General features: G+C 41.4%; 1 protein-coding gene across 1 annotated transcript; it reads left to right on the top strand.

The window, feature by feature from the left end:
* The first annotated feature begins 11807 nt into the window (after positions 1-11807).
* Positions 11808-46343, top strand: LOC118652087 (antigen WC1.1-like). Its single transcript, XM_036301958.1, has 14 exons — positions 11808-11923; positions 16973-17293; positions 29079-29387; positions 29482-29799; positions 35646-35735; positions 35814-36128; positions 37411-37725; positions 39583-39624; positions 39717-40031; positions 40288-40320; positions 40908-41045; positions 41880-41975; positions 43496-43639; positions 44960-46343. The coding sequence occupies exons 1-14, from the start codon at positions 11854-11856 to the stop codon at positions 45121-45123; spliced, it is 2670 nt and encodes an 889-aa protein (XP_036157851.1). The 5' UTR covers positions 11808-11853; the 3' UTR covers positions 45124-46343.
* The last annotated feature ends 19187 nt before the right edge of the window (positions 46344-65530 follow it).

The raw sequence follows: 65530 nt of genomic DNA, 5'->3' as shown, positions 1-65530 counted from the left end.
TTGCCGAAATCCTTTGACAATAAAATATCAGTTACCTACATAATGTTCTCAAAATAGTTCTTACTTAAGATAATTTCTCTTAAATGCCTAGCCCAGTGCCATTGTTTTGTTCAATAAATATTAGTTGAGCATCTATTAAGTTGTAGACATTGGAAGTACAGAGCCATTTTCTTCATAATCTAGTTTAGGAGATTAAGTGGTATATAAATAAATGAGTTAAAAAATTTCAGGCATCGAAGTTTTGAATTAATCATTCAAAAATGAAATGAAATGTTCATCCACAAGCATGTTACTGCATTAGCTCAGGTAATGTAGCAGATGTAGCCTTTACAATGAGAAGGGAAGAAAAAAATCAGAAGAAAGTATAGAAGACCAATAGGTAAAATGGGATATAAAGGAGGTGCATAGGAGTAGACTTTACACTAATCTGAGGTCCTTATAGGGCCTCAGAAGATGCCTGTAGCCTGCAGTGGCCTTAGTTAGCATGCCCAAACGGGGAAAGATTCAACGATAAGGAAAAAAATAATCTGTTCACAGACTTTTTAGATGTTAAAGGGAAAAACAATTTTTTTTTGCTCTATTTTCAAGCAGGTCTGCAGGCAGGACTAAGCTTCACCAAAGCTCCATGTGCAACAGTGCCAATGTGGGAACAACTAGCTTTGAATTTTGAGAACCGGCCATAGAAGGGCAATGTTGGATCAGCTGACCAAATTCTGCTCTTCTTTTCTTTTCTTTTATTTTTTTAAATTGAATCTTTATTGTTCAGATTATTACAGTTGTTCCTTTTTTTCCCCATAGCTCTCCTCCACCCAGTTCCCACCCAACCCTCTGCCCTTACCCCTGCCACTGTCCTCATCCATAGGTGTAAGATTTTTGTCCAGTCTCTTCCTGCACCCCCACACCCCTTTCCCCCCAAGAATTGTCAGTCCACTCCCTTTCTATGCCCCTGGTTCTATTATATTCACCAGTTTACTCTGTTCATCAGATTTTTTATTCACTTGGTTTTTAGATTCACTTGTTGATAGATATGTATTTGCTGTTCATAATTTTTATCTTTACCTTTTTCTTCTTCCTCTTCTTAAAGAATAACTGTCAGCATTTCATATAATACTGGTTTGGTGGTGATGAACTCCTTTAGCTTTTCCTTATCTGTGAAGCTCTTTATCTGACCTTCAATTCTGAATGATAGCTTTGCTGGATAAAGTAATCTTGGTTGTAGGTTCTTGGCATTCATCACTTTGAATATTTCTTGCCACTCCCTTCTGGCCTGCAAAGTTTCTGTTGAGAAATCAGCTGACAGTCGTATGGGTACTCCCTTATAGGTAACTGACTGTTTTTCTCTTTGTGCTTTTAAGATTCTCTCTTTGTCTTTTGCCCTTGGCATTTTAATTATGATGTGTCTTGGTGTGGTCCTCTTTGGATTCCTTTTGTTTGGGGTTCTCTGCACTTCCTGGACTTGTAAGTCTATTTCTTTCACCAGGTAGGGGAAGTTTTCTGTCATTATTTCTTCAAATAGGTTTTCAATATCTTGCTCTCTCTCTTCTTCTGGCACCCCTATAATTCGGAAGCTGTCCCAGAGGCTCCTTACACTATCTTCATATTTTTGGATTATTTTTTCATTTTGCTTTTCCTAGTTGGGTGTTTTTTGCTTCTTCATATTTCAAATCTTTGACTTGATTCTTGTGATCCTCTAGTTTGCTGTTGGAACTCTGCATAATATCCTTTATTTCAGTCAGTGTATGCTTAATTTCTAGTTGGTCCTTTTTCATAACCTTGAGGGTCTCACTAGATTTCTTGAGGGTCTCATTACATTTATCGGCGGTCTCACCAGACTTTTTGAGTGTCTTACTAAGTTTATTGGCGGTTTCTAGAAAGTTCTTGAAAAACCTTAAAAGTGTGGTTTTGAACTCTATATCCAGTAGTTTGCTTTCCTCCATTTCTGTCATTTGTGTCCTGTTTCTTTGTCTCCGCATTTTTTATGCTTTCTTCTTTTATTTTGACTTGAACTGTCTTCTGGGATAGAGAGCAAACTGTGTTGACACCAACCTTGGATTTAAGTGGGTTAAGAATCTCCTCCTACAAGAACTCAGATTCCTCTGGAGTTGCTAATTATAACCTCTGATCAGAAGTGGATTAATCATGAAGCTCATGAAGCTTAAGCATGTTGGCCTCTCATGCACCAGCCTCTTCCAAGGGGCCCTAGCCTCTTGAGAGGGGCCCTAGCACGGTGCTCACAGGGCATATAGTTTCAATGTGCCATTTTCTTGGATTGAGAAAAAGAAGGAATTCAATGAAATTGTTTCTTATCCAAAGGCCTTTTTCATTAGTATAGAAATGATGGAAAGATAAAAATAAAATCAAAGATGATGGGTTGACTAACCCAGAGGAAAGAGGGGATGCTTAAGAATTAAGGTTAAGATGCTAAGAGCAAAAGCAGGGTAATGGGAGCATGACTGCCAGCACAGACTGGTATAAAATGAAAAAAGTTAACTCAGACTCTTCCATTAAAAAAATTTATTTTGTTTTTATTTTGTTAATCCTCACCTGAGGATATTTTTCCATTGATTTTTAGAGAGAGTGGAAGAGAGAGGGAAAGACAGAAACATCAATTGATTGGTTGCCTCCTGCACAAGCCCTGACCAGGGTCTGGGCCGTGGAGGAGCCTGCAACCAAGGTACGTGCCCTTGACCAGAATCAAACTGCAGGCTGATGATTTACCCACTGAGCCAAACCGACTAGAGCAGACTCTTCCATTTAAATGTCGTCTTCAACTTAGCTCAGGTGTAGATACTTCGCCAGTAATCGGTTCCAACTCCCTGCTGGTTTTTCTCTTTTTCAGGAGCCATTTCCTCTGTTTCTCCTCCCAAAGATGGTTCTTCGATGAAGGGCTTTTTACTACCCTAATGGCAGTGGGGAAAAGGTCCTTGGTCTGCATGCTCCCCACTTAGTATCTGCTTGTCTCTGATTTAGAAGGTTTGATCTGGTCTGGTCTCTGGGCATTATGCACGGGACTTGTGGAGAAAAGAATGAGGCCTATTCAGTGCCAAGCTCTTTGCTAGCTGTTGCTAGTCAAAGTCTGCAAAAGGCTGAACAAGGATGATGGGCTGGACCTGAACCAGCTCATGACCTTGTTCTTTCATGCCCTTGTGATGAAGTGGGCTTTGGTAGAAAAACCTTTGCTAACCCTGTACCATCCACATGGAACACAGATTAGTGAGGTGGATCTTCCATGCTTTTGTGAAATAGCTCAATTAATAATTTCTTTTTAATAGCTTATAGATCTTTAAAAAAATATTTTTATTGATTTCATAGAGGAAGGGATAGGGAGAGAGAGACAGAAACATCAATAATAAGAGAGAACCACCCATCAGCTGCCTCTTGCACAACCCCCACTGGGGATCGAGCCTGCAACCTGGGCATATGCCCTGACTAGGAATTGAGCCGTGACCTCCTGGTTCATAGGTCGACGCTCAACCACTGATCCAAACCGGCTGGGCTATATAGATCTTTTTTAATTCCTAAGGAATATTTTGTGTTTTAGTCACTCTGTTTCTGGTAGGTCTTAAGAAACTGTTCCTCAAGCAAGGATGTTTAATTATTAACTTCTCTGGGGAAGAGGTTACTTGACCTCTTAAACCCCCACTTTCTTATGGGTAAATTGGGAAGGATAATGCTATGTTACAATATTGTTGTAATATATTGTATTGTGTTACAATCCAGAAGGCCAATTTACTAATTATGCTAAGTAAAGGAACAGAATTCTTCCTGCTCTTTACTTCTGCATTTCTTATTCAGAACCAAAATATTTTTATAACAGAATTTTCTTCCTGTTACAGTCATGTGTGGTTTTAACTGAAAATGTGCCAAATGATAAATACATAAACATCCTGCCCACTTAGCCCTATCTGATAGATAGTGCAAGAGGCTTCATGGTTTCACCTGGCAGTATGTTGTGGTTTGTTTTCTGTATCTTTGGATACACAAAGAAACCTGTAGCATTTGCATGTTTTTAAAATTGGCTGTCTTATCACTGCCCTGGGAATGGGTCTGCATTTATTTTTGTAAATTGGAATTTACTGTATTATATTAAATACATTAATATAATAGCCTTTAATGCTATAATAATTATATTAAATGATATATCTTCTATTGCAATATTAAGTCCTCATAAAATAAAGTTAAATAATGTTCTCAAAACAGTTCTTTTTAATTGAAATAACCTCTGTAAAACACTTAGCAGCGTGCCATTCATTCACTCATTCATCCAATCAATAGACATTTGGAATTTTTAAATAGCCAGCTATGGCTGGTCCTCAGCCCTTCCCTAAGGGGCCGCATGTCTCAGTGTCCCGGTAATTTAATTGCTGCAAGCACCTCTGAGGGAAAGCCGCCCTCAAATTCAGAGTTCTGCCTGCTGCCAGACAGTCCAGTTTCTCCCCATATGAGTCCTGGGTCCCCAGAGACTTCCCGGAACCGGAGTTCAGAGCAGTCGGGAGCTTGTGACTCCCTCCTGATTCAAAAAGACAGCCAAGTCCTCAGGTGCCAGCCCCTTTCCTCGCGCGAACCTCCGTACCTCTGCACTTTACTTCCGCAGCTCCTCTGGCTCTCAGTGTGTTTTTCTCTTTCCTTCTAGTTGTAGAATTTCCACTCAGCCAGCCTTCCTGTAGTTCTGGATGATGTCCGTTTTGTCTTTTTGTTGTATTTTTGAAGTTGTTGTGGGAGGCAGCAATTTCGGTTTTTACCTATGCCGCCATCTTAGTTTCTCCGTTATATATGTGTTTTCTGATGGTCTTAGGCAACCCCTGTGAAAGGGTCGTTCGACCCCCAAAGGGGTCATGACCCACAGGTTGAGAACCGCTGGATCTGAAGCCCATAACAGTGCTTTACCTATGAGATCCCAATGCTGAGGTAAGCGAGACCAAATGTGACTGGTTACACTAAATGCATGCCTATGTCATCCTTTGGAAATGGGTGGCTGGACTCCAGCAAGCATATCCTATGTTCTAGGGTCTGGGTGAATGGTTTCTAGTGATGGTGTAGAGCCCAGAACTGGGTAAGAATGATAAATCTGTGCCACAGAGGGAAGATGGCATCTTGACTAAGTGATCCAGCAGATCCTGATCCTAGCTCCAGCACCTGAGTTTGAATTCTGGTTCTGATATTTAGAATCAGTTATTATCATTAATATGTTAAGATTACAGATATAGAAGAAGACAGGGTTCATGTAGTGCTATGGGGCTTAGGCATGAGTAAGCGGTTCTTAGAAAATTAATAGGTAAGTATTAGATACATGTGTTCAACTATTTCTTTTTTCTTCCCTGTAATTGACCCAAGTCCCAAGAAGAAAGAATGGGCATGGCAGAAACTGAGAACTTGTATCTGCTGACATGGGTCCTTTTAGTGGGGATGTGGCAAGGCTTTGGAATGACTCACAGCTGCCCTCAGTGTTTGTCCCACTGAAAACTTCAGGTGTGGGACGGGGCTCTGAACTCTGGTGGGAACTTTGGGGATGGGGGTGTTACAGAATGTTTCCTTCCCGTATCTGCGTGCTTAAACATTGAGGACCAAGGTGAGGGGACCACAGTGTTGGCTTGTGTGCACTGCAGAGATGTATTATGGAAGCACTGAGCTTGTGGAGGCATGAAGAATGGGGTGGTAGCATGAGTTAATAACCTCAAATTTTGAGGTGGGACCCTGCCTTGCATACCCTTACTTCCCTTCTCACTCTCTATACCTATCCCAGGGCTACTTTCTGGAGAGCATCTGGGAGCTGCTCTGACCAATGGAAACCAGAATAAGGCACAGGGGCTAAATTGGGCATATGCCCCTCTGCACTGGGCTTTCGCCTCAACCCACCTGGGCTTTCATTCTTGCCACCACCTTCCCTCTTGGCCTCAGATCTAAGAAGGCAATGGTTTTAGGTAGCGTCTGTCCCCTTCTCTTTTCTATTTCACATGCCTCTCCTTTGCCACCCGATAGCAAAAGACTTTATCTTTTCCCTTTCTGTTTGGGCAGTTCCATAAAATTATATTTTGCATCTTCCCTACCTATGGGTTATAATAAAATTGTGTTCTGAATCCTACCAAACCAAATTCTCAGTATATAAAGAGGAACAATTTGAAATTTAGAAAACCTTAGTCTTTCAAAATTATTTTATTCTTGGGACCCAAAAATCCTATTGTTGAAAGGCCAGAGTTGAATGTCAGCTCCTTTTTCTTTATTTCCTGTAATAACAATCTCTTTATCCCCTAAAGCATCATTTGGTGACTGGATGAAATGCAATAAAGAAAAAGGAATCTAGGATATTTTAAAAGACCATTATATAGCTGTTGTATCTATTTGTTTATCTACCCATATCTATCTACCTACCTATCTCCATCACCACCATCATCAACTGATGATCCCATCTACCTAATCTATTTCTTTAGTGTTTATATTTCTGCCTTCATTAATTTCTTTCATAGTTAAAATTCATAGTTAATATATTATTCAATGAACCATTTTAGGATGTTTAAATATGAAATAGATATTAATTGTAATTAAAAAACACACAAGTAATAAAATTTTACTTGGCTACTTTAGCTTCCAGGAATTTGGCATTCCCAGTTCTGCCATCTTGTGGCAATCCTATAAACTGCACACAGGCAACCTGGAATTTCTGATCTCAGACAAGCAGCTCCCAGGTACAAGCTGATCCTGTCACACATTGGACAAGTCCACTGGTGCAATAAGTGGATTACAATTTGACCCTGAAATTTCTTTGTAAAAATTAATAATTTAAATATTTGGAATTCAGATATATAGAATCCATTAAGGACTATGTAAAGATCCCATGCCTACGTTAGCTAAGGGCTGGTAGTCAGTTCTAGTAGTGGGCAAGGGAGAGGTTTGGGGAAGTCATCAATACCTGAGCCTTCTTTGCCTTAAACACTTCCCACTCCAGCCACTCCTGGAAGAGTTAGTCACCCAGAATGAGATGAAGGAGATAGGTTTATGATATTTCTTTTCTCCTTCTTCAAGAAGGTTGAGTGATTCAGAGGAAAATAGATAGATTTCCAGGTACTACATGGCAATATAGCAAAAAACTTACTATTTTTTTCCACTTGATTACTAATAAATTCCTTTTCTGCATATGTAATAACAATCCCCTCTCTGGATATCTATCACAACTTAATAATCTGAACTGCAGACAAAATGTATGTGAAAAGATTTTTATGTTAACATTAATTATATGAAAATGAAGATATGGAATTTTCCTTTCCACCATCCTCCTTATCCTCATTCTTTTATTCTTTTTCCTTTCTGATAATTATTGGTAAATTATTACCATTAAAGAAGCTACCTGTTAATATGTTCTTGCTTTAGAGATGTTTACTAATGGCAACTTTTCAGAAAACAATTTGAAATTTAAATCAGAATGCCATTTTTATTAATTCACACTGGGAAATGCAACTGTCAGATGGGCTGGATATCATTTGAATATGACCAAAGCATCTCCTAATCATAACCCACAGGGTGGGTTATGGAGGAGGGGTTGGAAGGAAATGACTGAAATCCTACTGAATAAACAAGGGAAGTTGGATATTTAGTTGGAAGGTTTAATGCCTCAAGCTCTGCAGGCTGACAAGCCCATCTTTGGATGATGTACCTTCCATTCCAACAAGACATTATCATATGCCTCTCAGGATTCCAGATCATCATATTGGCCAGAAAGGGCATTCTCTGGCTTAAACAATGCTTGCATAGACAGTTCCACTGTTGTCTTTGATAGGTCTTTCATGCTTCTGGAGTAGAATGTTAAAACTGAAGTTTCCATCAAGATGTCAAAGTGTAACAGACATGAAATTCTGAAGTAGGCTACTAAATACAGAATTTGCAAAGGAAATATATTAGACTTGGTTCCATGGCACTTGGTCCCTTTAAGCAGATTATGTATATTAAAGAGATCATGATATCAAGAGAGAAGGATTTTTGCAAAGGAGGATTTGGGCACCTTTTGTGCCTGAGCACTGAAGTGAGAATAGATACAATGTCAAGGTTCTATGCATACTTTGTGGTGACAGCAAGGACAAAAAAAAAAAAAAAAAAATACATGGAGGGTGAGCTGGAGTAAGAAGATTGTGTTGTCAACCTGTTGGCTGGAGTACAAAGATTCTATATGCTTTTGAAATAGCATCAAATAAACCTGAAGGGAAGAAAAGCAGTGAGTTTGAAACTTGGCTTAACAGACAGCTTCTTTTATTTTTTATTTTTTGTATGCCTGCCAAGTGGATGAAGGGACAACTCCTAATAGTGCTCCTATTGACTGTTATGGGTTCACTCAGCGAGATAGACCATCGACTCAGGATTTAAATTTAAGAGCCTTTATTAAGCTGGCCAGCTGACTACAGTTACAGCACCCTGCCGAAGCAGAGGCTGAACTGCAGTGCCAACTTCCCTGGCCAGCGACTACAGTTACAGCACCCTGCTGGAACAGAGGCCGAACTGCAGCCCAGACTACAGGAGTTACATTTTATTATTAAATTTTGTGGAGGCCCAGAGAAAAATGTGTCTTTCAAATTCTGGGCCCCCCATATGGAGGAAACTCTCTTTATTTATACTTTTTCCAGTCTTTTGTCTCCCAAATTTGGAATGAGACTTCCGGGCCTTCTGAGAAAGAAGGCCTGTGTGCTGGGAAGGGGCCATGAGACCATATCTCAAGGCCTGGCCTGATGTCAGTACCTTCCTATCTATGTGTTTTAGGAACAGACAGCACAGCATGACCCGTCTGGCCAAAGCGCCAGATATGCAGCCCAGCACATTGACAATGGAAGGTATCAGTGAGTCAGCTTGACTGAGTTCATTTCACTCTTAGTCTGCCAGCTGTAGAGAAGTAGCATTTTTCTTTCATTAGGTAGACTTCCATTGGTTATCTATTTTTTTTTCCTTTCTGGTCAGATTGTACAGATTCTAGAGCTGTCTTTATCCTCTGGAATGGTTTCTGTCTCCACCTGAGAGTTTCATGTGTTTTCTCCCTTTTTTGAGGCTCCTCCTGCCTGGAACTTTCTGACTCTCCATTCCCATTACTGCACCAAAGCATTTGTCTATGGGAAGTCATGAATCACAGAGAAAAATGAACATAGTAGTAACAAAGTAGATCGCTTTTTGTGGTAGCTTCCCTGTCCCTCTTGCTCTGGTTCACCAGTCCTAATAAGTTCAACAACATCAGCCTAGTTATTTCAAACTTTAGGCACCCCGCCCTCCCCTCCACCCCCCGCCATGACTGGCTGTAGATATTTTACCCCAGTCAACTCAAATACATCTTTTGATAATCTAATCTTTAATTCTGTGAGACCAGTCAGGAGCCAAAAACGAGGATTACAGGCTTTATCAGGGGAGAGAGACCTGCCGGGCTGTCTCAAAACGGGAGGACAGCAACACGTGCAGAGGTGAACACGTGTTGAGGGGAGGCATGGGAAGGAATGGGGGCTTAGTGTACTTGGTGTGTGCTGATTGGTGGCTTAAGCAGTGGTTCTCAACCTTCCTAATGCTGCGACCCTTTAATACAGTTCCTCATGTTGGGTGACCTCCAATTTCATTGTTACAAATTGAACATAATTAAAGCATAGTGATTAATCACAAAAACAATATGTAATTATATATGTGTTTTCCGATAGTCTTAGGTGACCCCTGTGAAAGGGTCGTTCGACCCCCAAAGGGGTCGCAACCCACAGGTTGAGAACCGCTGGCTTAATGTATGGTCCATATAGGAACAAGGGCTTAGGGTATTTGGCAGATGTGGATTGGTGGTTCAGTGTATAGTCCATATAAGGTACATGGTTAGTCACTCAGATATTTCTGGGCTGCAGGTCATACTCTGCCCACCAGTTGGGGGGAAGGGAGGATCTATCAAATTCTTTCTCCAATTCTTAATGTGTTCTATCTCAAGCAGAGCAAGAGATCTAAGGGAGTACAGATATTGAACAGTTGAAGGATAGGTATGGTCAAAATAAGAGTGAGAAATAGAACAATAGAATTTCAATATGTAGAAATTCAGAAAAGGAGTTGTTACCATGAATGACAGGGTCTAGGGAAGGGCAGTGGGTGTGAGTTGATGGTCTTGAACTTCTTGGTAAACTCCAACTCCATCAAGTATCAGCTTAAATATCCCTTCCTAAAAGAAGCTTCCCTTGGCTGGGTTCAACCTTCCTGAAATTCCTCTTCATATAATAAACATGGTATTTTTTCTTTTTTTAAAAAATATATTTTTATTGATTTCATAGAGGAAGGGAGAGGGAGAGAAAGATAGAAACATCAATTATGAGATAGAATCATTGATTAGCTGCCTCCTGCACACCCCTCACTGGGGATTGAGCTGGCAACCAGGGCATGTACCCCTGACCGGAATTGAACCCAGGACCCTTCAGTCCACAGGCTGACGCTCTATCCACTGAGCAAAACTTGCTAGGGCGGTATTTTTTCTTTATAGCCCTTTCATATATGTTGTTAAACAATTATATATATATGTCTTTTTCCAGCAGCTCACTGTCTCATGAGCCCAGGGACAGAGTCTGTCTTGCTCACTGTTTTATTCCCAGCCACAGCACAGTGCCTAAAGGCAATGGTGTAGAGTAAATGGTTAGTAAATGCTAGCTGATGGTGTGTTATATGCTATGTCTGGTAACTTATGAATTTTACCTCAGTAAAATTTACATCATAAGATATAAATTTCTATCTTCCCTTGTTCCTTTCTCTGGTGTGACTCACAGTAAAACCATTAATTATGAAAAGAGAATGAGTACATATATTAGGGATAGCAAGGATAAGATGGACTTAGGGCTAAACTTTATGCTACACCAAGCTATGAATTCAGAAAGATTCCAAAAGGGTGGGAGGGTGGATCCAGGAAGAAAAATGGTGCAAGTATATCAGCCAATTGGCTGATGCACTTTCTGACCCCTGAGCACCATCCCGGCTCTCAGGGCAGGACTGCTGGCCCTGGGCAGCTGCACAGCAAGGAGGATATCTGGTCGGTAAATACCCTGGAGATTACAGCCCCTTCTTATCCCTGAGACAGAGAATTTAGTCCCAGGTGACTTGTGTGGGCTGGACAGAGTGGTCTTAGGGGCTAAGAAAGATCTCTGATGAGAAAAAGTTAGATCCTGTCGAAGACCCATTGTAATTATGAGCACCTCTGTTCCAAGTCCCCAGTCTCCAGATCACTAGGAAAAGGGAGAAAGACCAATAATCACACCTCCTCAACTTGGTGCTTCCCCTCTCACCCCGCCACATTCACCTGTGAATTCCTATGCTGAGGTTCTCATTTTCTGCTGGCCTGATAAGTCGTCTCATATTTCAAGCCTTCTTGTGGTTCTCTGCTTCAGGCATGAGCTCAGTCACAGGGAAGAACAATGTTTGATTACAACAAAGACGTCCTCGCATGGGCCAAAGGGTAACTGATTGCAGCACCATGAACCCTGAAAGATCTCAGTCTGCAGAGATCAGCCAAGACTGTTGGTGGAGAGTGGCTTTTTGATGCAACTTTTCTACCCCAGCCGTGATCATGGGGGCCTAGTTCTCAGGGACCTAAGGAAACATGATGTCAAAGGGCCATGCTGCTCATATAAGGAGATAGTGAAGATTCAGAATCTAATTGGTGTTTGAGCTTCAGAAGGTGGCAGATGAAGTCTCTGATAGCATCTGAAATGGCAAAAGCTCTCTCTATTGGCTATCAGTAGGGAGGATGTGAGTGCATGTGTGTGTATATACCCCTCCCATTGTTGAAGACCTTCGTCGGTACCCTGATGCCTCCGCACAGGGCGCACAGGGTTATTTCGCAGCTGGGACTGTGATTTTGATGGCACAGGAGTTAGGATGACTTTGAATGGACATCTCTCTCCTCAGGGACTCTGTTTTCTCCTCAGTACTGTGCTACATTCTCAAGGTAAGAGTTACCTCTTTCCTGGGATCAACAGTGAGTTGACACCTTGGCAAAGGGAAAGGTCCCAGGAGTTATGGAGCTAAAGCTTTAAGGTAAACCATGTTTTTTGACCAAAAGGGAACCATGATGATTATAAATATTGGTTCTTCTCCTGTGGGGCTTCAATTGGTCATAGTGGCAGGTTTTTTTTTCTTCAAAAACTACCAGATTTTTAAAAAATATATATTTTTATTGATTTCAGAGAGGAATGGAGAGGGAGAGAGATAGGAACATCAATGATGAGAATTATTGATCTGCTGCCTCCTGCATGCCCCCTACTGGGTGGGAATCAAGCCCACAATCCGGGCATGTGCCCCTTGACTGGAATCAAACCTGGGACCCTTCAGTCCGCAGGCCAACGCTTTATCCATTGAGCCAAACCGGCTAGGGCAGTGGCAGGTTTTTCAAAGAAATGATAGTTGCAGACTAAGGTGAGTCGATGTTAGTCCTCTCCCATGCCTCCTTGTTTTTAAGGAGTATCTGTTTTGTTCCAGTGGCTCCCAGTGTCTGGGAAGGACCAGAGATTGACTCAGCTGGGCCTCCAGGCTGTTCCTCCCACACTGCATTTGCTTGCTTTGGAGAGGGCTGCCCGTGAGAATTTCTATGTTTTATGTATTTATGAGAGAGGGGGAGAGAGAGAGAGAGAGAGAGAGAGAGAGAGAGAGAGAGAGAGAGAGAGAGAAGTGGATGTGAGTGTGTAGTGGATGTGATGGATGTGTGAGAGGAACATAGCAGCCGAGAAGTGACTGAGTCAGTTGGTGTGTGGAATACACAGCGCCCACACTGTTGGGGTGTCACGTAAACTGTATGTAACCAGATCATAGATAATCTTGCACCTGCTTTCTTTCTTTCTGGCTGCTCTCCTTCAATCTTACAGCCTCCTCTCTCCTTGACTACAGTGTTTGCCCAGGACTAGGCTCTGTGAGAGAATTTGCTTCCTGACTCATCTATTCCTACCAGGTGTCTGCTGTAGAACAGAGGACTCTGCAGCCAGGAGAGGGGATCTCTTGCTTAGAGATACCCAGCATCAGTTATGTATAGTTTCCCGAGTTCCTGCCCCAGTTCTTGTGAATTGTTCCCTGACTTGTTGAGGTTCACACCCACTCCCTAGGATGTGTTGTGAATTCTATAGGGTGCATTTTCTCTCTCATGGGTTCTTTTGTCCCTCCCTGCAAACTGGCTTCCACTGAGCCAGAGGACTGCAGGCATCAGGGATAGGGTTGCAGCAAATCTAGCCTTCAGCCTGGGTACTGATCCAGGTTGAGATGGTGCACAGCTCTGTCTCCTCTCAATGCTCATTGTCTTCCTCCTAGAGTTCAGTCTCTCAGTCCCATAACTCTCCTGGGGAAACCTCATCCCTTTAAGTTTCTGCTCCTTGAGTGTTGGCCAGATGTTAGTGAAGATTCTTCTCTTGATGGCTCTGAAGTGGAGAGGTAGGTTTTGGTCCCATGTAGAGGAGAGACAATGGGTGTTTCGATAAAAGGACACCTCTTATTATGAGAAAAACTATAGGAAATTTACTTAGTTACTTAAGAAGCAAGAACATTTAAAAAATATATTTTATTGATTCTTTACAGAGAGGAAGGGAGAGGGATAGAGAGTTAGAAACATTGATGAGAGAGAAACATCGATCAGCTGCCTCCTGCACACTCCCCACTGGGTATGTGCCCGCAACCAAGGTACATGCCCTTGACTGGAATCGAACCTGGGACCCTTGAGTCAGCAGGCCGATGCTCTATCCACTGAGCCAAACCGGTTAGGGCAGCAAGAACATTTTTCCAAGGCAAGCAGCTATCCTACTAGAAATTTATTCTTCAACTTCATATGACATTGGACTTGCTCCTTGTAAAACAGTAGTCCTGGCCTTTTTGAGCATTTGATGATTTATGAGCTGGGCATATATTACAGGAGTCTCCACAGTGAAATCCATGATGGACATTGGCAAGAAATTATGCCTTCAAACACACTTTATGCCATAATACACAAAAACATAAACTTCCAAAGACTGGGTAATTTGGTTATTTGGTTTACATTATTTGGTAATCTGTTTTTTAAAATTGACAATATATTTTTCACATCTTTCTAGACCACTAACTATTCTTCTTTTCTACACTAAAACATTTTATTCTATTACAAAAATATATAATATTACAAGGATAATTTGGAAAATTTAATTATTTTCAATCATTTATTTATATGACCAACATGCAATATATTCATGTGATCACTTGTGTGGGTATTTAGTTGTTTTCATTTTTGAAGTTATGAAAAGAAGTTGTTCAACTTCCTTGTATTTACATATAAGGACTCTCCATGATTATTTTTCTCAATAACATTTTAAAAGTGAAATTGCTGTTCTCTAGGCTCTGAATACCTTTAAGGCTTTTGATACATAGAGATTAATTGCCCACCAGAAATGTTTGCACTAAATTTTATTCCCAATAATGTTGGATGAGAATATTAGTTTTCACATACCTTCACCAGCATTGGGTTTTTATCACATTTTAAAATCTTAGCCCAAACTGGTGTATGTTAGGCAAAAACTGGCATATATTCGCTAATTTAATCCTTTATTTGTGAATTACTTGCTCATGACATTTGTACTTTTTATCTTTGGATGTTTGTCATTTTTGTTACAATTTCTATTGGAACTCTTTATACTACTACTACTATACTACTACTACTACTACTACTGCTGCTACTACTACTACTACTACTACTACTACTACTACTACAACTGCAACTACTACCACCAGATACTGATACTACATTCACTTATATGAACTCATTTGAGTGCACAACAATCCTACAAGGTGGAGTATATATATTAATAATACATATTTATTTTTTGACTTGAGCAGATTTTATTTTGCAGTCAAGAATGCAGCAGACAATGTAAGAGTAATTTCTAAACTGAACTCTCAGTGGTGAGGTGACTCTGGTCCAGAACAGGGCTGAAGCAACTGAAAATTTGAGAGGTACAGGTTTAGGTCTAAGAAGGTGTATGTGGTATATTCACGATGCTGCTTTAAAAATTCTCTCTTTGTCTTTGGTAAAACACAGTTTTAGTAAAATGCAATTTGCTGCACAGCAATATATAACTAATTGAGGGGTTCCCACCAAAGTGAGAAAACAGCAGGGTGGACAACCTGGAGACTTATGTACGTGGCTTAATTGCTTCATCCAAATAAGACTTCTTCCTGAGTGACCAATTCTGTAACCTTGATGCTACCTGAAATAGGGACCTAAACCCTCTCTATCTTTTCATATCTGTTTCTCATTCAGTACCTTAGATTCCTGCTTTGCTGAGGCCCTAGAATCATCTCCATTAGCTTTGAATTGAGGTCACCAAATTGAGAATTTTTTTGTTCTTATAATCTAATCAGGACTCAGTCCCTGGGGTATCCATTCTCACTGCTCAGGTCTCTGCTTGGGTCCATATGCTTTCATTCTGGAAAAATAGAAGTGGTGCATCAAAAAGGGAAACATCTGGAAAGATGCTGAATTTGAAAAGAATCCTTGTGTATTAGTCGGCTCAGGTGGGCTGCCATAGCAAAATACTGCAGACTATATGGCAACAAATTACTGCCAAACATGGCAGCTTAGTGAGCAAGAATCTAGTATCTACTATCTCATAGTTTCTGTGGGCTAGGAATCTGGGCGTGGCTTATCTGGGTCCTCTGACTTATGCTCTCTCACAAGGCTACAATCATCTTAAGGGTCATCTGGGAGTGAATACTACCAAACTTATTCACCTAGTTAATTGGCAGCATTTAGACCAGCAGTTCTCAACCTGTGGGTCTCGACCATCGGGAAACACATATAGCATATCAGATATTTACATTACGATTCATAACAGTAGCAAAATTACAGTTATGAAGTAGCAACGAAAATAATTTTATGGTTGGGGGTCACCACAACATGAGGAACCGCATTAAAGGGTTGCGGCATTAGGAAGGTTGAGAACCACTGATTTAGACCTTGGTGGACAGTGTAATAGAACCTCAGTCCCTTGCTGGCTATTGGCTGGAAGCCTCCCTCAGTTCTTTGTCATGGAGGTTTCTCCATACACAGCTCACAATATGGCAGCTGGCTTCATTGCAGCAAGCAAATAAGAGAGTAAGATAGATCAAAAAGAGAGAAACCAGAGTCCTCTTGAAACCAATTTCTTAAGTGACAGCTGATCGCTTTTGCCAAATTCCACTTGTTGGATGCATGTTACTGGGTTCATCCCACAGTCAAGTGTGAGGAAGATTATGTGAGGGTGTGAATGCAAGGAAATAGGAATAATCAGGATGTTTCAGAGGCTGCTTAACACACTCCTCTGTTCCAAAGCTAGATGAGAGCGCTCCCTGTGGGCTAGAGGGGAGGGAAGATGCCTCCACTGGCCTGGTGGGCCATGAACTGTAACTGAGATGGTGAACTTTGGCCCCTACCAGCCTTAGGCATTATCTATTGAGACAACAGCATCCTGATCCTCTAAAGGCCTATCCTCAGTGGGGTGCCTGGAGCTGGGTCTTACTAGCTGGTGAGAAATAATTGTGTGCATCTCTTTCCAACTCTGTACTTAGTGATGCCACATTGATAGCTTAAAACTGGTCACAGTGGGAATACAGGGTTGGGGAAAAGTATGTTTATAGTTGTGAAACAGTTTATTCTCGTATTATTATTTATTATCTATGATATTATTTTCCATATGAACAACTGTAAACCTACTTTTGTCCCACCCTGTATTTACACCACAGAAATAAACAAACGCTATACATAGAGATATTTTTGAAACCCTAGATAACTATTTTTTTCTTCTGAGTTATTCTACTTTTACTTATTACAGTTTAGTTGTAATTTTGATGTGGTCATGGGAGGTGGTGAGAATAGTGTTTACACACTCTGCCATCTTGACCTTTGGAACTCTCCCAGAGATCTAGGTTTTTAATACTAAACACACACCACTGTATGGTCTCCTAAAATCTCTGCTGTGTCATGTGTTCTGTGTCTACGTCTCTCTTGAAGCTGCAGACCTGAGGCTGATGAGTGGAGGCCACCGCTGTGAGGGGAGAGTGGAAGTGAAGTACCAAGGAATATGGGGCACAGTGAATGATTTTGACTGGAACCTGGAGGATGCAGCTGTGGTGTGCAGACAGCTGGAATGTGGAGTTGCTGTTGCTGCTTCCAGAGGGGTTTATTTCAGATCAGGGGTAGGGCCCATTTGGCATTCATATCTTTTTTGCAAAGGGACAGAATTGAAAATCAATGACTGTATTCGTTCTATGGTTCGAAACTATCATGAACTTGACTATTCCCATACCTTGGATGTTGGAGTTGCCTGCTCAGGTAAGCCTGTTTGTCTGGCAGGGGATCCCCAGCAGGAATAGCCTCAGTCTCATTCTAAGGATCACAGCCTTTACTAGTAGAACATTCATGGGAGAAGGTTCCAGTTATACAGTGATTCCTAGAGCATTAGTATTCAAAGAAGCATGTTTAGCCCTGGACAGTAAATAGTCCATACCTACGGATCACAGAACTTTTCATCCCTGTGGTGTGTCATGAGAAATAGGGAGGTGGGATCAAAAGTTTCCTATAGGTACAACTACTGGGTTGTACCTGTATGAATTTGTTTGATCATAGTAGCTATTTGTAGTCTTTCATGAGATGGTCAATCAGGTGTAGCCACAAGAGGGGACATGAAAGAGGCACAGGAAAACAAAGTTTTTATACTTACAAGTCCTAGAGAGACAGAGTCACTTACTTCCATAAGGGGGCCACATGGGAAAATACCAAGGAAATAGGCTCAACAAGCAGGTGGGGGTGGGGGGGATGGAGAGAGAGAGAGAGAGAGAGAGAGAGAGAGAGAGAGAGAGAGAGAGAGAGAAACATCAACGTGAGAGAGACACATTGATTGGTTGCCTCCCGAACATGCCTGATCCTGGGTTGGGCTTGTGCCTGCCACCCAGGAACCTGCCCTTGACTGGGAAATCGAGCCTGAGACCCTGCAGTGCACTGGCCAATGATCTAACCACTGAGAACACTGGCCAGGATGACTCTGTTGATATTTTTTATTGTGTATTTGCTTTTTATTTCATTGATTTCTGTTCTTAGTGTTCATTCTTTTTTAAAAATTTTATATTATTATAAATGTGTGGCAGATAAAAATTGGGAGAAATAAAAAATATTTTTATTGATTTCAGAGAGCTAGGAAGAGGAAGAGAGAGATAGAAACATCAATGATGAGAGACAATCATTGATTGGCTGCCTCCTGTACACCCTCCACTGGGGATCGAGCCTGCAACCCAGGCATATGCCTGGACTGGGAATTGAACCATGACCTCATGGTTCATAGATCAACACTCAACCACTGAGCCATGTGGGCTGGGCAGTGTTCATTCTTTTTGGATAATAATTTGCTGTTATTTTTGTAGACTCTTGAAATGGCATCATAGATCATTTGCCTTTAGTTTTTTTTTTTTAATTTATTGCTTAAAGTATTACAAAGGGTATTACATATGTGTCCATTTTATCCCCCCGCCCTAGACAGTCCCCTAGCCTTCCCTATCCCCCAATGTCTTATGTCCACTGGTTATGCTTATATGCATGCATACAAGTGCTTTAGTTGATCTCTTACCCCCCTACCTCCTGCCCCCCAACCCTCCCCAGCCTTCCTGCTGCAGTTTGACAATCTGTTTGAGGCAGCTCTGCCCCTGTATCTATTATTGTTCAAAAGTTTATAATGGTCTCTATTATCCATGAATGAGTGAGATCATGTGGTATTTTTGCCTTTAGTTTTTATATTCTATTCTAATGTATACATCAAGGAAGCATCAAGGCTATACATTTTCTTCTCAGAACCTCTTTAGCTGTATCCTGCTAATTTTAATATTACATATTTTCTTTTCTATTTTATCATCATAAAATGTTTATTATTTCTCTCTGAATAAATTCTATCTTACTTTATCTGATATTAACTTATATATTACAGCTTTCTTTGATTAGTGTTTGCAAGGTATATCTTTTTTTGATTCTGTTTATAGTTCATGTGTGTATTTTTGTAGACAGCATATGGTTATGCCTTTTGCACAGTCTGATCATCTTGCTTTTATTTGGAGAATTTAAATTATTTAATTTTAATGTAATTATTTCATGATTTGCTTTAAGTCTACTAGCTTGCTATTTGTTTTGTTTTTTATATTCCTATATTAATCTTTATTTGAGTTTTTTTAAGAACTATTTTATTAACTGTATTGGTCTACTAACTATTTCCCTTTTTAAAGAGTTTATCATAATGTTGAAATTATTACTTTTTGATCACTTTTTACCTTCAAATGATATTATAAAAGTTAACATATAAGATCTTAAAGCCGTATACTTGTTTTTTTATTTTTGACATTTGTGCCAGTAATGTTATACATTTACTTATAAATATCCTATATAATAAAAGCCTATGTGGTGTCGTGCAATGCCCCCGCACAATGTTGTCACAAGATGGCCACCACAAAGATGGCCAATACGCGAGGGCAGTTGTGGGTGATCGGCTGGCAGGTGAGGGCAGTGGGGGGCAAACAGGCCAGCAGGGGAGGGCAGTTGAGGGTGATCAGGCCAGCAGGGGAGCAGTTAGGTGTCAATCAGGCTGGCAGGGTAGTGGTTAGGGGGCAGGCAGGCAGGCAGGCAGGCGAGCGTTAGGAGCCAGCAGTCTTGGATTGTGAGAGGGATGTCCAACTGCCAGGTTAGGCCCGATCCCAAAGGGTCCCAGATTGGAGAGGGTGCAGGCTGTGTTGAGGGAACCCCTGCCCCCGCATGAATTTCATGCACCGGGCCTCTAGTGTTATAAATATTATAATACATCACTGTTAATTTTGCCTTAAATGTTCTTTTATTTTTAAAATAAGAAAAAATCCTTTATATGTTTTTTTCACAAATTTATTATTTACAGCAGTCTTTATAGGTTTGGGTAGATCCACTTTATTTTTATCTGTTATCATTTTCCTTTAGCTTGAAGAACTTTCAGTAAGATTTTTGTGTAGTGTAGGTCTGGTGTCCTCAAATTCTCTAATCTTTTATCTATTGCCTATTTGCATTCAATTTTGAAAGGCATTTTCACAGGAGACTTAATTTTAGGTTGGTAATTCCTACCTGCTACCTTAAAATTGATTTTATATTGTTATTTATATTATATATCATATGGCTTGCATTGCCACCAATAAGAAGTCAGCAATACGTTTTTGTTTTTGTTGTTGTTCCTCTCTATACAATGAGTCAATTTTCTCTGGCAGCTTTTTTTTAAAAAAAATAAATTATTATTTTATTGATTTCAGAGAGAAAGGGAGAGGGAGAGAGAGATAGAAACATCAATGATGAGAGAATCATTGATTGGCTGCCTCCTGCACACCCCCTCCTGGGGATCAAGCCCACAACCCGGGCATGTGCCCTTGTCTGGAATTGAACCTGGGACTTTTCAGTCTGCAGGCCAACACTCTATCCACTGAGCAAAACCAGCTATTGCTCTGGCTTCTTTTTTTAAAAAATATATTTTTAGAGAGAGAGGAAGGGAGAGGGAGAGAAATATGGACGTATACTCACAACCCTCACAACCGCTAACCTACTTTGCCCCTACTTTGTTGTCTATTTCTCCCTTTAGATCTGTCAATGTTTGCTTTATACAGGGTGTCCCTCTGAAAACGTAGACACACTTTAACAGCTGATAGCTCAATTTTGGAAATGAAATGTATTTTAATAAAAACTACTTTTATAATTATTCAAAGTGTGTGTATACATTTTTTTTGGGACACGTTATATATAGGTGCTTTGATTGTTGGGTACATATATATTTGTAATTAGTATACCTTCTGGTTGAATTGACTCTTTTATCATTATATCATGTCTTTTTTTTGTCTCTTTTAACAGTTTTTGACTTAAAGTCTATTTTGTCTTATATACTAATAATGTTGATCTCTTTTATTTTTTTATTTTTATTTTTTTTACTGTTCATCAGATTATTTATTCACTTGATTTTTAGATTCACTTGTTGATAGATGTGTATTTGTTGTTCATAATTTGTATCTTTACCTTTTTCTTCTTCTTCCTCTTCTTAAAGGATACCTTTCAGCATTTCATATAATACTGGTTTGGTGGTGATGAACTCCTTTAGCTTTTTCTTATCTGCGAAGCTCTTTATCTGGCCTTCACTTCTGAATGGTAGCTTTGCTGGATAAAGTAGTCTTGGTTGTAGGTTCTTGGTATTCATCACTTTGAATATTTCTTGCCACTCCCTTATGGCCTGCAAAGTTTCTGTTGAGAAATCAGCTGACAGTCGTATGGGTATTCCCTTGTAGGTAACTGATTTTCTTTCTCTTGCTGCTTTTAGGATTCTCTCTTTGTCTTTTGCTCTTGGCATTTTAATTATGATGTGTCTTGGTGTGGTCCTCTTTGGATTCCTTTTGTTTGGGGTTCTCTGCACTTCCTGGACTTGTAAGTCTATTTCTTTCACCAGGTAGGGGAAGTTTTCTGTCATTATTTCTTCAAAGAGGTTTTCAATATCTTGCTCTCTCTCTTCTTCTGGGCACCCCTATAATTCTGATGTTGGTACGCTTGAAGCTGTCCCAGAGGCTCCTTACATATCTTCGTATTTTTGGATTCTTTTTTCATTTTGCTTTTCCGGTTGGGTGTTTTTTGCTTCTTCGTATTTCAAATCTTTGACTTGATTCTTGCGATCCTCTGGTCTGCTGTTGGGAGTCTGTATAATGTTCTTTATTTCAGTCAGTGTATGCTTAATTTCTAGTTGGTCCTTTATCACAACATCGAGGGTCTGATTAGATTTCTTGAGGATCTCACTAAATTTATCGGCGGTCTCACCAGTCTTTTCGAGGGCCTTATTAAATTTATCAGCGGCTTCTAGACAGTTCTTTAAAGACCTTAAAAGTGTGGTTTTGAACTCTATATCCAGCAGTTTGCTTTCCTCCAATTCTGTCATTTGTGTCCTGTTTCTTTGTCTCGGCATTTTTTATGCTTCGCTGTGTCGATAGAGTGCCTTTCTGTGCTAATTACCTGAGGTAGACACTCTTGGTGCACCCCCTTGTGGGCTTTGTGCACAGTCTTGTTGTAATTAAGCCTTGATTGTTGTAGTTATCACTGTGAGGGATTGACCTCCAGGCCAATTGGCTGTGAGAATCAGCTATGTCTGCAGTGGGAGAACTTCTGTGCTGGAGACACCCTTCTGGGGCTAGACTTGCTTCGATGGGGCTTTGGTGCTCACTGAGTCTGCCCCCTGAGTGTGTCTTTTATGGTTCCTCAGAGCTGCAAGCTGGATGGTCCCACTCTGACCTCTGGGCTTTCTGGCTCTTGGATATCTAGGGAGGTGCTAATCTAGCCTTTGCCTGAGGCTATCCAGCAAAAGTCTCCCTGCAGGGCTTGGGTGGAGCGGGTCCCACGGGATCAACAGGGCGGGGTTATCAATTATGGCTGCTCTCAGTCTTGCCCTCAGAGGCTCTGCTTCTCAGTGTCCCAGTAATTGCTGCAAGCCCCATGGAGAGAAAGCTGCCCTAGGGTTCTGAGTGATGCCAGACAGTCCTGCTTCTCCCGTATGTGTCTGGGTCCCTAGAGACTCGCCTGGAACCGGAGCTCAGAGCCTGAGACTCCCTCCTGATTGAAAACAACAACCGCGCCCTCAGCCGCCAGCCTGCTCCGCATGCACTCCGCACCTTAGTACTTTACTTCAGCACTGCGCCTCCTCTGAGTCTCGGTATGTTTTACTCTTTCCTCCTAGTTGTAGAACTTCCACTCAGCCAGCCTTCCTGTGGTTCTGGATGATGTCCGTTGCGTCTTTTAGTTGTATTTTTGGAGTGGTTGTTCGAGGCAGCAAACTCCAGCATTTACCTATGCCGCCATCTTGGTTTCTCCTCAGAAATTCCGTTGATCTCTTTTAGTTACCATTTGCATTGAATCTCTCCATACCTTCACTTATAGTGTAAGTGTGTCATAAAATCTAAAGTGAGTCTCTTGTAGACAACATGTAGTTAGTTGAGTCTTGTTTTAAAAAATCCATTTAGGCATTCAATGTCTTTTGAGTGGGTTTAGTGAATTTATATTTAAAATTATTGATAGGTAAGGACTTGCTGTTGTCATTTTGTTAATCATTTTCTGTTTTGTAGTTCTTGTTCCTCTCTTTATCTTTATTTATCTACTGTACTTTATTTTGTGGTTACCATGGTGTTTACATGGAATATTATACAGTTATAGAATTTTCTTTCAAGCTGATAACAACTTAACTTCAATTGCATACAGAAACTACATTTTACTCCCCAACCTGCCACTTTATGTAATCATGTCAGATTTTATTTTTTTCTATATTGTGTTTTCATCAACAAATTTCTGTGGTTATAGTTATTCTTACTTATTTTGTCTCTCAATTTATATACTAGTGTTAAAATTGATTTATGTACCACCATTACAATATTACAATATTCTGTATTTATCTTCATATTTACCCTTATTAGTGGGATTTATGCTTTGATACATGAACATACTTTTGTATTGTTGTTTAGCATCTTTTCATTTCAACTTGAAGAACTTTTTTCAGCACTTCTGTCTGGCAGTGCTTGTCAGAGAAATTTTTTATTTTTTCTTAATTCTTAAATATATGTATTTTAAAATATATTTTTATTGATTTTAGAGAGAGGAAGGGAAAGGAATAGAGAGATAGAAACATTGATGAGAAACATCGATCCACTGCCTCCTGTACAGCCCCCACTGGGGACTGAGCCCACAACCCGGGCATGTGCCCTGACCGGGAATTGAACCATGACCTCCTGGTTCATGGGCCAAGCTCAACCACCAGGCTTTTACTTAGTTCTTAAAGGATAGTTTTGTTGTTCATGGTTGGCAATTTTTTCTTTCATTACTTTGAATATCATCCTACTCTCTCCAAGCTTGTGAGACTTCTCCTGAGAAATCATCTATTAATCTTATAGGGGCTCCCTTATATGTTACAGGTTGCTTTTCTCTTGCTGCTTCCAAAATTCTCTCTTTGTCTTTGAATTTTGATAATTGAATCATAATGTGTCTTGGTGTAAACTCCTTTGGTTCTACCTATTTGGGAACTTTTGGGCTTCATAAATCAATATATTCACTTCCATCTTTAGATTTGAGAAGTTCTCAACCATTATTTCTTTAAATGAGCTTTCTGTCACTTTCTCTTTTCCTTATGGGATTCTCAAATACCTATATCATTTTGCTGGACACTGTGTCCCATATGCTTTCTTCTCTTTTTCATTCTTTTTTCTATTTGTTCCTCTACCATGATAATTTCAAATGACCTGTCTTTGAGTTTGCTGACTTTTTTCTTCTGCATGATCAAGTCTTGTGGAAGCTCTCTATTAATTTTTTTTTTCAGATCAGTCATTGTATCCTTGAGCTCCAGAATTTTTGTTTTGTTCCTTTTTATGTTTTCAATTTTTTGTTAAACTTTTTTTTGTTTATTTATTGTTGTTCTCATTGCATTTAGTTGTCTATCTGTGCTCTCTTGTAGCTCATTGAGCTTCATTAAGATGATTACTTTGAATTTTTTATTTATAGATATTAATTTCTTTAGGATCAGTTACTGGAGCATTATTATTTTCCTTTGATGGTATCATCTTTGCCAGATTCTTCATGATCTGTGTCTGCATTTGAAGGAGCAGATACCTGTTCCAGTCTTTATAGACTTTTTGTGTGTGTGTGTGTGTGTGTGTGTGTGTGTGTGTGTGTGTGTTTTACAGGTAAAGATCTTCTTCTACTATATCCTTTGACTGATAGGACTGCCTTCAGGATCATGGTCTAGCAGAACTGGAGTCAGGTCATGTAGCTGCTGCTGGGTCTGCTATTGGGTCTATGGTCAGTGGGCCTGGTAGCAGAGGCATGGATAGATACAGTTCCTTCTGGGTTCCTGGGTAGCCCAGACTGCCTCCTGAGTGTGGTAGAATGGGACTAGAGCCAGGTCATAGGGCTTCTTCAGATTCACAGTCAGGTTCACATTTGGCCTTCCTGTTGCTTGGGCATGGTTCCTTTTGGGCTCCTGAGTGGACAGGGTTATCTTCAGGACCACAGTTGAAAAGGGTTGGATCCAGGGGATGGAGCTGCTTCTGGGTTAACAATCATGTCTAAGGTTGTCAGACCTCTTACTGGGGGCATAGATTCACATGTATTCTTCAGGGTTCTTTGGTGGATGGGACTAGTGGCCAGACCATGGACAAGCTAGGCTGGAGCCAAATCTATAAGAGGATGGAGCTGCTTCCAGGCCTGCAGCTGGGACAACAATCAGAAGGCCTGCCACTGGGGCTTGGATATGACTTATTTTATTGACCCTACTCAGTCTTTGGCTCCCCCATGGTTTGCAACCTCTCATCTGGACCTCAAGGCTCCCACAAGGGCACTTGTGCATATAGATGGCTGCCAAATCATTGTTTCTGTGGGAAAACAGAGGTTGGGACTTCCTATTTTGCCATATTGCTGACGTCAGATAGAAATAGAGTTAGCATAATGACAGGATAAAAATCAATTACTACCATCCCTTAGAATTTTCTAAGACTCCTGTATCTCAAAAGAAAAACCTCTAGTAGGATGTGATCACAAACTCAGCTGCCTTGTAAACTGCCCCTAAGAACTCACTCTCACCCAAGTTTACCAACAAGTTGGTCTTCATTTCAAGAGAGATGGCCAGGACCAACTCTTCCCTCTGCTATGACTCTCTGAGCTTTCTTTTTTTAAATTTTTATTTATTTTTGTTTTTTTATTTCTTTATTGATTAAGGTATTACATATGCGTCCTTATTCCCCCATTATCCCACCAACCCCCCACTCATGCCCTCACCCGCCCTGTTGTCTGTATCCATTGGTTATGCTTATATGCATGCTTACAAGTCCTTTGGTTGATCTCTCCCCCTTACCCCCACCCTCCCCTACCTTCCCTTTGAGGTTTGACGGTCTGATCGGTGCTTTTCTGTCTCTGGATCTGTTTTTTCTCTCTGAGCTTTCTTAACATCCGGACTTATCTTTTCCATTTAGATCACCAAAGATATTCTGGGATTTTTTTTTTTTTTTGCCATAAAAAATTATCAGAAAAATAAAATGTGAAACCATAAAAGTGAATTTGTTATATTGTCTATTATTTCTAACCTTCAGCCATCACAGTCTGCCTATAGGTTGACATGGATTCATGGATACAATCCTCATGATTTTCCGTATCCTCAGTCATTTGAGGATTGGCTCCCGAGAAAGAAGCTAATCAGAATTCGAACCCCACAACTCTCAGGATGGCTTTCTAACCTTTTGTAACTGATAGGTCTCTACCCTTTCATAGCCCTTGTCCCTCTAGGTTGGTTCTTCACTGAAGTTTGAATGCTTATGTATTGTGTAGTTTCCTTGGGCACTGTAGATCCTAGTGCCCAAATGAAGACTTCACTTCTCTAATCAATCCTGAAATATATGTTCAAGGTATTCAGCCATTACAAATTATTTATCTTCAGAAACACACACATGGAGGTCCCATTCTGACACTGACTGTTCAGTATTATCCGCATTTCTCATTCCTTGGAAAAAGAAATTTTTTTTCATTTTAATGTTTTATTTAATCGAGTATATCCAAAACATTCTGATTTTACATGTAATCAATATAAAAGTTATTAATAAGACATTTTACTTTTTTTTTTCTTGGAAATCCGATGTATGTTTTTTTAAAAAAATTAAATCTTTATTGTTCAGATTATTACAGTTGTTCCTTTTTTTCCCCATAGCTCTCCTCCACCCAGTTCCCACCCAACCCTCTGCCCTTACCCCTGCCACTGTCCTCATCCATAGGTGTAAGATTTTTGTCCAGTCTCTTCTTGCACCCCCACACCCCTTTCCCCCAAAAAATTGTCAGTCCACTCCCTTTCTATGCCCCTGGTTCTATTATATTCACCAGTTTACTCTGTTCATCAGATTTTTTATTCACTTGGTTTTTAGATTCACTTGTTGATAGATATGTATTTGCTGTTCATAATTTTTATCTTTACCTTTTTCTTCTTCCTCTTCTTAAAGAATAACTGTCAGCATTTCATATAATACTGGTTTGGTGGTGATGAACTCCTTTAGCTTTTCCTTATCTGTGAAGCTCTTTATCTGACCTTCAATTCTGAATGATAGCTTTGCTGGATAAAGTAATCTTGGTTGTAGGTTCTTGGCATTCATCACTTTGAATATTTCTTGCCACTCCCTTCTGGCCTGCAAAGTTTCTGTTGAGAAATCAGCTGACAGTCGTATGGGTACTCCCTTATAGGTAACTGACTGTTTTTCTCTTTGTGCTTTTAAGATTCTCTCTTTGTCTTTTGCCCTTAGCATTTTAATTATGATGTGTCTTGGTGTGGTCCTCTTTGGATTCCTTTTGTTTGGGGTTCTCTGCGCTTCCTGGACTTGTAAGTCTATTTCTTTCACCAGGTAGGGGAAGTTTTCTGTCATTATTTCTTCAAAGAGGTTTTCAATATCTTGCTCTCTCTCTTCTTCTGGGCACCCCTATAATTCTGATGTTGGTACGCTTGAAGCTGTCCCAGAGGCTCCTTACATATCTTCGTATTTTTGGATTCTTTTTTCATTTTGCTTTTCCGGTTGGGTGTTTTTTGCTTCTTCGTATTTCAAATCTTTGACTTGATTCTTGCGATCCTCTGGTCTGCTGTTGGGAGTCTGTATAATGTTCTTTATTTCAGTCAGTGTATGCTTAATTTCTAGTTGGTATTTTTTCATGTCCTCCAGGGTCTCATTAAATTTATTGGCGGTTTCTAGAAAATTCTTGAAAAACCTTGTAACCTGTGGTTTTGAACTCTATATCCAGTAGTTTGCTTTCCTCCATTTCTGTCATTTATGACCTGTTTCCTTGTCTCCATATTTTTTATGCTTCCCTGCGTTGGTAGAGTGGCTTTGTGTGCTAGGTGTCCTATAGGGCCCAGTGGCTCAGCCTTCGCAATTACCTGAGGTGGACACTCTTGGTGCACCCCTTTGTGGGCTTTGTGCACAGTTTTGTTGTAGTTAAGCCTTGATTGTTGTAGGTATCACTGGGACGAATTGACCTCCAGGCCAATTGTCTGTGAGAATCAGCTGTGGTTATGATGGGAGAACTTCTGTGCTGGAGACACCCTTCTGGGGCAAGACTTGCTTCAGTGGGGCTTTGGTGTTCACTGAGTTTGCCCCCTGAGTGTGTCCCTTATGGATCTGAGGAGTTGTAATCTGGATGGTCCCACTCTGACCACTGGGTACACTGGCTCTTGGATCTAAGGAGGTGCTAATTTAGCCTCTGCGTAAGGCTACCCAGCAGGAGCTACGAAGAGATATGCAGATTCCCCTTCCTTTTTGTGGGGTTTGGAGGTGCCCTAATGAGGCCCAGCTGTGAAGCAATGCAAGCTGCTGTGGGGCCTTGGGCCTTCTCTTAGAAGTTCTGGGTCTGTCTGGCCCAGCTGCAGTTTGTTAGGTAATTTTCAGATTGCAAAGGGCCAGGGCATTCATATGCAAAAGCCTCTGCTGCAGTTTGGGTGGGGCAGGGTCTCAGGGAATCAACAGGGTGGAGCAAACAGCTATGGCTGACCCTCAGCCCTGCCCTAAGGGGCCCCGCGTCTCAGTGTCCCGGTAATGGCTGCAAGCACCTCTGAGAGAATGCTGCCCGCGAGTTCCAAGTTCTGCCCACTGCCAGACAGTCCAGTTTCTCCCCGTATGAGTCTGGGTCCCCAGAGACTCACCCGGAACTGTAGTTCAGAGCAGTCGGGGGCTTGTGACTCCCTCCCAATTCAAAAAGACAGCCACGTCCTCAGTTGCCAGCCCTTGCCGCATGCGCCTCCATTCCTCTGCATTTCTGCACCTCCTCTGAGTCTCAGGGTGCTTTTCTCTTTTCTTCTAGTTGTAGAATTTCCACTCAGCCAGCCTTCCTATAGTTCTGGATGATGTCCGTTTTGTCTTTTAGTTATATTTTTGAATTTGTTGTGGGAGGCAGCAATTTCTGGTGTTTATCTATGCCGCCATCTTGGTTTCTCAGGAAAAAAAAAATTTTAACACCATGGTTTATCAGATGTCATTTCTAATTGTCAACATGTGATTGTGAACACTCACTGGGTCTATTTGTTCTCTCTTAGGATTTGTGCGTCTGGTTGGAAGGGATGGATCCTGCTCAGGGAGAGTAGAAGTGCATTCTGGAAGAAACTGGGATTCAGTATCTGGTGGGAACTTCACATTCTCCACTGCCCAGGTTATCTGTGCAGAGCTGGGGTGTGGCAAAGCTGTGTCTATCCTGATGGATGTGCCTTTTAGGGAGTCAGATGGACAGGTCTGGGATGAAGAGTTCTGGTGTGAGGGGCAGGAACCTGAGCTTAGGATCTGCCCCAGAGTGCCCTGTCCTGGAGGTACTTGCCAGCACAGAGGGGCTGTTAAAGTTGTCTGTTCAGGTGAGTTGCAGAGCAGGATTTTAACCTCCCTTCATAATCTGTTGGGGTGATAAAAAACATAATACTTTGTTAAAATCCTATCTTCTCCTACCAGCATACACAGAAGTGCGGCTCATGAAAAATGGCACCTCTCAGTGTGAGGGACAAGTGGAAATGAATATTTCTGGAAAATGGAGAATACTCTGTGCCTCCCACTGGAATATGGCCAATGCCAATGTTGTCTGTCGTCAGCTTGGCTGTGGAGTTGCCATCTCAACCCCCAAAGGAGCATACTTTGTGAAAGGAGGTGATCAAATCTGGAAAGCCCACTTTCACTGCTCAGGGGCTGAGTCCTTCTTATGGAATTGCCCAATGACTGCCTTGGGCATTTCTGACTGTACCCATGGAAGCACGGCCTCTGTGATCTGCTCAGGTAAGAGAAAGGGAAGGGCTAACTGGTACTAAGGATGTTTCTTGAGTGAACTGTGCCTAAGAGCAGAAAGTGTGGAAAAACTGCCTTAAAAATAAGGTATTTTATGGTGAAATATTGTTCTTTTCATTGTTTATTCATTTTTCAGGTCAGCACAAGAAGTGTTAAGAAAAATAATATTTTAAAAATAAGCAATATTATTTAAGTATAATCATAGAGAATGATGTGTAAGCAATTAAGTGTATATACCTTGGTCATGTAGCCCAACCCAGATTAACAAAGAGAACATTAATAGCACCTAGGAAGTCATCTTCCTGTCCTACTAATCATTCTGCCCTCCCTTCTCTCCAAAGAAGAGGTCCTCAAAGAACTAGAAAAGTGAGAACAAACTACGCCCAAAATTACTAGAAGGAAGTAACAAGGATCAGAGCAGAAATAAGTGAAATAGAGACTAAAAAGACAATTGAAAATGTCAATGAAACTAAGAGCTGTTTTTTTAAAAATTTTCACCCAAGGATATATTTTTAGAGAGAGGAAGGGAGAAGAGAGAGAGAGAGAGAGAGAGAGAGAGAGAGAGAGAGGAAGAGAAGAGGGGGGTAAGAGGCGAACACCAATGGGTTGTCTTCCATATGTACGTGCCCTGACCAGGTATCAAACCCAAAACCTAGATATGTACCCTGTCTGGAAATCGATAGTGCAACCTTTAGGTGTACAGGATGACATACCAACCAACTGAGCCACTTGCCAAGGGCAAGAGTTGGTTTTTTAAACAAGATAAACAAAATAGAAACAAGCATGTCAAACTCAGGGCTAGTGGGCTGCATGTTTGACATGCTTGAGTTAGACTAAGAAAAACGTCTCAAATAAAAAAAATGAAAGAAGATGAGGCTGAGACGACCCCTGTGAGGCTGAGATGGCCCCTGAGAGGTTGAGATGGCCCCTGTAAGGTTGACACGGCCCCTGTGAGGCTGAGACAGCCCCTGAGAGGTTGAAACGGCCCCTGTGAGGCTGAGATGGCCCCTGTGAGGCTGGGACGGCCCCTGAGAGGCTGCGACGGCCCCTGTGAGGCTGTGATGGCCCCTGTGAGGCTGAGACGGACCGGACCCTGTGAGGCTGAGACGGCCCCTGGGAGGCTGCGCCGGCCCCTGGGAAGCCGAGAAAAATACCACATGATCTCACTCATTTATGGATAATAAAGACCATTATAAACTGATGAACAAAAATAGATACAGAGGCAGAGCAGCATTGAACAGACTGTCCAACTACAGTGGGAAGCCTGGGGAGGGGCTGTGGGGGGCGGTAAGAGATCAACTGAAGGACTTGTACGCATGCATATAAGAATAACCAATGGACACAAGACACTGGGGGGTAAGGGCGGCCGGGGGAATGTCAAGGGGAGGAAAAAAGGAGACATATGTAATACTCTTTGTAATACTTTAAGAAATAAAACAAAATTAAATAAAAAAAATAAAAAAATGAAAGAAGAGACATTGCAACGGATACAACAGAAATACAAAAGATCATAGGAGTCCATTATGAACAATAATATGCCAGCAAATTGGATAACATAGAAGGAATGGATAAATTGCTAGAAACACACAACCTACCAACACTGAACCATGAAGAAATAGAAAATCTGAACAGACCAATAACAAGTAGGGAGATTAAATTAATTCTCAAAAATCTTCCAACATAGAAAAGTCCAAGATAAATTGTTTCACCTGTGAATTATACCAGACACTTAAAGAAAAATTAACACCAGTCCTTTTCAGTCCCTTTCAAAAAAATAGACAAGGAGGAAACACTTGCCAATTTATCTTATGAGGTCAACATTACCCTGATAGTAAAGCCAGATAATAACACTAAAGGAAAACTATAGACCCATATCCTGATGAATAAAGATGCAAAAATTCTCAATGAATATTAGCAAATTGAATTCAACAACACATTCAAAAGATCATACACCATAACCATGGGGGGTTTATCCCTGGGACGCAAGGATGGTTCAACATATGCAAATCAATAAAGATGGTGCACCAAATACTGGAATAAAAGATAAAAATCATATGACCATCTCTATGAATGCATAAAAAGCATTTGATAAAATAAAACATATTTTCTTTACAGACCAATAAATTGGGTCTAGAAGGAACACACCACAACAAAATAAAAACCCATACAGCAGAACCTCAGTTCTCGAACTTAATTAGAGAAGTGATTTGTCAGAAAACTGTATCATTTTTTCCTCATTAGAATAATGTAAATTGAATGAATCCATTCTAGACCCCTAAATAATTTCCTGCTTTAACCTTTTTTATATACAGTACATGTCTAATGCAGCATCTTTGCTTGTTCATATAACACTGCCTCTGAAATGGCTGTCACTGGCTAACTGCTTTTTGTTTATCCAAATCAACAACACTTTTTCTGCTAGTACCTCTTCAATTGCCTTTAATTATTGTTTCTTTCACACCCTTAGCAACATTAGCACTCTTGATGGCTTCTTTATGTTTTAGAATTGTGCTAATTATTAATTTTGTCAACAACAAAAACATTCTCTCCTTTGTTTGTTGCCTGAGAAAAGCTTTTGTCACGCTGAGGTATCAGCAAGAAAGGGTTGTCAGGTTGAAAATCAGTTTGGTTCAATAACTGAGACATTTTTTTCTGTGAACAACTTGGTCAAGAACTGAATTGTTTGAGATACCAGACAGCCGAGAAACTAGATTTGTATATTACAAATGCACAGCTATCATTATATTCAAGTGTGAACAGTTGAAAGATTTTCCTATAAGATCAGAAAAACTACAAGGCTGCCTACTCTCACCACTCTTATTCAGCATAGTACTGGAAGTCCTAGCTAGAGCAATCAGCCAAGATAATGAAATAAAAGACATCCAAATTGGAAATAAAGTAAAATTGTCATTATTTTAGATGATATGATTTATACCAGGGGTCCTCAAACTTTTTAAACAGGGAACCAGTTCACTGTCCCTCAGACCGTTGGAGGGCCAGACTATAGTTTAAAAAAAACACTATGAACAAATTCCTATGCACACTGCACATATCTTATTTTGAAGTAAAAAAACAAAACGGGAACAAATACAATATTTGTATTTGCATGTGGCCCGTGAGCTGTAGTTTGAGGACCCCTGATTTATACTAATAGAAGGTTAATATGCTAATTAGACTGAATAGACCAGATGTCTTCTGGACATCCTTCCAGACAAAGCCACAGTGGCTGCGAGGGCTGAGGCACCTGCGAGGGCTGAGGAGGGCCAGCAGCCGCGGTGGCTGGCAGTGGTAGCAGCAGTGGGGTGATGGGGGTGGCACCTTCCCCTGATCGGCCTGGTGGCCTCCTGCATCCTCTGAGGGCTCCTGGACTGTGAGAGGGGGCAGGCCAGGCTGAGGGGACCCCCCGCCTCCAGTGCACAAATTTTCGTGCATCAGGCCTCTAGTCTTATATATTGGAAATCCTAAAGACTCTACAAAAAAAACACCAGAAGTATTCAATAAATTCAGCTCAGCTGTAAGATATACAATCATCATACAGAAATCAGTTGTATTTCTATACACTAAAAACATAACAGCCGAAGTACCCATGAGTAGATGAGTGGATAAAAAAGATGTGGTACATTTACACAATGAAATACTATGCAGCTGTAAAAAAAGAAGGATCTCTTACCCTTTGAGATAGCATGGAGGGACCTGGAGAGTATTATGTTAAGTGAAATAAGTCAGCCAGAGAAAGACAAGTATTACATGGACTCACTCATATGTGACATCTAATGAACAAAATAAAGTGATGAACAAAATAGATCCAGAGACATGGAAACATGGAACAGACTGACAAATCTCAAAGGGAAGGAGGAGGGTGGTAGGAAGAGATTGACCAAAGAACTTATATGCATATATGCATAACCCATGGACATAGACAATAATGGGGTGCAGACTCTCATCTTACACCATACACAAAAATCAACTGAAAATGGGTTAAAGACTTGAATGTAAGACCTAAACAATGGAAGACCTATAATAAAGATAGGGAGTAAAGTCGTTGACATCAGTCTTTGCAATTATTTTTTTTTAGATTTGACATCAAAAGCAATGAAAACAAAAACAAAAATAAACACGTGGGACTACATAAAAGGAAATGCTTCTGTACAGCAAGGAAACCACCACCAATTAAAAAGACAACCTATGGAATGGGAGATGATTTATAAGTTGCCAATCAGCAAAAGAAAAGATACTCAATAAAATTAGTTATTAAGAAAATTTAAGTTAAAGTGTAAAGAGATATGACTTCACAAACTAGTATTGCTAAAGTTAAAGAGACAATTCTAAGTTTTGACAAGGATGTGGATTAACTAGAGATCTCATATATTGCTGGTAGTAATGTAAAAGAAAATGACCTCTTGGAAAATCAGTTGTTTTAAAGGTTAAGATACACTTACTAGGTTATCCAAAAATCCTACTACTTGATATTTACCAAAGAGAAATGAAAACTCACGTCCACACAAAAATCTAGGCAAGCAAGTTTATAGCATTTTTATTCACTAGAGCCAAAAATTATAAAACAAACAAATGTTCATTAACAGAAGAATAGTTAAACTATAGAATATTTATAGAATGGAAGATTTTTTAGCAATAGAAAGAATAAACTACTGGTAAATGCAACTACACAAAACATATTGAAGGAAGCCATACAAAAAAGGAGTGCATATTGTATGATTTTATTAAACTCTAGAAAATATAAAACTAATTTATTGTGATAGAAGCTGTTAGTGTTTGTCTGGGGCTGGGTTTGTGGAGTCTTTTATTGGCTGCAAAAGGCACATGGGAACTTTTTAGGGCCATGCATCTATTTTGTATTTTAATTGTGGTGATGGTTATTACAGATAAGGATGCTGTGAACATGAATGTACATGCTCTTTTGAAGACAAGCATTTTCATTTGTTGTTAGTAAATATTTAGTAACATGGTAAGTGTAAGTGTTCTGGTTCCTATTGCTGCAAAAATAACAATTTTCCCTAAATGTTAGCAGTTTAAAACTCTTTTTTATTTTGCTCATGATTTCCTGAACAAGAAATTAAGGAAGGGCTTAGAGTGGCAGTTCTCTCATGAGGTTTCAGGGGCTGATGTCATCTGAAGACTCAATTGGGCTGAGAATCCAGAATGGCTCAAGAACATGGCTGGCAGCTGGGTCAGCTGGTTAGTGGACCAGAGCACCTGCATATCCTGTATAATAAAAGTGTAGTATGCAAATTGTCCCCTTGACCTGGAGTTGTCTGGGAGTTCAACCAAGGGGTGGGGTCGGCCAGGGGAAGGGAGGGAGGCCCTGGTCGGCAGCCAGCAGCTACTAGGTACCCCACCAGTGCACAAATTTCGTGCACTGGGCCTCTAGTGATAGTATCTGCAGCATGTAATCTCAACATGTAAACTCTCTCTAAAGCAAATTTCCTAAGCTAATTTTGGGGAGGCTGCATGACATTTTTGACCAGGTATTGAAAGACAAGTGGTTACTTTCACTGCATACTATTAATTACATGCAATTCAAGAAGGTCAACCTAGATTCCAGGTGTTGAACATTCAATAGAGTATACATATGTTGTACACCTGAAATTTATACAATGTTATTAACCAATGTTACCCTAATAAACAATGAAAAACAGGAAATTTTGGCATTGTCAGAAGCAGAACTCTCCACAAACAAGGTGAACTCTAATATTATGGTAATATTACTTTTATTTTACAGCTTTCATCTCAGACCCCATCACTGGGTTATTGTTTAGTTTAAATCAGTTTCCTGTTCCTCGACCCCACTAACCCTCTGACCACTGCTGTTTCTGTAGGAAACCAGACCCAGGTGCTGCCCCAGTGTGACTCCATGTCTGCACCAGCAGGCTCTGCAGCCTCAGAGGAGAGCCCTGCCAGCTGCTCAGGTGAGGGCTCCACCAAGACCAGAACACCCTCCTCTTTCCCTGTGTAAATACCCCACTGGCTTGACTCTCTCTCCTCAGACAGGGGACAGCTCCGCCTAGTGGACGGGGGTGGTCCCTGTGCTGGCAGAGTGGAGATCCTTCACCAGGGCTCCTGGGGCACCATCTGTGATGACAGCTGGGACCTGAACGATGCCCAGGTGGTGTGCAGACAGCTGGGCTGTGGAGAGGCCCTCAACGCCACGGTCTCTGCTCACTTCGGGGAAGGATCAGGCCAGATCTGGCTGGATGACGTGAACTGCACAGGAAAGGAGTCCCACCTGTGGAAGTGCCCTTCCCGGGGCTGGGGACAGCACGACTGCTGGCACAAGGAGGACGCGGGAGTCATCTGCTCAGGTCTCACTGCACATTGTCCACAGGTTGGGGGGAGAGGGGAGGGTCTTGAGGATCGGAGTCTGAACCCTGAGAGGTGTTGCTGAAAGGGCCACACCTTACTGGCAGGAATGGAGATTGGTGCTTTCATTTCCTCCTGCACCAGCGGAGGCTCTGGTCCTTCCTTCTCAGCAATATCACTGACAAAGCCATTTCTTTTCTTTTCTTTTTTTAAAAAATATATTTTATTGATTTTTTTACAGAGAGAAAGGGAGAGGGATAGAGCGTTAGAAACATCGATGAGAGAGAAACATCGATCAGCTGCCTTCTGCATACCCACTACTGGGGATGTGCCCATAACCAAGGTACATGCCCTTGACTGGAATCGAACCTGGCCCCTTAAGTCTGCAGGCTGAGCCAAACCAGTTAGGGCCAAAGCCATTTCTTACAGAGTTTCCATTAAAAGTGGGGCTCACTCTTCAGTTGCCTATGGTAGTAAAATCTTGAGATCCTACTGCGATTGTAATGAATTACCATATACTTAGTGGTTTAAAACCACCCCAATTTATTACCTTATAGTTCTGTGCGTTTGAAGTCCGACGGGAGTCTCACTGGGCTGACATCGAGGTGTCAACAGGGCTGCATTCTTTCTGGAGGCTCCAGGGAAGATTTCTTTTCTCTGACTTTTCTAGTTTCTAAAGAAGGTGCACACTCCTTGATTCCTACCTCCCTTTCTTTTTCTTCAAACAATGTTGCCTCCCTCTGACCATTCTTTCCTACTCACATTTCCCTCTGACCTGAAGATGGGAAAGTTTGTTTTTTAGGAGAGTGAGTCTACTGGTAAGGATGTGATTAGACTAGGCTCACCTGGTTAGTCCATGATATCCCAAGTTAATCTCACCATTCAAAGTCCTTATCTTAACAGTAACTATACAGTCCATTTTGCCATGTTAGGAAACATATTCACAGATTCCAGAGGGTAGGATGTAGGAATTTGGGGTCTGTTATTCTGTCTACCACCCACTCTCCACAATTCCTTTCACATACTCTGTCAGAAGGTTTGTCAGCAAGTGGCATTCAGCTTTTCCTCCCTGCGGAAGCCCAGGTTGGTGATCCTCTCTCCACTACATCATTGAAGTAGAGATAGGCAGACACAAATGGACAAAGTCAGGGAAGAGGGACACAGAGTTCTATCTTGCCACTTAGGGGCGTCTCCTCAGCAGTCAGCGACAAGTGTTCACAAGCTCTGGGAGAGAGCGTTGAGTGGAAAGCTCACTGAGCCCTGTTTCCCCTCTTCCACTTTCAGAGTTCCTGGCCCTCAGGATGGTGAGCAAGGACCAGGAGTGTGCTGGGTGGCTGGAAGTTTTCTACAACGGGACCTGGGGCAGTGTCTGCTTCAGCCCCATGGAAGCCACAACCTTGTCCACGATCTGCAGACACCTTGGCTGTGGGGACAGTGGGACCCTGGACTCTTCTGTTGATTTCAGGGAAGGTTCTAGACCCCGGTGGGTAGATGGAATCCGGTGTCGGAAAACTGATACCTCTCTCTGGCAATGTCCTTCTGACCCTTGGAAATACAGTTCATGCCTTCCAAGAGATGAAGCTTATATCACGTGTGCAGGTGAATTACTGTCTGTTTTTATGTGTCCGTGCCATCCCTATAGGATATAGTTAGTGAGACTTTATGTTTTCAAATCTAAGGGATGATTGTAAGATGAATCTACAAAATAAAGTTGGATGAAGATGATTTAATGCATATGTTGTAATCTTGTTTCAAAGGAAAAATAAGATAATCCATGTTCACAGCAATTTAAGTGAAAAATATCAGGAAGATTGGAAAAAAAACTTGTAGGGAGCACAAATAATATTCTGATAAACTTTCTAAGGAATTGCTAAAAAATTAGGAGTGGTTAAAAGGTCTGCATAATACCTTGAAGTAGGTAAGGGACAGAGCAGTGAATCAATCTTGACTGCTTTGTCTCTTAAACTCATGGTATTTTACTCTGAAATGCATCTATACCACTTAGACTACTTTTCAAGTCAGTCTGTTGGTCGATAGTATTTGAGTGCCTGAAGGTACAAATTTATACTATAGGTAAGAGGACAGAGAAGAGAAAAAATATGTAGTCACTGCTCTCATAGAACTTACAATCCAGCACTGAAAACTCTCACGAGGCAGAAATTTCAAGTGTCATGAAGCATGAGAAAGTGGTTGGAAATGTGTAATTTGGGCAAAAGAAGAGATCATATCTAGATGGAGACTTACAGGAAGAGTAAGAATTTCTTTTAAAAATATTTTTATTGATTTCAGAGAGGAAAGGAGAGGGAGATAGAGATAGAAACCTCAACGGTGAGAGAGAATATTGATGGGCTGCCCCCTGCACGCCCCCTACTGGAGATTGAGCTCGCAACCTGAGCATGTGCCCTCGACTGGAATCAAACCCAGGACCCTCCAGTCCGCAGGCCAATGCTCTATCCCCTGAGCCAAACCAGCTAGGGCAAGAGTTTCCTAAAGGAAGAGAGTCAAAAGATCATTTTGGTCAGTGTAAATACTGAGTAGGGATAGGACATGATACATTTGAGGTACCGAGAATATTCCATCCTGGGCAGAGCAGAAAGAGGGCGAAGGAGAGGGATACAGGATTAGCCTGGAATGGTGAGCAGAGCAAAGACCTCTGTGAGGCAGGACCCAATAAAACAATCCTGTTAAGGAGGAATTTGTTTTACTTCTTGGCTGCCACACCATGGAGACCTGCTGGGAGGTTAGTGACCTTAGGTTCCTATATCTCACACTGAAAAATAGATAAGTTTAGAATTTGTTGTATAATTTCCTTTTAAAAAGTAGAAGTGGAACATTGAATACAAATTACTTCTGTGGTTCTTGACTTATTGTTTTTAATATTCACTATTTATTACCACAATTCATGAACATTAATTTGTATTTCTTTTATTATCTTACTGATCAGCAAGAACTTAAGTGAATTATATTTCACTGAATTTTATTCATTGATCCACTCATTCAACAAATGTTGATCAAGCTCCTATACATACTATTTATAGAAGATTATCAATGTATATTCATTAAATGAATGCATATAATGTGCCAGACACTGTCTTAATAGCAGAAACACAGAGGTGAATAAGATATGCAAGGTTCTTCCTCTAGGGGAGCTTTCATTCAGGTGTATGTGGTGTGTGTGTGTGTGTGTGTGTATGTGTGTGTGTGTGTGTGTGTCTGTGTCTGTATTTGTTGTGGTATGTGGAGAGTGATAAACGAGTAAGTAGATAAAGTAATTTTGGCTGGTGATAGAGGCTAGGATCCAGTGACTGTCTCAGTAACTCAGCCTATTAGATTAAAAAAAGGCCTGTGTTTTCACTTGTCGTTGGACTGAACCAAGGACCTTAAATAATCTTGTTGTGGGGCGAGACCAGGTCCAGCTGTTCCTGATCCAGTGCTTTCCCATTGTCTGCTTTGCAGGAAGAAGATCCAAGAGCTGTCCCTCTACTGCCCCCTGCACAGGTACATCAGCCCCTCCCACCTTCCCTGTTGGCTCCCAGAACCTCCTTCCTTCCCACCAGAGGCAGTAACAGGAGGTGGTGCTGCCTTTTCAGACAAAGACAAGGTCCGACTCAGGGATGGAGACACCAAGTGCTCAGGGCGAGTGGAGGTTTGGCACAATGGCTCCTGGGGCACAGTGTGTGATGACTCCTGGAGCCTGGCAGAGGCTGAGGTGGTGTGTCAGCAGCTGGGCTGTGGCTCTGCCCTGGAAGCCCTGCAGGAGGCGACATTTGGTCCAGGACATGGGCCCATCTGGCTGGATGAGGTGCAGTGCAGGGGCAGGGAGTCCTCCCTGTGGGCCTGTGCTATGGAGCCCTGGGGGCAGAGCAACTGCAAGCATGAGGAGGATGCTGGCGTGAGGTGCTCTGGTGAGTGGAGGAGCGTGGGTCCGGCTCTGGTTGAGCTGGGGTAGGGGTGGGACAATGGGCTGGGCTGGAATAAGATGGGGAGTTTGTATTTAGAAAGTATCTAGGTTCTGCAGTCCTAGATCTAGGAGAGGGGTGCTAGGAGGACTCAGTATTGATATCGATAACTGAGGGGTGATTTCAGGGCTCAGGTGGGAAAAGTGGGTTAACTCGTGTTCTGGCCAATTTCTGCACTCCAAACTCCTGTTTGTCTCTCTAGGTGAAAGAACAACATTGCCCACCACTACAGCAGGTACAGGGTCACCATCCATTCATGGGGGAGAATGTTCAAATTCCTGGGACATGTCCTGAGGAATCTCTGACAGAGTTAGCCAACTCAGGAAAGGAAATCCTGAGGAGCAACTGGATGGTAGGGAAGTATCAAGGTGTTTTCATTGGAGAAACGTTCCCCCCTTTTCTGTTCACTGTGCCAGAAGTTTCTCATGCCCTCAAGCCATCGGAGACTGGCTCTTATGTTGAGAATGTAAGGACTTTTTTCACCTGCTCATGAGTATTGCTCCTCAGCAGCTATGCTAGGTTGTTTGATGCTCTGGTCTGGTGGAGCCCAAGAGAAGGGGTTGAAGCTGTGCCCTGGCCTTTAGAAGTTGTTGTAGCCCCGGAGAGCCCTGATGATCCCCAGCATTCCTTTGGACCACAATGGAGGGGGAGTTGAATTTATCTTAGGACATGGCCTGGGGGAGTGCCCACCAGGGTCACAGTCAATCCCATTATGTTGAAAGCTGAGACTTCACTGTTCTGAGCTCTCTGGAAATGCTGGCATAAGTGAGTTTCCCTGCACATATGTCCTTCTTGATATTCTCTTGGCTTTGTTCTTTCTAGGGACCAGATCTGGCCCAAGTCCTTTACCTGGCATCTTCTCCCTGCCTGGGACCCTTTGCCTCATCTTAGGGGCCCTTCTCTTCCTGGTCCTCATCATCCTGGCGATTCAGCTGTACAGAGGGAGAGTGGAGCACAGAGGTCGGTAATATGGAAAACGTATGGAGGCAGGAAATGGGGCCAGGTGTGACAAGGGGAAAATTGGGCAAGGTATCTGTTCTTACCCCATTGGTTTGCAAAATCCATGTGCCCCATGTTAGCCTCTAAGGGCAGAATATACAGAAGTTCTTAAGAACGGGATGTGGCCTGGCTACAGTGGTTCAGTGGTTGACTGTTGATCTATGAACCAGAAGGTCACAGTTTGATTCCCAGTTGGGGCACATGCCCAGGTTGCGGGCTCGATCCCAAGTAGCAGGTGTGCAGGAGGAGGCTGATCAATGATTCTCTTTCATCATTTATGTTTCTATCTCTCTCTCCCTCTCCCTTTCTCACTGAAATAAATAAAAATATATATATTAAAAAAAAGAATGGGGTGTGAGCACTCATAATCGTGGCTTTTTATTATGTGAGACAAGAAAGGGTAAAAGCTGAGCTTTGGATACAGGGTCAGACAAAGGTAGAAGGTGCAGACCTGGTGCATGGGTATAAGACTATATAGGGCAGCGGTTCTCAACCTGTGGGTCGCGACCCCTTTGGAGGTTGAATGACTCCTTCACAGGGGTCGCCTAAGACCATCCTGCATATCAGATATTTACATTATGATTCATAACAGTGACAACATTACAGTTATGAAATAGCAACGAAAATAATTTTATGGTTGGGTCACAATATGCGGAACTGTATTTAAAGGGCCAGAAGGTTGAGAACCACTGCTATAGGGCTCCTGAAAGCTGTGAGAGTTTTTCCATGTGTGAGCATCGGGGATAATGAAGGTGTCTCAGGTGGCAATCTCTGACCTGCTGGTGGTTTTCTCAGCCTTATCCAATTTAGAATATGCTCTTGATGAAGCCATGTATGAGGAAATTGATTATCGGGTATCGCCGAAGAAAGAAGCTCTACTGAGCAGCCCAGGTGAGTGTCCCTGCTTTGCTCTCCTGGGACCTTGACTTTTCAGCCACCTGCTGGTTATGGTCCAGGTCTTCTCCGCTTCTGCAGACCCCACATGTACCCCAGGCTCACAGAGGCAGGATGAGCCTCTCCAGAGCTCCTGTGAGCTCTGACCCTTCCCTTGACTCTATAAGAGCCATGCTAGCCCCAGCATTTCTTCTCAGCCTTACTGTGGAGCCTATGGGTGTGGGAAGGGTTGTTTGCCCCAACCTGCATGGCTAGGGTTCAGGATCTGAAGGAGGGGCCGATGCACAAATGAAAATACTATATAAGAAATATGAATTTAGAAGGCATGGGGGGCCAGGTGGAGACCTCTCTTTTGGAGAGACACACTGAAACCTGGCCTTATCCGCTTTTTATTCAGTTTTAGATACACATCTTGCCCTCAGTAAAGCACGGCAAACAGGTAGCAGACGGACCATCTCTAAGGGCAATAATGATCAGTAAAGATCAGTAAGGTCCAGTAAACATTTACTTTGAGGCTATTAGGTTAGGAAATTTCTTTGAGCCACTACAGTCTCAACAGAACAATGATGCTTGACATTAGCCCTGCTAATCGACCAAGGTCCATCTGCCTTCCGAGTTCCTTGGTGCTCTCTCATGATAGTATCGGTAGTGGATGGCTTCCCGCAGTTGTTTTTTTGGTTTTTGTTTTTGTGATTTTTTCCTCCACAGTAGGGTTTCTGTCAAATGACTCAGTGAAAAAAAAAAGCCATATTACACCAGAGATGGTGAGAAAAGTGACTATAAATATGTTCTAGGTAGTTGAGGTAGATCTGTCTTGGCTGGATAGTGGGGGCAGAAGAATTTCCCTCAGAGATGAGAGCCAAGGGAAATAGTTTTTCTTTGACTAAGATTAGAGGGGTCGCTTCCTCTTCTCTGGTGGCTTTGAAATGCCTCATGTCGGGGCCAGGCTCTCGGTGTCCAGAACCAACCCCATTCAGCCACAGCAGGCACAAATTGTTTTTAAAAAAATAACATCTGGAAAGTATGATCTGATAAAATATTTTAGTAATGCTTTTTGGTATAAGAGTCCTTTGAAAATATGAAGTTTTAATGAAGAAATATTGAAATATTTGGATAACTTTCTGGTTTATTGGCCCATAAAAATGAAATATATGGCCTTAGAAAAGACCTGTTAAATCATGGGGCGAATGGTGCCTCTGATTAGCAACCACCAGAATCTCTGGGTCAGAAAGGATTCTAGGCATTACCTAAATCAGTGACGGTGAACCTTTTGAGCTCGGCGTGTCAGCATTTTGAAAAACCCTAACTTAACTCTGGTGCCGTGTCACATATAGAAATTTTTTGATATTTGCAACCATAGTAAGACAAAGATTTATATTTTTGATATTTATTTTATATATTTAAATGCCATTTAACAAAGAAAAATCACCTCTGACACGCGTGTCATAGGTTCGCCATCACTGACCTAAATCAATCCATTTACTGTGGTTTCACCTGACCCCCTCGTCTGCCCTTAGAGCCCTCAGCTCAGAGGACTGATGCCTTTAGCGAGATTTACGATGATGCTGAAGAGGTACCAGTGCCCCAGGCTCCTTCTGCCTCTCAGATGAACGAGTGGGAAGTGCCCTTAGAGGAGAATGGAGTGAGAATTTTTCAGACAGGTGAGTGGGATTACTTGATCCCTGTCATATTTTGTCTTTGGCCTGGAAAGGATGAATTTGATCTCTTCAATGCCCATTCTTATTGTAGATTCAAAATTTGGATGACCTAATATGTTTGATAGCATCACTTAGACCAGTGGTCAGCAAACTGCGGCTCGTGAGCCACATGTGGCTCTTTGGCCCCTTGAGTGTGGCTCTTCCACAAAATACCACGTGCGGGTACGCATGTACAGTGTGATTGAAACTTCATGGCCCATGCACAGAAGTCGGTATTTTGTGGAAGAGCCACACTCAAGGGGCCAAAGAGCCGCATGTGGCTCTCGAGCCGCCGTTTGCTAACCACTGAAGACCATTTTCATTTCTTTAATGCTTTCAGATTCCTTGGGAGGGAGGAAGCACTCTGTAGTCTTTTTATCTGTGTTTTCATCACTTTATCCTCAATGTGCCTGTATTAAGGCTTGCAGATTGAGCGTATTTAACAAATCCAAAAATGAAACAACTGTTCTTTTAACATTTTTGTGTTGTCTTATACATAAATGGCAGTAAGGGATTTTAAAAAAATATTGCAATATTGGAATATTGGAATTTGTGAGACATTTTGATAATTTAAGATGTACTATGATCATATATGTTAGCTCTAACAAGGTCTATGATATATGGTGACCTTAAAAATTAAAGCCAGTGTGGTGGATTATAGACTCAGAATTTGTAGGCAGCTAAGGCATAATCCTCTCTAGACATTTAATGGCCAAATGAAGATACTCATTCTTCAGAGAAGAGTGTCCATCTGAGGGTTCAAGTGATTCCATGGGGCAACTGTGAAGGAATTCTGTGATTGTTTTTGTTGACATCTGGGAACATAAATCAAGGCCAGCAAGAGCAGACTTGGATTTTCAGTGAAGAATTGAGATTTCTCCAGATATGGTCTCCTGTCTCCTTCTTGTGAATGCAGACCTGAAAATTGTGAAAGAAGCTTTCACATTTTGTCATGTAATTCTCACCATTCTTGGGTTATCTCCCTGTTAAGTGTGTAAACCAGGGAAAAGGTCTTTAGAGAGTCCATGTCCTGGTCACAGATCTCCTGTGATCCAGGGTTTCCCAGATAAGCTGTGGCCCCAGAGACCCACATGGACTGGGTCCTGATAGGATAGCCCTGGTACACCCTTGCTGTAACTAATATTAAATAGTCGGAGACTACTTGAGCAGTAATAGGTCCCCAGAGATGCTTTTTTATTACCATTTACTAGACTTACTTCTACTTTGGGGCACTGTCCTGTGCCTCTATCACAGTTCTAATTAAACTTCACTTTACTGTTGTAGGCTCCTCTCTGCACTTCCCTGGAGGGGCAGCTCATCCTAGGAAAGAAGATAGTCCCTGGCTGCTCCAGGGGGGAGAAGAGGATCCTGAGTATGACGACGCTGAACTAAGTGTTGTTGGAACATCTACAGTAGCTTTCCATGCTGTTGTGTTAAAAAAGAGATGAGGCCTCAGATAGTCTGTCTCTATTCCAATAGGGTAGTACTGACCTATAATTATATCATATGGAAATGGCTCAAAATTATTCTGAATGGAGCACTTTTTGCTTTGTTGATAAATTAGCAAGTTTGATCTAATTGCTCTTAGAGGAGTGGTCCTCAATCAGTTTCCCTATGAAGATATTGGGAACTGACCTGTTTATTCATCTCCCCCACAAACTACTCATGGCATTAACTTTGCCCAGGCTCATGGGTGCTCAGGTCATTCTTGCTTAGACAAGGGACTCTAAAGTTGGTCCACACTCACACCCTCATGCCTAGCAAGATGAACTCATAAAAAAATCCTGAACATTCATGTATGCTCTTTGCTGAGATGTCACATCATCTGTTTTTAAACAATTTCTAGAAACCAGACTTGGGTGTGAATTTCAAAGTTGAGGGTGAGAGGCTGGCTAGTAAGAGAGAATGAGTAAAGCTTTCCTTACTCTGTCCAAACTTTCACAGAACAATTAAAAATGTAATTTTATACAACTGTTTCTTCTTTTTTCACCTCTAATTTCCTAAGCTGCTTTTCATTTATTACTCAAGCTCATACAGTCTCCTTACTTTTTCCTCATGTCTAGTTGGTTATGAAATCCTTTTAAATTCAGACTTTCCTCTCCATTCCTTTCTCATATTTATTTAGGACATTGCCATTTATTGTCTGTTTAATTTTAAAACCTTCTAAGCAAATTATATAAACTCATCTCTTTTTATTGCAAGTTGATGGAGGACAAATTGGCACTCACCCACAGACCTGCATCCAAGTAGGCAAGAAAACAAGGAAGGGGAGACCTAGTCAGAAGAAACCCAGAAGGAATACAGACAGAAAAAACAAGAACTTTTGGCTACATGAGTTTTGCAGATTGGATGAAGGGATCTGACATAATTAAACTAATAGAAAAATAATTTCAGACCAGTGGGCTTCTCTGAAAATATATTGCTTTAAGGTTGCTTTGATCTGGTGACTATTTAAAGTACACATGTGGCTTTGCTGTGATTCTGCAGAATAAAGAGATATTCTGTAGCAGTGGCCAAATAAAGATTACATCTTCAAAACTCCACCACAATAAATGTGTGGACGATGGAATACTATGCTGCTCTAAAAAGGAAGGAACTCTTACCATTTGCAACGTCATGGATGGAACTGGAGAGCATTATGCTAAGTGAAATAAGCCAGTCAATGAAGGAAAAATACCACATGATCTCACTCATTCATGGATAATAGAGACCATTATAAACTTTTGAACAATAACAGATACAGAGGCAGAGCTGCCTCAAACAGATTGTCAAACTGCAGCAGGAAGGCCAGGGAGGGTTGCGGGGCAGGAGGTAGGGGGGTAAGAGATCAACTAAAGGACTTGTATGCATGCATAGAAGCATAACCAGTGGACATAAGACATTGGGGGATAGGGGAGGCTAGGGGACTGTCTAGGGCGGGGGGATAAAATGGACACATATGTAATACCCTTTGTAATACTTTAAGCAATAAAAAAAAAATAAAAAAAAATAAATGTGTGGAGAGGTTGATGAACTAATATAAGAACTAATATAAGAAGTGAGCTGAGCCCAGGTAATTACTTAACTGGTGGTTATGGATGCAGTCTGGGCCGGGGGCAGGGGGCGGGGGTGGTGGTGGTGGGGGAAAGGGGGAAGGGGCGTGTATTAACTATACTCATTCTTGTAATCTTCATAAATTGTAGTAGGTCATTGGGATTAGAAGGCGGCCAGGGCTTCTCCCAGTGTAATATACATGGCCATTGGTCATAGGAAAATGACAAAAACAATGAAAAGTAAAGTATACCCACCAAAATTATGAGATTTTTACTTCTGATGCATGGTGTCAATGAAGCCACAAAAGAGAGATGGCTGCTATAATTTTTGGTGATAAAAATTAGGAAAATTTAAGGAAGTGAGAGTTAGGACAAGCTTCACCACCCAGATTTGGGAGGGTTCCAGGGTTTATGGATTGGGTGATCAAAAAGCAGCCAGGAGTTGGTGAACAGATTTTCAGAGTGTTTAGACTTAGGGAGAAAAGCAGCAATCACTTCAAATGATCTATGTTGCTTATGAATGAGCCTTTTGTGAGGGTGTGATAATGGAAGATATACCATTCCAGGGCATGCAACAAAAACCAGAAAACTTCTCTGCTTAGTAGTAACTATGACAAAGCAGCAGAATATCTTGATAAATAAAAACCAAGAAGATTTATTGTTAACAGACTTTCACTACAAAAAATGGTAAAGGAAATTCTTTAGGCTGGAGGTAAATGACAGAGATGGAAACAGTTCTATAGGAAGTAATAATTAGAAAATATACAAGAAACTATGAAAGGTCATATTTTTTCTTAATTTCTACAAAAAATATATGACTATTTGAGGCAAAAATCATAAAGATGTAGTATAGTCATCAAAATCCATGTGAGATATAATACATATGACAACAATAACACCAAGGATGGAAGTAAATAGAACCACATTGTTGCAAAGTTCTTACATTTTACTTGATATAGTACAATATTACCTCTAAGGAGACTATGATAAGATAGTGGTGCATGTTCTAATGCCTAGAGAAAACACTAAATATTGATGTAAAGATATATAGCTAAAAAGCCAGTAGAGGAATTAAAACAAGATATAAAATATATTAAATTAACTTAAAAGAAGGCAGAAAGAGATGAACAAAAGAGATATAGCACAAATAGAAAATAGAGAGCAAAATGGTAGTGCTAAATCCAACCATATTATAATTATACTAGAGGCCTGGTGCATGGATTTGTGCACTGGGGGGGGGGGGGAGGGGTCCCTTGGCCTGTGGGGATTGGGCCAAAACCAGCTCTCCAATATTCCCTGAGGAGTCCTGGATTGCAAGAGGGCAGTTCTTGGGTGACTCACCCTGTAATTGGGCTACCTCCTCTCTAGTTCTAGGTGCATCACCCGAGAAATGAGAACCACAGCTGCCAAGTCACTGCAGCTCGGCAGCTCCTGCATTGAGCGCCTGCCCCCTGGTGGTCAGTGCGCCTCATAGCTATCGGTCGGACAGTCAAATGGTCAGATGGTCGCTTAGGCTTTTATATAATATACATTAAATGTAAATGAACCAAATTGTCTAATTAAAAGGCATAGGTTGACTACTACACATCTATTAGAGCAGCTAAAATGAATAATAGTGATTATATCAAATGCTAATGAAGATGAAGAGAAGCTGGTTCTCTCATATATTGCTGGTGGAATATAGCCAATCTCAAAAGCAGTTTGGCAATTTCTTCAAACTAAACATGCACTTGCCATATGATGCAGCCATTACATTTTTGGGCATTTATCCAAGAGAAATAAAACCTTATGTTCACACAAAACCTGCACACAAATGTTCTTAGCAGTTTTATTTGTAATAACAAAATTCTGCGATACAGTCCAAATGTCTTCAATGGGTCAATGGTTGAACAAACTCTGATGCATCCATACAATGGAATACTTTTCAGCAATATAAAGAAATGACCTATTGATACATATAACAACATGAATGGGCTTCAAGAATATTATGCTTAGTGAAAAAAGTCAATTGTAAAAGGTTACATCCAAAGGTTATATGATTCCATTTATATAACATTATCAAGATGACAAAACTATACACATGGAGAACAGATTAGCAGTTGCCAGATGATAGGGAGAGGGGTGAGGTTGGGTGGGAAGTAACTGTGAACACAAAGAGGTAGCATAAAGCAGTTCTTTTGTGCTGATGAACTAGTTCTAAGGGTGTCCCAAAATTCACGCAAGAAGTAATTTTGATAGAAAACACAGGTTTATAATTAAAAATTGTAAATTTTTTATTGATTAATAAAGTATACAGCATAAGGTTATGTATGGAATAGCATACATAAAAACTGGATTATCATGTCGTGATAGTGAGCACCATTAACTGTTACTGCCTGAACAGCCGCATTTTCGAAGAAGAATAGTCCAATGATGCCTCCAGCCCAAAATCTGCACCAAACAGTGACACGTTGTGGATGCATTTGTTTCTCAACAATCACTCATGGATTTTCTGAACCCCAAATGCAACAATTTTGTCAATTAACCAAGCCATCAAGATGAAAATGAGGCTCATCAAAATTCAGCCACATTTATGCAAAAACGGTCATGGAAAATTTCAACAAATGAGTGCATATGTGCCAGCAAAGCCGTGGAGGCCATTTACCTGATATGCTATTCCATACATCACCCTATACTGTATACTTTATGAATCAATAAAAATTTACAATTATTAATTATAAACCTGTGTTTTCTATCAAAATTACTTCTTGCATGAATTTTGGGACACCCTTTATAACTTAATTTTAGTCACTTTAGGCTTTTCTTGTACCCTGTATAATTTTAAAGTTTTACACATATCTCCTTTTTCCCCAATTGTCCCCCCCCACCCTAGCCATTACCCACCCCGGGCAAGCCCCCACCACCCCAGTGTCTGTGTCCATTGGTTATGCTAATATGTATGCATACAAGTCCTTTAGTTGCTCTCTAGCCCACCCTTTTCCTACCATTTGTCTCTAGATCAATCTATTCTTGTTCATCAAATTATGTTGATCATTACATATGAGTGAGATCATGTGATATTTATCTTTCTCCGACTGGCTTATTTCACTTAGAATAATGCTCTCCAGTTCCATTCATGTTGTTGCAAATGGTAAAAGTTCCTTCTTTTTTATAGCGGCATAATATTCCATTGTGTAGATGTACCACAGGTTTTTAATTCACTCATCTGCTGATGGGCACTTAGGTTGTTTCCAAATCTTAGCTCTGGTAAATTGTGCTGCTATGAACATAGGGATGCATATATCCTTTCTGATTGATGTTTCTGGTTTCTTGGGATGTAGTCCTAGGAATGGGATTACTGGGTCAAATGGGAGTTCCATATTTAACTTTTTGAGGAAACTCCATACTGTCTTCCACAGTGGCTGCACCAGTCCGCATTCCCACCAGCAGTGCAGGAGGGTTCCTTTTTCTCCACATAGTTCAAAGTAAATAAATACCATGAGTTTAAGAGACAGAGAATTAGGATAGATTCTCTGCTCTGTCCCTTACTTTAAGGTGCAGGATATATCTTTTAACTAATAATGTGCTAGCCATCCCTTAGAAAGTTAATCAGAGTATTAGTCATGCTCTCCACATGTTCAGTGGAATTCCTGATATTTTTCTCATAAACTGCTGTCAGCACAGATTTCCTTATTTTTTCCTTTGAAACATGATTGCAATGTGTAGATTAACTCATCTTCATTCAATGAAGTTTTGTACACTTATTTCTTAGATTTGAAAATATAAAGTCTCACTAACTATATCCTACAGGGGTAGCACGGACACATAGAAACAGACAGTAATTCACCTGCACACGTGATATAAGCTTCATCTCTTGGAAGGCATGAACTGTATTTCCAAGGGTCAGAAGGACATTGCCAGAGAGAGGTATCAGTTTTCCGACATTGGATTCCATCTACCCACCGGGGTCTAGAACCTTCCCTAAAATCAACAGAAGGGTCCAGGGTCCCACTGTCCCCACAGCCAAGGTGTCTGCAGATCGTGGACAAGGTTGTGGCTTCCATGGGGCTGAAGCAGACACTGCCCCAGGTCCCGTTGTAGAAAACTTCCAGCCACCCAGCACTCTCCTGGTCCTTGCTCACCATCCTGAGGGCCAGGAACTCTGAAAGTGGAAGAGGGGAAACAGGGCTCAGTGAGCATGCCACTCAACACTCTCTCCCAGAGCTTGTGAACACTTGTCCCTGACTGCTGAGGAGACGCCCCTAAGTGGCAAGATAGAACTCTGTGTCCCTCTTCCCTGACTTTGTCCATTTGTGTCTGCCTATCTCTACTTCAGTGATGTAGTGGAGAGAGGATCACCAATCTGGGCCTTCCGCAGGGAGGAAAAGCTGAATGCCGCTTGCTGACAAACCTTCTGACAGAGTATGTGAAAGGAAGTGTGGAGAGTGGGTAGTAGACAGAATAACAGACCCCAAATTCCTACATCCTACCCTCTGGAACCTGTGAATATGTTTCCTACATGGCGAAAGGGACTTTACAGATGTGATTAAGATAATGAGCTTGGTGAGATTAACCTGGGACGGTGTATTAACCGGGTGAGCTCAGTCTACTCCCCAGCGGTTCTCAACTTGTGGGTCGCGACCCCTTTGGTGGTCGCACGACCCTTTCACAGGGGTTGCCTAAGACCATCCTGCATATCAGATATTTACATTACGATTCATAACAGTAGCAACATTACAGTTATGAAGTAGCAACGAAAATAATTTTATGGTTGGGTCACAACATGAGGAACTGTATTTAAAGGGCCAGAAGGTTGAGAACCACTACCTTAGACCCACTCTCCCTAAATGTGGAATACCTTTCCTGGCTTTGGTGAGAGGGAAATGTGACTATGAAAGAATGGTTAGAGATATCTAACATTGTTGGTCTGATGATGAAGGAAGGGGCTGTACACCAAGGAATACATGCAAGTTTCTAGAGCTTGAAAAGACAAGAACTAAATTCTTCCCCAGAGTCTCAGAATGGATGCAACCCCACTGACACCTTGAATTCAGCCCAGGGAGATCTGTGTTGGACATCTAGCCTATGGAACAGTCGGTAGTAGTATATATATCCATTGCTTTAAACCACTAATTATGTGATAATTTGTTACAGCAACAAATGGAAAACGAGTACAGTTGGTCAAAAGATTTTACCACTGTAGGCAATTGAAGAGTAAGCCCTGCTTCCAATGGGAACTCTGTAAGAAATGGCTTTGTCAGGGATATTGCTGAGACAGAAGGATCAGAGCCTCCGCTGGTGCAGGAGGAAATGAAAGCACCAATCTCCATTCCTGCCAGTAAGACAGACTCTGTGGCCCTTTCAGCAACACCTCTCAGGGCTCAGACTCTGATCCTCAGGCCCTCCCCTCTCCCCCCAGCCTATGGACAATATGCAGTGAGACCTGAGCAGATGACCCCCGCGTCCTCCTTGTGCCAGCAGTCGTGCTGTCCCCAGCCCCGGGAAGGGCACTTCCACACATGGGACTCCTTTCCTGTGCAGTTCACGTCATCCAGCCAGATCTGGCCTGATCCTTCCCCGAAGTGAGCATTGAGGCATTGAGGGCCTCTCCACAGCCCAGCTGTCTGCACACCACCTGGGCATCGTTCAGGTCCCAGCTGTCATCACAGGTGGTGCCCCAGGAGCCCTGGTGAAGGATCTCCACTCTGCCAGCACAGGGACCACCCCCGTCCACTAGGCGGAGCTGTCCCCTGTCTGAGGAGAGAGTCAAGCCAGTGGGGTATTTACACAGGGAAAGAGGAGGGTGTTCTGGTCTTGGTGGAGCCCTCACCTGAGCAGCTGGCAGGGCTCTCCTCTGAGGCTGCAGAGCCTGCTGGTGCAGACATGGAGTCACACTGGGGCAGCACCTGGGTCTGGTTTCCTACAGAAATAGTCCTCCCCACAGGCCAGCACTTGTAGACAACAGGGTGAAGAGGATACTGGAGTGAGGTGCCCTGTTAAATGGAGAGGCCTGTGCTTTGGATTAATAATCTGTAAAGGAGAATTAGTTTTGATAGTTTTGAAGATGAGGTATGTACTAAGTTGAAGAGTGTCCCTACAAAATTCATGTCCATCCAAAACTTCAAAATGTGACCTTATTTCCAAATGCAATCAAGTTAAGATGAGATCTTGCTGGATTAGAGTGGTCCCTCATCCAATATCTACTGTTCTTATAAGAAGAGAGACATTTAGACACAGACACAGAGAGAACACCATGTGAAAATGAGAGACACCCAAGGAGAATGACACCTGATTATGGAGGCAGGATTAGAGTGATACCTTTATAAGCTAAGATACACCAGGGATTGCCAACAAGCACAGGAAACTAGGAAGAGGCAAGGGAGGATTTTTCCCTGAAGCCTCCAGAGAGAGCAAGGCCCTGTTGACACCCTGGTTTTGGACTTTGAGCCTCCAGAACTGTGAGAGAACAAATTTCTGTCTTGAGTCACTCAGTTTGTGGCAATTTGTTATGGCAGCCATGAGAAACAAGGTAAGAATGTAAAAATGTTCTTTCCAAAAGTACTTGCATGACCTGTAAGTGTTCTTACACTAGGTTGAGTCTATGTCCTGATCTGATGGATTTCTGCAGGCACTTTGGATGAGGGGGGCTTAAGGCATCCCAAGAATGAATACAAGGTGAATGTGTCTATTTTCTGGTAATGGTTGCTGTCCAGACAATAGGGGAAGTTTGCCTTACATTTTAAGTAGACACAGTGTTCTCTTCATTCTGCTCCATGTGACAGGAGAGATAGTCTAAGATTCTCTCTGGTGCACACATTTCACACAGAACTGAATGTGCCCTGGGGGACCCTTGACTCTTCAGAAAAGGATAAGGAGTCCCTACTCAGGAGGGCTTTTCTTTCCTTGGGTTGAGTTGGGGCAGGAAAATTGGGGAACTAGGTCACTTGCCATGCACATGCGTGTTGTTCCCTTTGGGGATACTCTCACCCTGACCAGGAGTCTCTGATCTTTCTCCCGGCTCTGATGTGGATGAGCTCTATCTCTGAGAAGGGGGCTAGATATGATGCTTCTGAGCCCCAAATCTGTGGCAGTTGTGAAGCTTCCTGATATTCCTTAGAATTCTCTTATGTAGCTTTTCTGGGTAGAATAGGATGGGGCTGAGGTTTATAAAGGAGAGGGGCTGGGCCAGTCTCTGCTAGGCTCTCACAATCTCCCATTGTGCCTGAAGCTGTGACTTCACTAACCTGAGCATCCAACAGGTGACAGGAAGGGACAGGATTCCCTCATGTCCTTTCCCATCCAGAGGATATGTTTTCTTTCGGGACCCATTTAGGCTCAGATGCTGGCACTAGGATTTTATTTGTGATAGCTATCTTCGGTTTCATCGTGGGGCCCTGCCTGCTTCTTTTTCTCATGTTCTTGACAATCCAGCAGTGCAGTGAGAAAATAAAGTGTCAAGGTAGGTTCTAGAAAAGAGATGAGGATGAGGAGAGCTTGTGGGCAGTGGATGAGAAGGGGCCCATTGTGATGTGGGATGCTGAATCTGCATCTTGTCCTTATTACATTTCTGGAAAATGATACCTATACTTCTGTGGACTCTAAGTCTCAGTGACTTTGGATCAAGAGTGCCGACGAAAATTGGTATCATATATGACAGCAGCGACTTCAGCACCAGGGGTGGGGGACACAGGACTGGGTCAAAAATTCTGGGTGTATTCATGAAGGGATAGAGGCTCTGATGGGCTGAGAGCAGCTCCAGAGACTTCAAAGGTGGTTCTAGCTAAAGGTGTTTCAAGATATGAGTTTCTGATTCAGAGCCTTTGTCTCTATCTTGCCTTCGTGTACATATCTATGTGAGGCTGCATGTGAGGACATCAATGATGACCAGGACATTGGAGAAGAGAAACAGTTGGAATCAGGTGGATGTCCTTTGCCCTCTCTCACATGTTCTTCTGACCACAAACCATCATCTGGAGTTATTTGCAACATCTGCAGGCAAAGCATCTACACACAGCATTCCTGTGTCCCACCTCAGAACCATAGCTCTCTGCAGATCTCAGCATCTCTCTCTGACCCCCAGGGGACATTGAATCTTCTCTCTAGGAAGAAAATACTTTGTCTGAGATTTTGTTCTGAAGGCTTATCTAATTTTCACATGTGATAATTTCCCTTTTCATGTCTGTTCTTAAAATGTTTTTTAAAAAAACCTGTTAGATGATTCTGTGGCCAAGCTGCCATTGTGTGCCAAGGAGTATGAAGACAAAGCTGGTTTTGGACATGTTCTGGGCAAGGCAGGCCGATCTGCTCTTGGGATAGGGATGAGGGTAAGAAGGTCTTGTGTGAAGGAAACAATGAAGGAAATAGAGAGCTTTGGGAAATTGCAACCTCAGTCCTCTGAAAAGGAGGGTCTGGTTTTCTAAAGACCATCCTCTGAGAACCGAAGGACCATTTCTCCAGTGACCGCCTCATGACCTCAGAGAAGAAGAAATAGACTGAGTTCTCCATGTGTATAGTTGCTCTAATAGTTTCAGATATGTGTTCATGTAGAGATAATGTGACTGTATTTCTCAAACCAAGATATCTGGTTCAACAAAAACAAAACAAAACAAACAAACAAACAAACAAACCACTGTAAAACTTCTAAAAAGAATTTTTTATTTTATTGTTTAATTACAATTAATATGCAATATTAGTTTCAGGTGTACAACATAGTGATTAGACATTTATATACCTTATGAAGTGATCACCCCAATAAGTCCAGTAACTATCTGACACCAAATGTAATTACTGACTATCCTAGAGGCCCAATGCATGAAATTCATTCACAGGGGGTTGTCCCTCAGCCTGGCCTGCTCTCTCTCACAATCTGGGACCCCTCGGGGGACATCTTTCTCGCAATCTGGGACCCCTCGCTCCTAACTGCCAACTTGCTCGCTCCTTACCGCTTGGCTCACTACTCCTTAGCCCTGCCCCAGAGGTGGGAGAGGCTCCCGCCTCCACCACTGTGCTCACCAGTCGTGAGCCTGGCTTCTGGCTGAGTGGTGCTTCCACTGTGGGAGTGCACTGACCACCGGGGGCAGCTTCTGCATTGAGCGTCTGCCCCCTAGTGGCCAGTGCACATCATAGCGACCAGTTATTCTGGTTGTTCCGCCTTAATGGTCACTGGGCTTTTATATATATAGATTCCCTATGTTGTACTTTACATCCCCATGACGGTTTTTATAACTGGCAATTTGTATATCTTAATTCTTTCCTCTAAAAATTGTAAACCTTTAGGGTGGGAGACAACTGAGAAATATAATTTTATGGAAATATTTTGGTATTTGGTGAATATTTTGTGTGTTATGGGAATAATGCTATAACATTTTGAAGCTGGTATATCTATCAGTTGTTAGAATGTGTTTAATGAAACACTCTGGGATTCAGTACTTAAGAGATGATAGGGATTATATGGTTAAATATTACTCTATAAGTAAAATAATTGAAAGTAGATAATGTGACTTTCTCAAGGTCATTAAAAAAAGTCACTATTTGAGCCCTGGCCAGTTTGGCTCAGTGGATAGAGTGTCGGCCTTCAGACTGAAGGGTCCTAGATTTGATTCTGGTCAAGGGCATGTACCTTGGTTGCAGGCTTCTCTCCCACCCGGGCCCTGGTTGCGCATGTGCAGGAGGCAACCAAGTGATGTGTTTTTCTCACATCAATGTTTCTTTCTGTCTTTCCCCCTCTCTTCCACTCTCTCTAAAAATCAATGGAAAAATATCCTTTGGGGAGGATTAAAAAAAAAAAAAGGACACTTTGATCCAGGATGACCCTTTCCTCATTCCTAGGGATAGGTCCACTCTACCTACTTGATTTCTATCAGACTAAGACATTATTATTAGCAGACAGAAGACAGGTAATATGGAATGCAATTACAAAAATGAAGGGTTTTCTGTGCCTGAAATTCTTCCTGGAGTTTATTTATGTGAAATGGATGAGGTGGACATGCTCAGACACACCTTCATAAGAATGAGACCTGTGCAATTGCGACAGGTCACAACACTCAGAAAGACCGGACCTCGCACTTTGTTTATTGTTCTCCTGTCACATCATAAACTTCTTGTTAGTTTTTGGACAAAAGGCTCTGCATTTTTATTTTACATCAGGCTCCACAAATTGTGTAACCCAGAGAATAATCCCTTATAAACAAGTAAAAGGGAAATTAAATCTCTTGTATTCTTATTCTTATTTCCTGAAGATGAGTTGAGTCCTTAATTGCCAATCCTTCCTGTAAAGACAATTTTTGAGTGGGTCCATGTTTCTTAATTAAAAGCAGTTATCTTCCCAAGTCATTTTTGTTATTTGTAGGTACCTTTTGGGAGAATGGAAATAACTAGATTTTTGATAGGTACCTTCCTGCAGTTACAGCAACACATATATTTTGATCCTGAGACCTTATTTTCCCAATCACAACAACCACATGCTATCAAAAAAAATTTTTTTTGTTAACTTAAGGTGTGACAAAGTGAAAAATATAATTAAAACAGCAAGGCATTGATATTAGGCTATATTTTGACACTGTTAAGTTACTAATATATTAAAATTACTCTGCTAAGTATATTTTTTTCATGAGGACAGGTTTTGGGTGAAAGGTGATAATTACTCCAGATTTTCTTAAGACCCATGGCAGGACTAGTTGCATAATTTCAGGGCCCAATGCAAAAGAAAATATGAATTGATTTTTCAAAAATTATTAAGACTTTGAAGATGGTGACAGCATGAGGTTCTGCACAACTGCATAGACTGCATGTCCATGAAGCTGGCCCTTACCCACAGAATTTCAGAGCTGATGGCCGAACAAAACATCTGCTGCCATACCCTGTGTAAAGGTGGTGGGTTCCTTGGGAGGAGAAAAACTGTAGAAACTGAAGCAGCTATGTTCACTTAAGGACTTTCAGAAAAGGCTGGGGTCATCCTTGTGAACATCTGGGAAGTCAGGGTCTGGTCTTTAAGTGTCCTCATGGAATAGATGGTAATGAGATTGTACCTTCCCATCACCACATTGCTGTGATTTGGCCCAATCTCATTGGGGTTAGTAGGATGTTCACTGCCAGGGTTCATGTCCCAGCATCAAGAAGGGTTCAGGAATCTGGAAAAGGAGCTGCGTGTAGATGACATAGAAATCCAGAGACTAATAAAGAGTCCGGAGACGAGATACAATTTTGAAAGGCATTGGGGGGTCAGAGGACCTTCAGCTAAAGGAACCGAAGAGAGTCCCTCCTTGTCTAGGATCCTTGCTTTTATTAACACAATTTGTCCTCAGGCAAGGTGGCGATAATACACTTCAAAGGGTAAGGTTTCAAAGGGTACAGAAGCATTGTCAGTTTGGGGATTAGCCTACAGCTGTTCAGGTGTTTGGCCAATAGGAGGCAATAACATGTAGATTAAGATGCCCTTTAACTGTCTGGCAGCCACAGTTTCCTATTCAGGTTTGGGGAAATGCCTTTAGCCATTCCCAGATGGTGACTACATGTGTGACTCAACCCTGTTGAGTCCCCAAGTCTCATCAACCTTTTGATGAAACTCTTAAAATTATGACATGCTGGAATTGGTCTACGGCAATTCACAGTTATTTCTTCCTCTAATTTCATGCCCCTGCTGCTTGTATAGACTGTAAAATAGCTATTCAGAGAGGTCTTTAGTCTCTATTATAGGTATTTCCTAGACAGTCACCTGAGACCAACAGTTTGTATCTAAAATGATTTTCCTGATGTTTTATGTTGTGCAGAAATGATCTCAATCTGGAGCCCCAGGAATGCTGTTTTCATCTTGCCCATGATTCTGATGCCTCTAGAGGGCTCTGTTTAGTCTCTGAGTTATAACCAGGCCCTGAATTTGCTATTGCAGGTTGGTTTTTACATTTCTCAAGAAAAAAAGATATCGAAAAAGAGAAACTCCTAAATGAAGAAGACAAGGTTGGAGATGAGAATGCTGAGCTCGGAGATGGTGGGCTAGCATGTGAACAAATATGCCTCTATTGAAACTGTGTTATATTTTGGTCCATACTAGAGGTTTAGAAAATGTCATTGTCTATGTCTAGATAGGACAACACTGACTTATATTCCATTTTCAAATAAATTGTCCAATTATAAATACTTTGGTCCTTTAAGACCAGTTCTGTGTGATTGAGAAATCTTTGTGACTCTGTAGAAATTTTAACACAACTGCTTTTTCAGTTCACACCTTAGCCATTTTAACTCAAATACATGTTTTCTTCACCTGGGTAAAACCCTAGATGAGTGATAAATGGTCAGACTGAAGGAGATGCTGAGTCTTGAGGTGTCTCTCCTTCCAAGATGACTTCACAGGAAAAATGCTTGACTATTCCAGAAAAGTTCCATCCTACTTACATCATCTTGTCTTACATAATTTGGGGTCCTTCTATAGACTCTGGAATTTGCTTTCATGGCAGAGCTTTTTAAATATATCTTAATACATTTAAGAGGCATAATTGGAATAGGAAAGTAGAATAATTTTATGTCAAATTTGTAACTTGGGCTGTGAAGATTCTTAGTTCTCAACTTATTTCTAAGCCCAATTTTGTATTTTCATGGTTGAGCCAATGGGTGTAGCATATAATGAATGCTGTATGGTTAATTCAGATGAAGATAATTTCTTATATTCTCAAGTACAGTGATCTTTTAAAAATATAAATCAATTCAAATTACCCCATAGTATGATTAGATTTTAGTTGGGAAAATAATTTTCAGTTAATTCCTCTGGCTATAGAAAAAGATCAGAAACTATGTGTCTCTTGGTGGGTAAGAGGAATATTGAAAGCTGGGATCAGGGTCAGAGTTAGTAATAACTCTTTAGGAGTTGTGCCAGTCTTGTTCCCTCAGCATGGCCATGATGAACATGGATAGTCTTCTCAACGCATCTCCTAGAAGGGACTGCTGCATACCACTGTGGAAAATAGCTCTATGATAAGTAGTTATACTCTCTCTGTAAAATTATTCTCTGTTCCACAATCTCTCAGTTGCTTGCTCATTTTGAAGAATTGAAGTAGCTTCCTAGATCCAAGCTAGGAGTACAGGAAAATCAAATGATAAACCCTTACATGTAAAAAGTGCCTACATTATCCCCAAATTCTATCCTAATGTGTGCCTATCAGTAGAAGAGAAAGGGAATGAGGTCCTGTATTTCTGAGCTGCTGTGTTAGGATAATAGGGTCACATATTATACAGAGTAGGGTCAGTCTTGCTAACCTTTTGAACTTCCTGGGAAAATTAATAGAGTTCACACATCTTCTGGGAACAAATATGCTATCTACATATAATATATCTAAGTTTACAAGTCCTTTGAATAATAAGAAATGAAAGTGATTTGAATCAATAGCTCTGTATACTTCTGATGGTTCTTTTTAAACCTAAAATATATTTTTATTGATTTCAGAGAGGAAGAGAGAGGGATAGAGAGACAGAAACATCAATGATGAGAGAGAATCATTGATTGGCTGCTTCTTGCATGCCCCACACTGGAGACTGAGCCTGCAACACAGATATGTGCCCTCACCGGGAATCAAACCTTGACCTCCTGGTTCATAATTCAATGCTCAATCACTGAGCCTCACCGGCTGGACTCTAATGGCTCTTGAGTGTGTTTGGGCTATCATACTTCTACTACTTCCTGAAAGTGTGTTTTTGTTGAGTCCTCTATCTGTTTTTTTCTGTGCCTCCTATCTTCTTTCTGGCCCATTTCACCATGTAATGTGCGGACATTTTGCTGCTTCTTACTCCTCTAAAACATTGCTATCAAAGCTTATTTTTTTGTGGTCAACATTTATTACCATTGGGCGAGGAGGGGATATAGCCTGGCACAAAAAATAAATAGCAAATTTGACCTAATCTTAATATCCCACTGCTGTTCTCTCCTGCCCCTCTACTTGAGGGAATTTCTCTTTCCATTTTAACCCCACTGTCTCCATTGCTTAGGACTCACTCTTCCTTCTCTCTATTGACCTTTATTAATGTCTCTCTCTCACAAGTTTTGAAGTGCTTCCCATAGGTCTCTTGAAATTGATCTTCTTGTCTCAGGTACAGGGAGGTAAGGAGAGAGTAAGCCAATAAAACATTCTTTCTCCAACTAAGAGAAAGTAGAAGAATTTTGTCCTCTTGGGACTGCATGCTTGATTCATGAGCAGGGAATCAGAGAAAAAGCTTATTATTCTAGCAGTCACTGCCTGGCCAGCTTTTGGTTCCCTGATTCTCATATTTGAGGTATTGTGCACAAGCTGACACCAGTAAACAAAATTTGCTCATTCTGTCTATTTGGAGTTTAGGCCAGCTTTGTGCTTTTGTCTAGCAGGGACTGCCTAAATTTGTGTATAGGAACATGACAGAGTTTTAGCATATAAACAGATTAGTTATTAGGTACCCACAGGAACCTTGCCCACATAGTAGATTTACTGTAAAGAATGTCCAATTATAATCTTTGGGCACTGGCAGACCTCCTATAATAAAATACACACATATAACATTAACTTTTACTACTATTACCCACAACCCAACACCCTTTCCTGAATGAAAAAACATCTGCCATTTTTTTTATATATAGCAAAATTTTCCTTCCTGTTACATACCACAGTGGTTACAATCATGAATGGGCCTAATTATGAACAGAAAAACATCCGGCATCTTTGGTAATATCTGATTAACAGTAATGTCAGAGGCCTTGCTGATTTCTACTTGGCCTAAATTTGTGGTGTACTTTGTATATCTTAGATTGCTTTAAAAGATCTACAGTTGCACAGCTGGCATTGGTCAGTGGTTGAGAATTGACCTATGAAGCAGGAGGTCACAGTTTGATTCCCAGTCAGGGCACATGTCCGTGTTGCAGGCTTGATCCCCATTGTGGAGTGTGCGGGAGGTATCCAATTGATGATTCTCTCGCATCATTGATGTTTCTACTTCTCTCTCTTCCCTCTCTCTTCCTCTCTGAAATCAATCAATCTATAATAATGAAAGTGTAATATGCTAATTAGACTGGACGACCTTCCAGACAAAGCCGGGGCTGGGAGCAAAGCCTGGGTCCTGTGTGCCTGTGGGTGGCCCGAGGGAAGCCTGCTCTTGCACGAATTGCGTGCACCGGGCCTCTAATATATATATGTATATCTAATATATATATATATATACAGTTATCTGTAGAATTTCCTAAAATAGCAATCTCACTGAGGCAGGACAGTAAGAAGCTAGGAAAATTCCCGGGAAAGTGGAATGGTGAAACTGAGGTAAGATTAAACAAGGTCAAACAATTTGAAGAACTTACAGCCAGCTAGTGAATCACCAGACCTTATCTTCCCTAACCAAAGACACTTAAGAGCAAATGGTTTATACCTCTTCTAACTAGAGAATATGTAGCTTAAATCACTTATACGCTCATTTTGATGCATCCACATATTAAAAATACACCTGGAAAGCTGATGAATGTTCTACTGAAGCCCTTCCCTAAGATTTTCACCTACAGAAGAAATGTAAAAACCCTCAAGACAAAGACCTGGTGTGGGCTCGCTCTATGCCCTCGCCCCTCCTTTGGCATGAACTTTGTACTTCCTCCTAAACTCTAAGGGTCCCTATGAGACTTGCAACTAGGGGAGCAGCAGGCAGCAGCAGCTTTTCCTGGGCACACCCCTTGATTCTGTCTCCAAGGCCCCCTTTTCCTCTGACTTCCCAGTGAGCTAACAGAAGCCCTTCCCTGGCTCACTTTTTTCCTATATTTCTAGGGAACAAAGCAGAGCACTGCCTAGGCTCTTCCCGTTGCTTCTTCTACCCTAAGTCCTTCCTTTGTTTCACTGGCCCCAGCTTTCATAAATGTACTCTCAAAGTCACCTGGACTCATATTGTGAAATCTTTCCTTGACACAAAGTCAAGAATCCACACACTGAAGGCTGGCCTGAAGCAGATCCGCTACCGCACTGTCCGGTAATATCATCATTGATCAATCATAAAGATAAAGGGGTAATTAATTTTAGAAATTTGAATTTGATGTATTAATTGACATTTTTGTAGTTTGGATCAAACATGACAAATATTTATATTATGTTCTCAAAATATTTCATCTTCAATGGGATAATTTGTTTTATATGTAATGACAACCTCTTCTTGCCAAAATGGTGAACCAACAGAGGCTGCTAATTGCCAAAACCAGCTCTGGAGCTATAATAGAGATAAAAGAGAAATCAGCATCTGAAGGATGAACCATATCAGAGTGAGACCATTTCCTGAATAAACTGAACCCTAGATTGAACTGGTGAGTAGACAGCAACCTGGGAAGAGAGCTGAAACCTGGGGAGAAAATGAATGTGTAGACTAGAGGAAAGTTCTGATCTTGCATTTTCCCCAACTTATTTTATCACTTGTTTTATAGCCACTATGCTGGGCAACCAAACACAGGATGAGAGAACCTCTTCATGGAAGATAGAGAGCAAAGTGTACTCCTGGAGATGGTGTGCAACAAGTGTTGGGAGCTGGCAAAGACTATGGAGGCCTATTAACATCTTCTCATTGTGTCTGCATGGGTCACCTCAGAGAAGGATGAGTTTAGACTAGGAATTGAGGTCATTGTGTGCAGTGAGGAGTGGTGTTGGGACAGAGTGTTCCCTGTGGCAGTGGCCAGGGGATGCCTGGGGAAAGTGACCTGAAGCATGAGCAACTTCTGCTGTCAGGTATTCTTTTGAGTCGAGGAGGATCGATTATCTATGTTCTTTAAAACATGTCAGATGGGTTTGTGTAGCAGCATAGAAATAAGGATTTATTCAGACTATAGTGATATCCAGAACAACTCCACAGCCTCAAGTTCTATTTAGTTCAGAAGACAACATAACCCTGATCCTAGAAAAAAACTGTTCCCTCCCCATTGACACGTGACTGGGGAGAGATAGTCCATGATCTGTGATACACATTCTTGACATGAGTAAGCACACGAAGAAAGGTTTTCTCAGAACTTCTAGGAAGGATCTGAAATCTTTTCTCAGGAAAACCTGTCCTTTTTTTGCCCTCAAGTTAGATATCATCTTGTTTAATAAGACTGGCTCTAGAAATTGTTCTTTCATTTTGTGAATGGATATGATTCTGATGCACATTCTAAAAAGTTTATAGTAATCTACCCTCTTATAGGTCTGGCCTGCAGGTTTAGTAATTTTGGCTCAGTGGAGCTGTGGTAGAAGTGTGGCTCCCTTGTATAGCACATAATGGAATGAGGCGTGGCCAATCCCCATTCAGACCTTCATCACTCCTATTGTGTCTGAAGCTGTGACTTCATCACTCTGATCACCTAGGTGATGAAAGAGCTGGGGCAGAGAATTCCCCATCTTATCTTAGATCCCGATGGCAAAGGTTGTACCAGGGGCCAGTTCATTCTCAAATGGTGTTCCTTGGCTCTCTGTCCTCTTTGCTATGCTCTTTGTATTTTTTCTTTTTGTCATGTTCTCTCCCCTTTTACTTGAGATAGACCAACATATAAAGAACTGTAAGTGCCATGGTGGACCCTAGGGCACAGGGGACTTATCATGAGAGAATGGATATGTGGAGGGAGGGGATAGTATACATTATAATGTGGAGAACATGATCTTTTCTGATCTCTAAGGTCTTAATCCAGGGCTAGGGGGTCTTAGTAATCATAAACTTATATGTGATAAAAATATCTGGGGGACACAGGTTAGATGTGGGTTAGGAAGCCCATTTCTGGTATACCTGTGGAGCATTGGGAAGTATCTGGGGCCCTGCCTGAGCTAACATAATGCTCAGGTATAAGGATAAAGGGAACCCTGTAAATCTTGGGGTATATGAAGGAATTTACAGATGAGTATGCTTTGACCCAGTGTGCTTTGTCTTAGTCTTGATCAGATGTAGGTATTTTCTGCGTAATGCCTTGCATAAGAATAAAGAAAACGAGACACAGATGGACAATCTGGGAAGGCCAGGTGAGTATTCTTTGCTCTGCACCTCTGGTTCATATGGCCATAAGCTGGCAGCTCTAGTTACTCCCATGGTCCATGTGCAAGATAGCTCAGGACCCCATATCAAATTTGGTCTCAGTGAGACAGCCTCTTCATGTTCTGTTTAGCCTAAGATCTCTGAGTCTTTTAAGGAGAATATTTTTCAAGCAGAAGTTTGTGGAGTCCTCATTAACTCCATAATAAATACAGGTTTATTATCTAGGACAGTGGTCGGCAAACTCATTAGTCAACAGAGCCAAATATCAACAGTACAATGATTGAAATTTCTTTTGAGGGCCATATTTTTTAAACTTAAACTATATAGGTAGGTACATTATTATTAACTTAATTAGGGTACTCTTAAGGCTTAGGAAGAGCCACACTCAAGGGGCCAAAGAGCCTCATGTGGCTCTCGAGCCACAGTTTGCCGACCACGGATCTAGGGCCTCCTCTAGGTGGAAACATTTATCTTTTTTAATCTATACTTGTGATGTTTTTCTTTCAATCAAGGTTCCTTCTCAAGTGACTCAGTGACTACACTACCAGTTTTTCATGCTGGTAGATAGTGAAAAATTAGGTGACTCTTCTCCATTTTTCTGGGGAACATTTTAATCATGTGTTGACCATAATTCCTGCAGACTATGTAGGTGAGGTGACTGGCCTCTCTAGTTAAGGTCAGCTCTGCCCTCCTTTGAGTTATTCTATAGCTCCTTTGTGACATCACAGGGAGGGGACACAGTGAATTCCTGAGTTCTCTGTGCCCACGACATTGTCACCTCTTTGTGAATATATGCTACAGATGGCCTGACCAGGTTTTCTTCACACAAAATAGAAATATCTGGTCTCTAAAATTTGTTATTGTTTTGCTT

The sequence above is a fragment of the Myotis myotis genome, unplaced genomic scaffold (genome assembly GCF_014108235.1).
Source record: "Myotis myotis isolate mMyoMyo1 unplaced genomic scaffold, mMyoMyo1.p scaffold_m19_p_3, whole genome shotgun sequence".
Classification (NCBI taxonomy): domain Eukaryota; kingdom Metazoa; phylum Chordata; class Mammalia; order Chiroptera; family Vespertilionidae; genus Myotis; species Myotis myotis.
Note: the sequence above shows the minus strand (reverse complement) of the source record. Positions and strands in the feature narration are given on the sequence as shown.

Excerpts from the sequence above, each read along its gene's own strand:
- LOC118652087 (XM_036301958.1), top strand. The coding sequence starts at position 11,854 with ATGACTTTGAATGGACATCTCTCTCCTCAGGGACTCTGTTTTCTCCTC. Across the intron at positions 39,625-39,716 it reads CTCTACTGCCCCCTGCACAG|ACAAAGACAAGGTCCGACTC; the intron begins GTACATCAGCCC and ends CTGCCTTTTCAG. Across the intron at positions 41,046-41,879 it reads AGGGAGAGTGGAGCACAGAG|CCTTATCCAATTTAGAATAT; the intron begins GTCGGTAATATG and ends TGGTTTTCTCAG.